The sequence below is a fragment of the Mustelus asterias genome, chromosome 1, assembly GCF_964213995.1.
Source record: "Mustelus asterias chromosome 1, sMusAst1.hap1.1, whole genome shotgun sequence".
NCBI lineage: Eukaryota > Metazoa > Chordata > Chondrichthyes > Carcharhiniformes > Triakidae > Mustelus > Mustelus asterias.
Genome location: NC_135801.1, coordinates 173,736,643 through 173,797,590, shown reverse-complemented (window position 1 = coordinate 173,797,590; position 60,948 = coordinate 173,736,643). Strand labels below are relative to the sequence as shown.

Here is a 60,948-nt window from a genome sequence, read left to right as displayed (position 1 = left end):
TCCCTCTCATTCTTTAAACTTCAATAAATATAATGCTTTAAGAGCAGTGCAGTGGCACAGTGGTTAGCACTGCTGCCTTATGGCGCCAGGGACCCGAGTTCAATTCCGGCCTCAAGTGACTGTGTGGAGTTTACACATCCTCCCTGTGTCTGCGTGAGTTTCCTTCGGGTGCTCTGGTTTCCTCCCATAGTCCAAAGGTGTGCAGGTTAAGTGAATTGGCCATGTTAAATTGCCCCTTAGTGTCAGGGGAATTAGTAGGGTAAATATGTGTGATGACAGGAATAGGACCTGGGTGGGATTGTTGTTGGTGCAGGCTCAATGGGCTGAATGGCCTCTCTCTACACTGTAGAGATTCTATGATTCTAGTCTATGATTTTAATTGACTAGTCTCTCCACATATGACAGTCCTGTCATCCCAGGAATCAACCTGGTAAACCTTTGCTGCACCATAACAAGAATATCCTTTCTCAGGTAAAGACAGTTCCAATGAGCTTGATGGTAATGAGTTTATGTACTTCTTGCGCACATTTATTCTTACTTTTAACAATTCCAAAGAGTACCTGAACCACCCCAAGGACTTCTTCAAATGTGTCCAAGGACCAGATCCAGAGGGTACCTTAATTCTCGAAAGGGATACTGGCTATACATATGAATTCGCTAAGCTCAGACCTGCGCTTACCTGATCTAATCTGCGCTCTTCAGGTTCCACACTCCTGGCCTACCAAAATCCCACTTGGGTGGAAGTAGCTAATGATTTAAATAGTCAGCTGCCTCTGTAAACCTCACATGTGCCAATATGCCCTGCCACCAATCCCAAAAATGGAAAGTTCCATGGAAAACGGGAAGAAAGACCAGGCCTTGAAATTTCCCAGCATTTCTGGTATTCCCACCTTGTTGGAGAGGCACAATGTCATGGTCAAAATTCAGCCTTCTGTCATGTAGAACCTCCCAGAGTAACAAATCAAATCTCACCTTTCCTCATTCCTGACCTTGGAAACATGCTGAAAGCTACTGGGACTTTCTGGAATGGGAATGTGCCATTGTTTAGTCACTTACAAAAAAAAATAGACAGTTTGAAAGACTTATCATTTGGGAGGTGAGATCAAACATTGACTATTAAAAATAATTACAAATTAAAACGGTTCAAAATATGTAGGGTAAAATTTCCACAGCGGCTTTTCTTGTCATGCACTATAACCTTGGTCAACGGTCCACAGAAACCCCAATAAAATGGCTTACAGGCAGTCATAGAAATCATAGAAACCCTACAGTGCAGAAGGAGGCCATTCGGCCCATCGAGTCTGCACCGACCACAATCCCACCCAGGCCCTACTCCCACATATTTACCCGCTAATCCCTCTAATCTACGCATCCCAGGACTCTAAGGGGCAATTTTTAACCTGGCCAATCAACCTAACCCGCACATCTTTGGACTGTGGGAGGAAACCGGAGCACCCGGAGGAAACCCACGCAGACACAAGGAGAATGTGTAAACTCCACACAGACAGTGACCCGAGCCAGGAATCGAACCTGGGACCCTGGAGCTGTGAAGCAGCAGTGCTAACCACTGTGCTACCGTGCTGCCCACTTAACTTAAGTCCTCGACTTAACAATATTCGAGATACAATGAATTGCACTTACAACATTTATAAATTGACATCCTGTTTCCATTTACAATGTCGGTTTCGACTTTACAACACCATGCCATTGAACAAGTCTCCCTGACTTAAGACTCGTTTGCTGTTCTGACGCATTTTTACATGGTGAATCTTTGTCCTTTCAAACTTGTTCTTAAAATTTATATTTCAGAATGTTAATTTATTGCTATACTTTTTTTAAATAATTGATTGAGTACAAACATCTGGGTTGTTTGGTGAAAATAGGCTATCAAACCTTAAAGTTGAAGTAAAGTTTATTTATTAGTCAAAAGTAAGCTTACATCTTGGTTCAGGATCGATCCCAAATTAATAACATTGTTCTTATGAGAAGAGTGGTTCAGACGGTGGGACAACACGGTGACACAGTGGTTAGCACTGCTGCCTCACGGCACCAGGGACCCGAGTTCAATTCCCGATTTAGGTCACTGTCTGTGCGGAGTCTGCACATTCTCCCCATGTCTGCGAGGGTTTCCTCCGGGTGCTCCGGTTTCCTCCCACAGTCTGAAAGATGTGCTGGTTAGGTGTATTAACCCGAACAGGCGCCAGAGTGTGGTGACTAGGGGAATTTCACAGTAACTTCATTGCAGTTTTAATGTAAACCTTACTTGTGACTAATAAATAAACTTTACTTTTACCTACGACGTTTCAACTTAAGGCAGGATGTGTCGTGGGTTCGAGGACTACCTGTAAACAGTATTTACGTTATTTTTCCATGTTTTTGTGGATCTTTAGCAGAAATAAGGGTGGACAATTGAGAACCATTCCCTTTAGGATTTGATGCCTTACAGTTCCTTTAAACATACACTCCACTTATACTAGTTTCTTGGTTATCAGGAAATTTTTCATCTGCATCATTTGCCAGGTTCCCATTGAGAGGAGGATGACGGTCTGAATAATGGCCCACCATAAGATGTTGCTGTTAGTGTCTTCACTCATCTGACGAAATTCTTCTTCACGTGACTATAGATCGGAAAGAAAACTTAAAGTTATTTGTTAAGTGATCATACCTCCCAGGGCTTGAAAATTTCATTCAATCGTTAGAATATCGTAAGAACTTCTTTTATTCGTCCTTTGAATGTGGGCGTCGCTGGCTGGGCCAACACTTATTGCCCATCCCTAATTGTTCTTGAACTGAATGTCTGCTTGGCCATTTCAAAGGGCATTTTAAGAGTCAACCACATCGCTATGGGTCTAGAGTCACATATAGGCCAGACCAGGTTAGCAGAGCAGATTTCCTTCCCTAAAGGACATGAGTGACCTAGATGGGTTTTTACACTGGCTGCCACTTAAATGACTAACTGGCACAATATCACATTTGTTAATTGATCTCAGGCTGCATGTTGCACATAAAATTCAGGCCGATATGTACATTGAAAGTAAATAGGGAATTATATGGCCGCTGCCATTTGCACTTCTTGGATACTGGATGCAGAATCGACCTTTTAAACCAAGGTTCTTAGAATCAGTGAGAAGTCAGGAATGTCCAAGAACTCAGAGAGCACAACCTGGGAGACACATGCTATAAAAACAACCTATCAAAAAGCAATTGTACGGAGCACATGGCAGACACTTTTTTATTAGGGTGTTGAGCAGATTTGTCATCCGTCCCTAATTGCACTTGAGGAGGTGGTGGTGAGCCACCTTCTTGAAATGCTACAGTCCATCTGCTGCAGGTACACCCACAGTGCTGTTAGGTTTATTTTATGAAGTTCAAATTTCACCATTGACCATAGTGGGATTCAAACCTGAAATGCCAGGGCATTGCCCTAGGTTTGTGGTTTACCAGTTCAGTGACCATTAGGTCACAGGAGGGGCCGCAGTGCTGTTAGGAAAGGAGTTTCAGGATTTTGATTCAGTGATAGTAAAGGAACAGCGATATATTTGCAAATCAGAATGGTGTGTGTCTGTAGGGGAACGTGTTGGGGTTCCCATTTATCCGCTGCCCTTGTCCTTCTAAGTGGCAGAGGCCACAGAGTTGAAAAGTACTGTCAAAGGAGATTTGGTGAGTTGGTGCAGGTATCTTGTATATGTTAGGCCAATGAATGTCAATGGAAGATGGTTAGAATCTAAGTGCCTGGCACTTATGTAGCGCAAAAGCCATAACGTTGTCCAGATCTTGTTGCAAATGGAAGCAGACTGGTTCAGTATCTTTCCCTCACTCATCCCTCCCAACCCACTCCCTCCATTAACTTCCCTTTCTGCCCCCATCCCTTGCCTCTTTTGAGACCCTCCTTCAAAGTCATCAATTTGACAAAGTTTTTAATTTCTTCTCCTGTAGCTTAGTCTTCATTTTTGTCTGATTCTGTCTCAGTACAGGGTCTTGGAAGGTCTTTCTCTATTAAAGGCATGTTGAGAATGTACATCATAGTTGCTAATAGGATGACAAAAAGTTAGAAAATAAACTTAGGGGGAAAGAAACTTAGTGTGCCTTCAATAAAAATTTCATAAGTATTTCAGGAATTGCAGATGGTACAGAACTTTGTGAAATCATCAACAAACATCCCCACTTCTGACCTTTTGATGGAAGGAAGATCGTTGATGGAACAGCTGAAGATGTTGGGCCAAGGAAACTACACTGAGAAACTTCTGGAGCGATGTCGTGGAAACTGAGATGGCTGACCTCCAACAACCACAAATATCTTCCTTTGTGCTGAATGTGACTTCAGACAGTGTTGAATTTTACCTGATATCCATTGACTTCAGTTTTGCTCAAGCTCATTGCTGTCACACTGAACTCACTTGCTGCCTTGATGTAAAGGGTAGTCACTCATCTCACATCTTGACTTTAGATCTTTTGGCCATGTTTGGACCAAGGCTGTAATGATGCAGGATTCAAACTGTTCATCTTTGAGCAAGTTATTGCTGTGTAAGTCAATGACACATTCTATCACTTTGTTGATAATTGAGTAAACTGATGGGGTGGCGATTGGAGGGATTGGTTTTGTCCAGCTTTTTGTGAATAGGACATACCTGGGTAATTTCCCACATTGATGGCTGGATGCCAGTTTTGTAGCTAAGCTGAAACAGTTTGGTTAGGGGCACGGTATGTTTCGGAGCACAGTGTTCAGTGCTACTACCAGAACATTGTCAGGACCCATTGCGCTTTTGGTAGCCAGTGCCTTCAGCCACTTCTTGATATCATGTGAATCAATAAAATTGGCTGAGGCACGTATCTGTGATGCTGGGGATCTCAGGAGACGGTCAAGATAGATCATCCACTCAGCACTTCTGGCTGAAGATGATTGTAAATGTGCCAGCCTTGTCTTTTGCACCAATATGCTGGGTTTCCCCCATCATTAAGCATGGGAATGCTTGTAGAGCCTCTTCCTCCAGTTCATTGTTTAATTGTCCACCACCATTCATGACTGGATGTGGTAGGACTGCAGAGATTTGATCTGATCCATTGTGGGATTGTTTGGCTGTTTATTACATGCTTTTTTTTCTGTTTAGCATGCAAGCAATCCTATGTTGTAGCTTCACCAGGTTAATACCTTGTTTTTAAGTATGCCTGGTATTGCTCCTGGAATGCCCTCTTGCACTCTTCATTCAGCCAGGGTTGCTCCCTAGTTTGATGGTCATGGTAGAGGTGAGGTAAAATGCCATCCGTGAGATTACCGATTGCGGTTGAATACAATTCTGCTGCTGCTGCTGCTGGCTCATCATGGATGCACATCGTGATCTGTTCTGAATTTATCCCATTTATCATGGTGGTATTACCACACAACTGGATGGACAGTATCCTCAGTCTAAAGACAGGTCTTTGTCTTCACGAGGACTATATGGTAGTGATCCCTACCAATACTTACATGACAGATGCACCTTTGGTAGGTAGATTGGTGAGGATGTGGTCTAGTAGGTTTTACCCAATGGGTATGCCACAACAAAACTCTGCCCTCTTCTTGGCAGCACGCCCTTGTAAAGACCAGAGAATCCGTCTCCAGCATGATGAGAAATCTGGAGATCAGGAGGTTAGTTGGATAAAGAGGGGTCTTTCTGGAAAGCTGAACGCTTAGACCACTCTTTTTTGCATGTTAATACTGACATACCCTCTGGTAGTCCTGCTGTTTGCTGATGTATTGCATTTGGTTGAGCAAATGCAGGACTCTTTCCTTCACTTCATTCATCTTGTCCTTGGCTTCATCAGGCGACTCATCAATGTGTTTACCAACTTGAATATCCAAATGTACGCGCTGTAAAACAGAAACCCACTGTGAACTGAGAGGAAATGGGAATGGTATCAAAAAATGAAAAGTATAGCATCTTCCCTGAAAATAAGTAGCTTTAACTATTCAATATCGAATTCTGAATTAAGCTGAACCTCCATAAAAACATGGGGGTCATGTCAATGTCCCAGCTTGGTAATAATCGGTGATTAGTAGAACTTCTGTGGAACTTCAGGGCTATTATATTTTTAAACATGAAGTAAAGTTATTCCCAGCTATTTAATGCAAGAACCACTATAAGCAACTCTAAGTTTTGGATAAGAAATGTCAGCGTTATCTGATGGTATAATTACGCCATATATCTGCACTTTCAGTCACAGAATGTTTTGTACATTATAACAGTGATTATACTTCAGAAATACTTCTTTGCCTACAAAGTGTCTCAGAATGTCCTGAGACCATGATGGGCACTATATAAATTCAAGTCCTCCTTTCTATAGAAATTTACAACACAGCAAGGGAGGCAGTGACATAGCTGTATTGTCGCTGGACTAGTAATCCAGAAACCCAGGGTTCGAAACTCACCATGTTAGATGGTGAAATTTGATTTCAATAAAAAATCTGAGGAGTCATGAATGGTGTTGAACATTGTGCAGTTATCAATGAATATCCCCACTTCTGACCATATGATGGAAGAAAGGTCATTGATGAAGCAGCTGAAGATGGTTGAGTCGAGGACACTGCCCTGAGGAGCTCCTGGAGTGATGTCCTAGAACTGAGATGATTGACCTCCAATTATGACAATAGTTCCATGGTCATCATTAGACTTTCAATTTCAGATTTTTCTTGAACTCGGATTCCACCATCTGCCTTGGTGGGATTCGAACTCAGGTCCCCAGAAGGGTCATCCTGATTCAAAACATTAGCTCTATTCTCTCTCCACAGATGCTGTCAGACCCGCTGAGGTTTTCCAGCATTTTCTGTTTTTGTCCCTAGAACTTTACCCTGGGTCTCTGTATTACCAGTCCAGCGACAATACCACTAACCATCACCTCCCTTTGAGGTACTCAGTGCCTGATCAAGGAACGGGAAAGAGTAGGTTGAGGGGAGAGTATTCTGCTGAGAGCCACCTCCCTTGCTGCTGACTCCTCTGCACCCCTCTCCTCGTGACCACCACCACCACATTAACATCCCCGCCACCACATTACTTACCTATGGCCATAACCCTGGGCTCCGGTGTCTGTCCTTCCAGCAGCCACCACGGCATCTCCTATGCCGCCACTGAGCTTAAGAACTGCCAACCTCTGATTGTAAGAAGTCTCACAACACCAGGTTAAAGTCCAACAGGTTTATTTGGTAGCACAAACTTTCGGAGTGTCGCTCCTTCTTCAGGTGTTGGAATTTAACCTGGTGTTGTGAGACTTCTTACTATGCTTACTCCAGTCCAATGCCGGCATCTCCACATCATGACAATCTCTGATTGGCCAGCAACTCTTGATAGGTGAGACCTTTGCCCCCAGGGTCTTGTTTCCACAGGAAAACCTGCTACTATCCTCGCCACTGCCAAGAACCCTACTGTGCAGGAGGCCATTCGGCCCATTGAGTCTGTACTGACCACAATCCCACCCAGGCTCTATCCCCATAACCCCATGCATTAACCCGAGCTAGTCCCCCTGACAATAAAGAGCAATTTAGCATGGCCAATCCACCTAACCCGCACATCTTTGGAATGTGGGAGGAAACCGGAGCACCCGGAGGAAACCCACACAGACACAGGGAGAATGTGTAAACTGCACACAGATAGTGACCCAAGCTAGGAATCGAACCCAGGTCCCTGGCACAGTGAGGCAGCAGTGCTAACCACTGTGCTACTGTGCTGCATATGGTTCAGCGGCCTTCACGAAAAGAAGCAATGCTAGTTGCTCACCAGCTCCCTATCAGGTAGGTGAGATCCCCCAATGCCTCAAAAAGATTACACCCACAGGTGTGTACCCACATGATTACCCACAGGTAATCTTGCGTGTGTCAATGGCAATAGAATATCGTTCACCGTATAGGACTTAATTTTAACATTTCACCTACCTCTGACAGTGCAGCACTGACTCAGTACAAAGCTAGAGTGACAGCCTGGATTTTACACTGAAACCTCTGGAGTGGGACTTGAGTGTACAACCTTTTGATGTAGATTCACTAACATTAAACTATGGGATTTTGGAAGCCGTGGTTGAATTCTGCTCTCTCCTCAGCTCCATGGATCCCACATTAAATCATAGAATCCCTACAGTGCAGAAGGAGGCCATTCAGCCCATCGAGTCTGCACCGACCACAATCCCACCCAGCCTCTATCCCAGTAACCCCATGCATTTACCCTGCTAGCCCCCCTGACACTCAGTGGCAATTCAGTATGCCCAATCAACCTAGCCCACACATCTTTGGAATGAGTCTGGACAGCCTCAATGCATCTTTAGTGAGCACTAATGTGCAATTTAACAGTTTCATTCAAATAAATGTAAAACGATTACTGGTATAGGAAAGAAAATGTTGCAGCAGTGCATACAAAGGCTCATTTTGCAATCATGTTGATTTGATGTATTTTAGGTTAATTCAATTGGGAGCACTCTCACTATTCATTCAGAGGTTTTTGGATTTAAGCCCTCCTCCAGGAACATTGCACATTTTCACAATCTTCTATTTTCTTTAGACCTTTAGCAGAGTCTGTGAACACATCTAATTGACCTTGGAATGTATTTTTGGAGATGCAGCTCTTCAGAAGAGACATTAAACTAAGGAATCTTTCCATCTACTGTGGTGGATACTAAAGATCCAGAACAGAACAGAAGAAAATTAAAGTTTCTTGGCCAAACTGCAAGCACTCCGGACGTTCTTTCTTCCACCTTCTTCCGTCGGGAAAAAGATACAAAAGTCTGAGATCACATACCAACCGACTCAAGAACAGCTTCTTCCCTGCTGCTGTCAGACTTTTGAATGGACCTTGCTCGCACTAAGTTGACCTTTCTCTACAGCCTAGCTATGACTGTAACACTACATTCTGCACTCTCTCCTTTCCCTCTCTATGTATGGTATGCTTTGTCTGTATAACGCGCAAGAAACAATACTTTTCACTGTATACCAATACATGTGACAATAATAAATCAAATCAAAAAGAGCCATCGCCGAACCTCAAATGAACAACTTCTGCGTGAAATATTTTCAGGCATTTATGGAGCATAAAATGTTCATGGATAATCTTGTGTGAATTTGTTTGTTTTGTGCGCAAATTAGGTAATTAGATTCTGAGTCTGCTTACTGGACCTATTAAGTGTACAAAGCATTTGAGCCATTCCATTTTTAATCTATTATGTGCATTCACACAAAAAATTGTTGTAGAACAGGCATACCAGTTTGTTCCCAGCAAACACCGCTACTTTGGTGGAGTTGGACATCAAGCAGATGTGGTGCTCCCCTTGAAACTGTGATTGAAATGTAAAACCACTTTCTGGCCTGTACAATTTGTGCAACAAAACCTGTTTACAAGAAAAGTAAGGAACATGAATTGCGTAATCATCGATGCACCATTATCTGTGTTTTGTTTTTAATCTCTTCAACAGCATTCAACTTGAGCACAAACATGCGGCGTTAAAGTTATTGGTTTATTTGAGATTCTAGTCATTGTGATACTCAATATCTTGAAATCAAAGGGTGACACGGTGGTGGTCATCTCTGCTGTTCTTGGCCTTTTGGCTTCTCAACCTTTTGGCTAAGGTCAACTGTAGAAGTTTCCTCCAGGGGTGACAATATTACCTCATGGTCACCCACCTGTTGTGGAGTCCATTTACACCCAAAATATATTTGTGCTTCCTCTAGTGGCGTCACTATTAACTTGCTTTACCTTTTAAACAAAGTGCAGCTAAAAGCAACATTAATATAATATGATTAACCGCGAGCAATGTCACATGAACTTTGATAACATGTATATTTTAAATATCTTATAGAGGTTTATAAAATCATGAGGGGCATAGATAAGGTGAATTGCCAAGGTCTTTTCCCCAGGGTAAAGGAGTCCAAAACTAGAGGGCCTAGGTTTAAGGTGAGTGGGGAAAGATTTAAAGTTTAAAGTTTATTTATTAGTGTCATAGGTAGACTTACATTAACACTGCAATGAAGTTACAGTGAAAATCCCCTAGTCAGGCACCTGTTCAGGTACACTGAGGAAGAATTTAGCATGGCCAATGCACCTCACCAACGCGTCTTTCAGACTCTGGGAGGAAACCAGAGCACCGGGAGGAAACCCACACAGACACGGGGATAATGTGTAAACTCCACACAGACAGTGACCCAAGCCGGGAATAAAAACTAGCTTGCCCCCTTGACAATTACAAGGGGGCACAAGTTCAAGATAAGGGGGAAAGGGTTCAGTGGACATATGCGGGGGAAGTTTTTTACACAGAGGGTGGCGGGGGCCTGGAATGCACTGCCAAGCGGTTGAGGCAGTTAGTTAGCCACATTTAAGACTTATCTTGATAGGCATATGAACAAATGGGGAATAGAGGGATATAAGCGGTTGGATTAGATAGGTAAACGTGATTGGCGCAGGCTTGAAGGGCCAAAGGGCCTGTCCCTGTGCTGTACTGTTCTTTGTTCAAACGTGGGTCCCTGGCGCTGTGAGGCAGCAGCGCTAACCACTGTGTCACCCAGGGACCTGAGTGGCAACTTTTCCACACATAGGGTGGTGCGTATATGGAATGAACTGCCAGAGGAGGTGGTAGAGGTGGAATTACAACATTCAAAAGACATTTGGACAGGTACATGGATAGGAAAGTTTTAGAGGGATATGGGCCAAATGCAGGCAAATGGGACTAGTTCAGTTTGGGAAACTTGGTCGGCATGGATGAGTTGGGCTGAAGGGCCTGTTCCTGTGCTGCATATCTCGATGACTCTAAGTCCAAAGACTGTGGGAGGAAACCGGAGCACCCGGAGGAAACCCATGCAAACACAGAATGTACAGATTCCGCACAGACAGTAATTGAACCCGGGTCCCTGGCACTTAGAGGCAGCAGTGCATTTACATCTGAAAGATCAACCAACCTATTGCACATTTTCACAATCTTCTATTTTCTTTAAACCTTTAGCAGATTCTGTGCACAAGTTTATTAAAAACAGATAATTCAAAATTGTTGTACCTGTCCGTCGGGACCTTTGACATTCACAAACATTCCCAAACCTGGGGCAGAAGGAAGAAAATCTCGTGTGACCAAGTCCCATGATTGAATTTTGTAATGTCCTGAACAGAAGAAGAGATGAAAGTCACACTGTGCACTGTTTAATTACTGTCATATAAATTACCAGCAGCCAGAGAGAAATGAACTGATGCTGACTATGAAACACAAGGCTGCAATGTACAAAGAACAAAGTAAAGTCCAGCACTGGAACAGGCCCTTCAGCCCTCCAATCATGATGCCCAAACTAAACTAAAAAAAACCTTCTGCCCTTACTCAGTCTATTTCCCTCTATTCCCTCTCTATTCATGTATCCATCCAGATGCCTCTTAAATGTTACTAATGTGCCTTCTTCCACCACCTCCTCTGGCAATGCATTCCAGGCATTCACCACTCTCTGAATGAAAAACTTCCCCCGCACATCTCCCTTACACTTTCTCCCCCTTACCTTGAACCTGTGCCCCCTTGTAATTGGAGGAAACCCATGCAGACACAGAGAGAATGTGCAAACTCCACACAGTCAGTCACCCAAGGCCAGAATTGAACCCTGGTCCCTGGCGCTGTGAGGCAGCAATGCTAACCACTGTTTCAAGTTTATGTCAAGTTTATTTATTAGTGTCACAAGTAGGCTTACATTAACACTGCAATGAAGTTACAGTAAAAATCCCCTGGTCGCCACACTGGGAAACAGCCTCTGACTATCCACCCTATCTATACCTCTCATAAATTTGTAGACCTCTATCAGGTCTCCCCTCAGCCTCCATCTTTCCAGTGAAAACAATCCTGTAAAATGATATAATTCATGGTCCACAAAATCATAGACTTTTTGCTTCCTCGGTCTTCCCTTCTCCTTATAATCTGCAAGTTTTTGAATTCTAAATTTAAAATTGCCTCACCTAACCAATACTCTCCTGATTCCACTTGCTTTGTCTCCTGCTGTGTTGATATTGGTGCCTTGCATTGCTAGTCCTGACGCAACACCCACTTTGGTCATTTTAAAAAAAGTCGGAGAAGCCAATAGTTTGATAAGCTAGTTCCTGTAATATTGGAAAAAATGCCACGCCCCTTATTAAGAAAAAATCAATAAAAGTCAATTGTTTTCAGAAGTCAGATAAAATCTGAATATTGTACGGGATATATCTCATCATGAAGTGGCCATTGTTTCAGTTGAAAGGATACCTGGAATGTATCTTCAGCCACATTGAAGTGTTCAGGTTACGAGCGCATTACTTACCCTCAAGTGCATCTTTGAATGAGATTCTGGAACAGTATCGAATATTGCCAGCCTTTCAAATTCATTTTAACCCAGATGTAAACTCACATGAATTGACATGAATTCAAATTGCCAAAGAAGGCTGGCGATTTCAGAGTTTGAGAGGCGGGAAATAGTCTCAAAATAAGGGGAAGCAGATTTAAGATTGAGTTGAGGAGGAACTTCTTCACACAAAGGATTGTGAATCTATGGAATTCTCTGCCCAGTGAAGCAGTTGAGGCTACCTCATTGAATGTTTTTAAGGCAAGGATAGATAAATTTTTGAACAGTAAAGGAATTAAGGGTTATGGTGAGCGGGCGGGTAAGTGGAGCTGAATCCACAAAAAGATCAGCCATGATCTTATTGAATGGCGGAGCAGGCTCGAGGGGCCAGATGGCCTACTCCTGCTCCTATGTTCTAAATATCGTGCAATATTCATCAACATTTTCTGTATTTTTAGTGCCATGAAAGAGAATTTTTTTTTTACCTAATATGCACGCAATCAATGAAATTTCCAAGGACGCTCACAGAACAAACAGTGTACACTTTCTTTCTTGAGAATGCTGCAGATGGTATCCAGCAGCTTAATAGTGTGTGACTGTATTTCCTCAATGATCTACAGAATCTTAGCTTTGTGTGCAAAAACCTATGGCAACAATTAGTCTTACAGTAATAAAATATTATACATGCTGAGTAACAAAGGGCCCCAATTCCTCCAGCTGAGGACACTAAGCATACTGTTGTGGATCACTTTGGCAAAAGAATCACACACTTGAACACTAGAAATGTAAATATAACAATGATAAAAATTTATGTATAACCAACTTACAGTAGAAGTGTAAAAATACATGCTAACTGTAATTTTGGATAGTTGAGGCTGTGCTTTATAACCATACCTTATAATACCATAATCTTCTTCAATGGTTAAAAATGTCAGTTACTTATTTTCTTTTAATCACATTGAATGTAGCTTATGTTCTGTGTGCAGATCTTCATATGGATTTTATTACAAAAGCGTTGATATGAATACGCACTCACCTGTAATCAGGGTATCACTTGGAATGTCTTCAATAATACACTTCTCCTCTTTCTCCCCCTGATGATAATAGAGAGAAGAGGCGAGACTGCAGCTCAGAACGAACAGAAATTCTTTGAGTGGATACTTCATGTTAACATCAGCAGACTATTAATAGAGCCGATGGGTGAATATTGTAGATCTACCAAGTGACACGTCACACAAAACCTGTATTGATTTCATTGAGGTGCTTTCCCATCTGACCAGGTAATGTGGAAATTATGTCGCATGATAAATGAGCACTGTCAAGTTCAGGGTTTTGAGGTATAAAACCGTCCTAGGAGGCACGGTGGCACAGTGGTTAGCACTGCTGCCTCACAGCCCAGGGACCCGGGTTCAATTTTGGTCTCAGGTCGCTGTCTATGTGGAGTTTGCATATTCTCCCCGTGTCTGCGTGGGTTTCCTCCGGGTGCTCCAGTTTCCTCCCACAGTCCAAAGATGTGCAGGTTAGCTTGATTGGCCATGTTAAATTGCCCTTTAGTGTCAGGGGGATTAGCAGGGTAAATATGTGGGGTCACGGGGATAGGGCCTGGGTGGGATTGTTGTTGGTGCAGGCTCGATGGGCCAAATGGCCTCCTGCACAATAGGGATTCTCTGATTCTATCAAAAAAATTCTTTAATCCTCAATTGTGCTTGACTCACAAAGTACAAATAACTAGTAGTTATGAATCGAGTTGAATTTATTGAACAAGATTTTACATACTTAACACGAAGCAGTGAAGACAACATAGAAGTTTCTAATCTCTCAAGATCCCAGGAACTCTTGGGGTTGTCAGCAAAGGCAATTTTCTTTTCTCTTTTTTATCTTTGAAATGATGTTGAACAGTGTCCAGAAGAGTCTTACCCCAAAAGCCACTGTATCACTGTGCCAACATGATTTTCCAACTTTTATCCATCTTCAATCAGGCTTTCATCCTTCCTTATTTGGAGATGGTGCAAATTCACTCCTCCTATTGACTATAGGATGTGAATCATCTCATGTCACCCCACCTTTGTAACAACTTCTGCTTTATGGCTCATAAACTCCAGAATTTACATTCCACCACAAACAAATACGCATTTCCTTCCAGACACAGAGAAGCCATAAATAAAGTCACATTTCCTTGTGAACGTAACTTAACCCAAGCTATTAAAATCAACAGTTAAGACCACTTCCTATCATAATTTCAGAGGATAAAAGTTTCCTCTCTGGTACAGATCAATTAAAGCAATGCATGGTTTATTTAAACATAGTGTCATTTGTGGCCATTATGACAGCTTCAACTCAAAGGAGCTTCATCATAAAACAATAAAAGAATTTTGTTTCTTCACAAACAACTATTTTCCTGGTCCCCAGCTGCCTTGACTGTTAATTGTCCAACAAAAAATCAAAATTGAACCACTTAATTTTAAACTATGGTTGCAGAATGAAATCCATAGATATTACAGGTTGTAAAAAGTAATAGAATTATCTTACAGAATCAGCCAGTGGAGGCACCCAATGTGGATGGACACCTCATTAATATGCTGAAATGCTAATCTGCATGTGATTAGTGGGCATTCATGCCAATTCAATGCCCTCCTGGCATTCTCCCACCTCTCCACAGCATCTGGGCTTTGGTGCAGGTCATAACCATCATGGACCTGGCATGTTGTACTACAAGGGTGGGTCAAGGAGGTAAGTGCAGTCCCCACGTACCCGTCTGCTGCTGCCAGGATGCAGAGGGAGGATTCTCCAAGGGTCCTGGGAGTTGAGTGGGCTCAGGATGGGGGCTAGGGATTGACCTACGGTCTTCCCCCGGGATGGGCGTCTCGTGTCTAGACTGCCCCTTCTAGTCCAAGAAACCTGAACATCACTTTTGGCGTGGTGACTTCAGGCATCTTTCTGATCAAAGTCCTCACTCTGGTTTGTGGACTGTGACAAATTTGAAGTGGGTTGGTCACTTTAATCGCCATGCCCCCTGGACAACTGGCAAGCTTCCGAGTCACAGCAACACTCCATTCTGCAGAAGGAATTCCTCTTCTCTCTGTCAGAAGCTGCAGGTGTGGAAAGATCCCTTTCAAGTCCCCTGACTGACAGAAGATGTCAATGTCAATGGAGAGATTCCTTTCTCCACAGCTGCTCACTCAGCTTTGTTTTTTTTAGCACAGCTCTTATTTCTAGTCTCTGAGCCCTCCTAGAAAGCACATAACCTTGTAAATTTTCTGAGGTGCTTTGGGTTCTTTCAGTTTCTCAGTCAAGTAGCTTTAACAAGTCTTTGTTTGACAGATCAATGTATTTTGCCCAGCAGGCAGCCAGCTGTGTTTATTTATCTTTGCCTTCACAGTTAAGTGCATCTGAAGTACCATCCCCCCCCCCCCCCACCCAATTTGAGAAAAGAGGAACTGAAAGCACTTAGCTGCTTTGAACTTGCCTACAGCTGTTCTAGTTGACAATAAAGTTGTCAATGAAAGGCAACTTCAGAGCAGCTAAGTGCCTCAGATGGAGGTGGGAGGGGCTGCGCTGTGAGGGTGGGGATTACCCATTCCTTCGGTGGCCGGGGGAGGATGCCCCTCTGTGCTGAAGGGTTTGGGGTGCTCCCCTTGCCTGTGGGGGGGTCGCCATTCCCATTGTGGACGGAATGGGGACGGCCTCTCTGTGATCCCTTTAAAACAGCGCCCGATCTCTGAACAGCCAGAGTGTTTCCCACAAATTTGCATCACTCAGGTGGGAGAATCCCACCTGGGAGACACTGCTAGCCCCAGTGGGAACCACTCGTGTATTTCCGCTGGCAGGGGGACTTAGAGTCCCATCAGGAGAATCGTGGCCATAAATGGAATCCCTCCAAATAGCAAGAGTTATTGCAAAGAATCTGTAAATATTGATATAGCTTTTATTGAGAAGAGATCCCAATGTGTGCATTTGTTCTTCCTCTTTACCAAGCATGAGATTTAATTGGTTATCCTCTGGGCAGCATGGTAACACAGTGGTTAGCACTGCTGCCTCACAGCACCAGGGACCCAGGTTCAATTCCTGGCTTGGGTCACTGTCTGTGCAGAGTCTGCATGTTCTCTCCGTGCCTGCATGAGTTTCCTCTGGGTGCTCTGGTTTCCTCCTACAGTCTTAAAAGTGTGCTGGTTAGGTGCATTGGCCATGTTAAATTCTCCCTCAGTGTACCCGAACAGGCGCCGGAGTGCGGCGACTCGGGGATTTTCACAGTAACTTCATTGCGGTGTTAATGTAAGCCTACTTGTGACACTAATAAACAAACTTTAAAGTTCAAAACTTCTCCCAACAACTGACACAGTGATTGGTTAGGACCTGGATTACACTGCCTGAGAGTGTGGTGGAGACAGGGTCAATTGAGGGATGGGGACTGGATCATTATCTGAAAAGGACGATTTGTAGGGCTACAGGGAAAAGGCATGGGATGGAGGGTGGTGTTGGCAGTGGTACTAGGTCAGTTGCCCCTTCAGAGGGTCAATACAAGCTTAATGGGCCAAATGGCCTCCTTCTGTGCTGTAACCATTCCATGAATTACTGCCAGTTTCATTCTTAATGTCAATGAGAGCCAGATTTTAATTCTATGAGTGAGTGGGATTCGAATGAGTTACCTCACTACACTCAGTGAGTGTAGTGAGGTACTGGTAAGGGTATCATGGTCAAAGGTGGGTACCAGCAGACAAGAAGGTGGGTTGAAGTGTGTCTACTTCAATGCAAGGAGCATCCAAAATAAGGTAGGTGAACTTGGGGTGTGGATTGGCACTTGGGAGTACGATGTTGTGGTATTACGGAGACATGGGTAGAACAAGGATAGGAATGGTTGTTGGAAGTTCCGGGGTATAGATGTTTCAGTAAGTGTAGGGTAGCTGGTAAAAGAGGTGGAGGAGTGGCACTGTTAATCAAGGATAGTCTAACGGCTGCGGAAAGGCATTTCGAAGGGGGTCTGCCTACAGAGGTAATATGGGCTGAGGTTAGGAATAGGAAAGGAGCGGTCACGTTGTTAGGAGTTTACTATAGGCTCCCAAATAGTAATAGAGATGTGGAGCCAGGCAGAGAGGAAATGCCCAAGTGAGGGAACCATGGTTCACAAAAGAGGTGGAATGTCTTGTCAAGAGGAAGAAGGAAGCATATGTTAGGTTGAGAAAACAAGGTTCAGTTGGCTCGATGGAGGGTTACAAGTTAGCAAGAAATGAGCTGAAAAAGGGGCTTAGGAGAGCTAGGAGGGGGCATGAGAAGTCCTTGGCGGGTCGGATCAAGGAAAACCCCAAGGCTTTTTACTCTTATGTGAGGAATAAAAGAATGACCAGGGTGAGGCTGGGGCCGGTCAAGGACGGCAGTGGGAATTTGTGCATGGAGTCAGAAGAGATAGGAGAGGTGATGAATGAATACTTTTCTTCGGTGTTCACCAAGGAGAGGGGCCATGTTTTTGAGGAAGAGAGGGTGTCACAGGCTGATAGGCTGGAGGAAGTAGATGTTCGGAGGGAAGATGTACTAGCAATTTTGAATAAACTGAAAGTTGATAAGTCCCCTGGGCCTGATGAAATATATCCTAGGATTCTTTGGGAGGCAAGGGATGAGATAGCAGAGCCTTTGGCTTTGATCTTTGCGTCCTCACTGTCCACGGGGGTGGTGCCAGAGGACTGGAGAATGGCGAATGTTGTTCCTCTGTTTAAGAAAGGGAATAGAAATGACCCTAGTAATTATAGGCCGGTGAGTCTTACTTCGGTGGTCGGTAAGTTGATGGAAAAGGTCCTTAGGGATAGGATTTACGACCATTTAGAAAGATGCAGCTTAATCCGGGATATTCAGCACGGATTTGTGAAGGGCAAGTCTTGCCTCACAAATTTGATAGAATTTTTTGAGGAGGTAACTAAGTGTGTAGATGAAGGTAGTGCAGTTGATGTCATATACATGGATTTTAGTAAGGTGTTTGATAAAGTCCCCCACGGTCGGCTTATGAAGAAAGTAAGGATGTGTGGGATAGAGGGAAGTTTGGCCGATTGGATAGGTAACTGGCTATCTAACAGAAGACAGAGGGTGGTGGTGGATGGAAAATTTTCAGACTGGAAACCGGTTACCAGCGGAGTGCCACAGGGATCAGTGCTTGGTTCTCTGCTATTTGTAATTTTTATAAATGACTTGGAGGAGGGGGCTGAAGGGTGGATCAGTAAATTTGCGGATGACACCAAGATTGGTGGAGTAGTGGATGAGGTGGAGGGCTGTTGTAGGCTGCAAAGAGATATAGATAGGATGCAGAGCTGGGCTGAAAAATGGCAAATGGAGTTTAACCCTGACAAATGTGAGGTGATTCATTTTGGTAGGACAAATTTAAATGTGGATTACAGGGTCAAAGGTAGGGTTCTGAAGAATGTGGAGGAACAGAGAGATCTTGGGGTTCATATCCATAGATCTCGGAAGGTTGCCACTCAAGTGGATCGAGCCGTGAGGAAGGCCTATAGTGTGTTGGCGTTCAGTAACAGGGGGTTTGAGTTTAAGAGCCGTGGGGTTATGCTGCAACTGTACAGAACCTTGGTGAGACCACATTTGGAATATTGTGTGCAGTTCTGGTCACCTCACTACAAGAAGGATGTGGAGACACTGGAAAGAGTGCAAAGGAGATTTACCAGGATGCTGCCTGGTTTGGAGGATAGGTCTTATGAGGAAAGGTTGAGGGAACTTGGGCTTTTCTCTTTGGAGCGGAGGAGGTTGAGAGGAGACTTGATAGAGGTTTATAAGATGATGAGGGGGATAGATAGAGTGAACGTTCAAAGACTATTTCCTCGGGTGAATGGAGCAGTAACTAGGGGGCATAACTATAGGGTTCATGGTGGGAGATATAGGAAGGATGTCCAAGGTGGGTTTTTTACTCAGAGAGTGGTTGGGGTGTGGAATGGACTGCCTGCAGGGATAGTGGAGTCAGAAACTTTAGGAACATTTAAGAAGCTATTGGATAGGCACATGGAGCACTTCGAGATGATAGGGAGGAAATAGCTTGATCTTGGTTTCAGATAAAGCTCGGCACAACATCGTGGGCCGAAGGGCCTGTTCTGTGCTGTACTGTTCTATGTTCTATGTTCTAAAACCTCACCCTGAGTGTTGGTAAACTGTTCAACAGTGAGGACATGTCACCTGGCCATGATTGACCTAACATTAGACACCTGTCATTCTAGTCAGGGTCACGAGGCAGGAATGAAACCTGGTCGACTGTTAAACTTGTAACTCCATTTTCACCCTGACTCAGATCAGACCACACATTGCAATTGGTGCTTTCCTGTTTGGAGTGGCTCAGTCCCACACCATGTATTTTTAAGCTTTCGGGAATATATTCTTTCCTTGTCAATTTATAAGATGTGGCATTGATCAAAAACTGATGGGCTTTGCTGCCTTTCGTGATTTATTCCTACTCGAAGGGTTATTTTTTTCTTCTCGTCAATGAGGGATTTTTCGGAAAGGGAAAATCAATGTTGGGCTTGTTTCATCTCTGGGATGTATCATACTAACCACTGGTTTATTCCCGCTGTATACAGAACGTGAGAACATGGGCTTGGCCAGTGATATTTCAATGGCCATTTCCTAAACCATAGCCAGGGCTTGACAGGAAGAATAGGGCATGAAACCAAAACCAACCAGGGCCCTCACAGAGGCTGAATAGGATCAGGTATTTGTTTAGAGATGGAGGGGAGAAGTGGTTAGTAGGAGGATGGTGGGGGGGTGGTATTGAGGGGGTGCTGGTGGGAGGGGCTGTTTTAAGATGGGGAGTATGGTTTCTTGAATGTCCTGAAGTTTAAAGTGCCTTTTTATTTGTTTGCGTAGTTTTCCCACCCACAGCCAGCAGGTCATAAGAGTCGTAGAGGTTTACAGCATGGAAACAGGCCCTTCGGCCCAACTTGTCCATGATGCCCTTTTTTTAAAAACCACTTAGCTAGTCCCAATTGCCCGCATTTGGCCCATATCCTCTATACCCATCTTACCCATGTGCCAGTGGTGCGGGAACCGCTCCTACTCGAGGCCATGGCTGATCGGAGCCAAAAGCAATAGGTGTAGTGGAGCTTGGGTTAGGAGGTTGATGGTTTTATTGATTGTGGAGAGGATGCAGAGAGGCGGTGGCAGCAATGTGGTGGTCAGAAGGGATGCAATCACAGTGGCGGGGATGTAACACTGGACCCCCGTCCTGGCAGGGAGTAGATGGGGTTCCGGGTATGAGAGCAGATGGTGAGCAGGGTTTTCAATCTCGGGGGTGGGGATTTACTGAGCTGATTGTTGGGCTTGGATGAAATATTCCTGCCTCCCTCCTGACAACAACCAGTGACAAGGAACAGTACAGGAGGCACTTTGCTTATGGATTCAGCTCTTTCACCTGCTGCATTTCCTGAGATCAGAGAAACTTAGTCAGCTGTGGTTAACATTGTTAAAATTTAAGAGTCATATGAAAGTATTTCATACTTTCAGCATGGTGGCATAGTGGTTAGCACTGCCGCCTCACAGCGCCAGGGACCTGGGTTTGATTCCCAGCTTGGGTCACTGTCTGTGCAGAGTCTGCACATTCTCCCCGTGTCTGCGTGGGTTTCCTCCGGGTGCTCCAGTTTCCTCCCATAGTCTGAAAGACGTGCTGGTTAGGCGCATTGGCCATGCAAAATTCTCCCTCAGTGTACCCGAACAGGCACCGGAGTGTGGCGACTAGGGGATTTTCACAGTAACTTCATTGCAGTGTTAATGTAAGCCTGCTTGTGACTAATAAATAAACTTTAAATACTTAGAGCGGATTGGTTGCCTCCTCCAGTGCAACCAAAAGATTCAAGAGGGTTTGGGTTCCTATCCCTGATTTTTAGCTTTTTCACTTCTCACTTAAACAAAGTCCACCCATTTTGTGCTGGGGAGAAGTGGGGTGGGGGGGTGGGGGGGAATTAAAAGTTCCTGGATAGAAAAGTCCTGAAAAGAAATTAATGAAATCATTGCTTGCACAAAAATGAGCAAGGAATATTTTAATTAGAAAAGAGCCAGAAGTAAACTTTTTCTGTCCAGAACGTGTATTTACTCAATTTATAACAAGAATATGTAACTGAAACACTTTTCTCCTTTAATTAATTTGATACAAAAGTATAAAAGGTATTAGGTTTAGACAACTATAGAATTAAATACAACAATATACAAGCAGTCAACTATATACAGATGCATGTTCATTGGAAACAATGTAGGAAAATGGAGAAGGAACAGCAACATAATCCCTTTGTGAAGTAGAGGCTGTGCAGACAGAGGATATTAGCAATTTATAGTGATATGAGCTAGTAGTCCTTTCAGTATTAAAAAAATGCACAACGCTCAAATTCTAATAAACAAGTAAGTGCAAGTTAATTTTGCGGATTCTGCTTTATGTAAATCTTGGTGAGCACAGCATAACTCAGTGTTATAAATTGTTTTTAAAAAAGTTCAATTGAACATTGGGAATAGAAATTAGCCATTCAGCCTCTCAACCCTGTACTGTCAATCAGTTACATCCATTTCTCCAAATTCATTTACAGGATGTGGACATTGCTGGTTAGGTTGGCATTTATTTTCCATCCCTAAAATGTCTGGTCTTTGTCTCAACTCTGATGTACCCACATTTCTTCATTATCCTTTATTCCAAATCCCTCGATTCCCTTACTTAACATTCCAGCTCACCCAGCATCCAGAACTTCTTTGGACAGTTCCAGATTTCAGCTACCCATTGCATGAAAATGTGCCACCTATATTTATTCCCAAGGGGCTCCAGCTCTAATTTTGGGATGATGCCTTCTCATTTGCCCCATCCCGTACACAGGCAGATACTGGAGTAAATGTTTTTTTCCCCCACACAGAGGGTGTGGGAATCTGGAACTCACTGCCTGAAAGGCTGGTAGAGGTGGCAACCCTCACAACATTTAAGAAGCATTTAGATGAGCAGCTAAAATGCCATGGCAAACAAGGCTACGTACCAAGTGCTGGAAATGGGATTAGAATAGATAGGTGACTTTAACTTTCCAAATATTGATTGGAACCGTTATAGGTCGAATAGTTCGGATGGGGCAGTTTTTGTACAGTGTGTGCAGGAGGGTTTCCTGACACAATATGTGGGTAGGCCAACAAGAGGTGGGGCCACATTGGACTTGGTGCTGGGTAATGAACCGGGCCAAGTGTTAGATTTGGTTGTGGGAGAGCACTTTGGAGATAGTGACCACAATTCGGTGTCTTTCATTATTGCAATGGAGAGGGATAGGGCCAAACGGCAGGACAAGGTTTATAATTGGGGGAGGGGTAATTATGATGCGATTAGGCAAGAATTAGGGAACATAGATGGGAACAGAAACTGTCAGGAAAAGGCACAAATGAAAAGTGGAGCTTGTTCAAGGAACAAATACTGCGTATCCTTGATAGGTATGTCTCTGTCAGGCAGGGAGGAAATGGCCGAGTGAGGGAACCATGGTTCACAAAAGAGGTTGAATGTCTTGTCAAGAGGAAAAAGGAAGCGTATGCAAGGATGAGAAAACAAGGTTCAGTTGGGTCGCTTGAGGGATACAAGGTAGCAAGGAATGAGCTAAAAAAAAGGGCTTAGGAGAGCTAGGAGGGGGCATGAGAAGTCCTTGGTGGGTCGGATCAAGGAAAACCCCAAGGCTTTTTACTCTTATGTGAGGAATAAAAGAATGACCAGAGTGAGGTTAGGGCCGGTCAAGGGTAGTAATGGGAACTTGTGCATGGAGTCAGAAGAGATAGGAGAGGTGATGAATGAATACTTTTCTTCAGTGTTCACCAAGGAGAGGGGCCATGTTTTTGAGGATGAGAGTGTGATACAGGCTGATAGGCTGGTGGAAGTGGATGTTCTGAGAGAAGATGTATTAGCAATTTTGAAAAACCTGAGCGTTGATAAGTCCCCTGGGCCAGATGGGATATATCCTAGGAGTCTTTGAGAGGCAAGGGATCTGATTGCAGAGCCTTTGGCTTTGATCTTTGGGTCCTCACTGTCCACGGGGATAGTGCCAGAGGACTGGAGAGTGGCGAATGTTGTTCGTCGCTTCAAGAAAGGAAATAGGAATGACCCTGGTAATTATAGGCCGGTTAGTCTTACTTCCATGGTCGGTAAGTTAATGGAAAAGGTCCCGAGGGATAGGATTTATGACCATTTGGAAAGATGCAGCTTAATCCGGGATAGTCAACACTGATTCGTGAAGGGTAAGTCTTGCCTAACAAATTTGATTGAATTCTTTGAGGAGGTAACGAAGTGTGTAGATGAAGGGAGCGCAGTTGATGTCATATACATGGATTTTAGTAAGGCGTTTGTTAAGGTTCCCCATGGTTGGCTCATGAAGAAAGTAAGGAGGTGTGGGATAGAGGGAAATTTGGCCGATTGGATAAGTAACTGGCTATCTCATAAAAGACAGAGGGTGGTGGTGGATGGAAAATTTTCAGACTGGAGACCAGTCACCAGCGGTGTACCACAGGGATCAGTGCTGGGTCCTCTGCTCTTTGTGATTTTTATCAATGACTTGGAGGAGGGGGCTGAAGGGTGGGTCAGTAAATTTGCTGATGACAACAAGATTGGTGGAGTAGTGGATGAGGTGGAGGGCTGTTGTAGGCTGCAAAGAGACATTGATAGGATGCAGAGCTGGGCCGAAAAATGGCAGATGGAGTTTAACCCTGATAAGTGCGAGGTGATTCATTTTGGTGGGACAAATTTGAATGCGGATTACAGGGTCAACGGCAGGGTTCTGAGGAATGTGGAGGAACAGAGAGATATTGGGGTCCATATCCACAGATCTCTGAAGGTTGCCACTCAAGTGGATAGAGCCGTGAAGAAGGCCTATAGTGTGTTAACGTTTATTAACAGGGGGTTTGAGTTTAAGAGCCGTGGGGTTATGCTGCAACTATACAGGACCTTGGTGAGACCACATTTGGAATATTGTGTGCAGTTCTGGTCACCTCACTATAAAAAGGATGTGGAAACATTGGAGAGAGTGCAAAGGAGATTTACCAGGATGCTGCCTGGTTTGGAGGGTAGGTCTTATGAGGAAAGGTTGAGGGAGCTAGGGCTTTTCTCTTTGGAGCGGAGGAGGATGAGAGGCAACTTAATAGAGGTTTATAAGATGATGAGGGGGATAGATAGAGTGGACGTTCAGAGACTATTTCCTTGGGTGGATGTAGCTGTTACTAGGGGGCATAACTATAAGGTTCATGGTGGGAGATATAGGAGGGATGTCCGAGGTAGGTTTTTTACTCAGAGAGTGGTTGGGGTGTGGAATGGACTGCCTGCTGTGATAGTGGAGTCGGATACTTTAGGAACTTTCAAGCGGTTATTAGATAGGCACATGGAGCACACCAGAATGATAGGGAGTGGGATAGCTTGATCTTGGTTTTGGACAAAGCTCGGCACAACATCAAGGGCCGAAGGGCCTGTACTGTGCTGTACTGTTCTATGTTCTATGTTGATGGCCGGTGCAGATGTGATGGACCAAAGGCCTCTTTGATGTACAACTCTATGACAGAGAGGGAGTTGGGATCTTACAGAGCCTGAGGTGTGAAGGTACCACTTCATATAACAGCAACGTCACATCAGTATTTTAATATTCCATTTCCCAGCATTGACAGGCCACTGGTCAGGAAAGTCAGTGGGAAAGACGGCAGAGTTGGGGATCATTGGAACCAGTGCTCAGAAACTAGTAAAGGTCAAGGGTTGGTGATGAGACCAGCAAGTGGAAAGGGAAGTGCAGAGCTTTAGGATGGAGCGGGGTTCACAACCCAACAAGCAGGAGGGAGAGGAAGATTGGGGATGGTGAGAAATGACCCATCACAGCACCAAAGATCAACAGGAGGTCAGACTGAGTGGATGGAAAAAGTGCACCTGGCTATTCCTGGGCTCCTGGGGATTGAATTAAAGAATACCTACCCTGTGTAGCTGCATTTCCCCAATCTCTAGGCCTTGGGCAACCTGGATGGAAACCCTTATATATGATTCAGGTTTCCACAAGCACTATGGGAGGCTGATTTAAACATTATAATGTTCCCAAGATGGAATACAGTCATCACCTGCAACCGACTAGCGTAGAAACCGCAACTGACACAGCATCCACAGCATTTTGAGCAGCGAGGTTTAATTTTCCTCAAATCGGAGTGAAAAGTGGTTTCTGACTTCTCTCCTAAATGGCTTAGTGCTTTCTAGATTTGCCCAGTTGAAGATATCTCCCGATTAAATTATTATAAATACCTCCATTAAATCACCCTAAACTTCCAAAACTCAAGTGATATACAAAGCAAGTTTCTGTAAATTCTACTCAATTTGACCCCTTTAGGTTGTGGTGAGTCATTCTGGTAACTGCGTACAGCGCTTCTACCAAGGCCTTGATGAGGGAGATAGGCCTTTCGAATGTACAATGTATATGATAGATGCATCTACACACCACAAAAACAAGGACATGTTACTATCCAAACTATGCCAATGCATACCGGCTTCAAACGAGACATTATAATTTTAGTGAACAGGAATTTGTATCAAGGGATTTTTAAAAAAAGCAAACTTACTATACGAAGATATGAAGTAAACATAGGGTGGGATTTTCTGGTCCTTACTGCCAGCGGGATTGTCCAATCCCAAAGGTGACCCTCCCCCCGCAGTGAGTTCCCCAGTGGCAGGGCGGGCGGGCCATACAAAATGCCATTGACATCAGTGGGACCAGGAGATCCTGCCGGTAGCCAATGGCGAGTCGATTCTGCTGCCGGAAAGCACACCGTAGAGGGGCCGGAAATTCCTTCCCATCGTAATTATGTTTTACATATGGATAAAGAACATGAGCCTTGTGAAAATAAAGACCAGCCGTGATCACAAATATAGGATTGGCCTGGACTCGAGCGTTTCTGATTTATTCGGTTCACTATCCCTTAATGGCACATTTACTGGTGACTGCTATGTTCAGAAGCCTTTCACACTAGCGAAGTCAATAAAAAGTAAATGATTCACTAATGTCCCACTGGGGGAGAAAATCTGCCATCTTTACCTAGTCTGGCCTCCACTGCTGCCCGAGGCCTGCTTGCAGCAGCAGGGTACTTCCCCTCATCCCATTCCCGCTGTGAAAATTGGCACAGCCATCAGGAGGCAGAATCCTGAAGTTGAGAAACGGCCTGACTCGAAGATGAAAATCTACCCAGAGTCTACACTAATTTTAAAAAGTCTGAAAATACTTTTAAAAAGCAAAAACTTCATAGAATGCATCTAAAAAGTTTATTTATTTATTAGTCACAAGTCAGGCTTACATTAACACTGCAATGAAGTTACTGTGAAATTCCCCTAGTCGCCACACTCCGGCGCCTGTTCGCGTCAATGCACCTAACCAGCACGTCTTGCAGAGTGTGGGAGGAAACTGGAACACCCGGAGGAAACCCACACAGACACGGGGAGAACGTGCAAACTCCACACAGACAGTGACCCAAGCCAGGAATCGAACCCGGGTCCCTGGCGCTGTGAGGCAGCAGTGCTAGCCACTGTGTCACCCACAGTAACACATTCATAAATGAGGAAACGTGCTGTCTTCATGAGATATGGGCATCACTGGCTGGCCACCATTTACTGCCCATCCCTAGTCGCCCTTGAACTGAGCAGCTTGCTAGGCCATTTCACAAGGCAGTTGAGAGTCAACCACATTGCTGTGGCTCTGGAGTCACATGTAGGCCAAACCAGGTAAGGACGGCAGATTTCCTTCCCTAAAGGACATCAGTGAACCAGATGGGTTTTTCAAACAATTGACAATGGTTTCATGGTCATCAGTAGATCCTTAATTCCAGATATTGTTTATTGAATTCAAATTCCACCACCTGCCATGGTGGGATTCAAACCCAGGTCGCCAGAACATTAGCTGAGTTTCTGGATTAATAGTTTAGCGATAATACCACTAGGCCATCACCTCCCCATAGTCTGTATTGGACTCCAGTCCTACAACACCTTTGTTTGGATTATAATTGCTGGCGGGAAGTGGGCCAGCAAGCCAGACAAATACATCAAACTCAAAACCACCGCCACCTCTCCCCACCCCATCCCATCCCACCCTACTCATCTACAAACCTGTTCCACAATTTTGTCTGGGAACTTGTGTCAACCTCCACAAGAGAGCCTTTAGCCAAGGAAAAGGAAACAGATATTGACAAATAACCTAATGAAACAGATTTCCCCACTCAGCAGAGACATTCAAAGAGAAAACATGGACCGAATTGAAACAGTTCCCTTAATCCAAGCACAATATTGAAATGTTTAATTTCGATTCGATCCGAAAGACTGAATTGGGTAAATTGATACAGCTATCTGTTACATAATTCCTTCAGCTAATCTTAACAATGCATCCTCTTTCCCAGGGAATGGTTGTGTATGTGGGTAATGTAATCTCTCAGAATGACACTGCAATAAAAGTCGATGTTCATTGGTCTACAAGGTCTTCAGATAGCATATTCTCATGATTATGATCCATTGAAACCATGCACTCGCTTGCTAAATTTGTGGAACAAGACAGCTTTTTGAATGAGAACACACTCACAAAATACAAATTAGCACTGCCATTTTCAAATCAGTTTCCATCATTATTTTCTTTAAAAGCTATTAATTAGCCACTGCACATAACATGCCAGGCAATTAAATTCAGATGATAAAAACATTCATTCTAACCACTGTTAATCTTCTCTCACAAATATCATCACGGATCAAGAACCCGGAAAGCATTCAAATGTTGCCATTTGCATCAACACCAAAGGCAGAAAAACTCAAGAGCTTGTGTTAAATTGAAATGTACACGGTATAAATAATGCAAGATGCTAAGAGTGATTTCCAGGTTGCAGTCTAATCTAAGAGTTTACTCAAGAGATTAGTTTACTGCTGAGTATGGTTTTGAATCATCGCTTACAGTAATTTGCTGTGCACTAAGAATTTGATGATAAATGAGGTGGGGGAAAACTTATGTCTCCATTTAGTCAACATCAAACTGATAGAAAAAGCACCAGCATTTACACGGAATGACTGTCAGCCTAGTTGTCATTTGAAACCCTGAATCAATAACAATTAGTTGAATTAATTATTGCATGGGGATCCACCTTTGATGAGATCCAGCCATTTAAATCCAATAAAAGATGCCAAGGTGGTCTATTGTCACCAAGTGTCACTGTTAGACACAGTTGTGCAGCACACATGGCTCCTCCTCCTGTAGCCCCGGGCATGGATTACCGCTATTGGCTGGATTCATTCGGATGTAGCGAGTTCGACGCTTCACCCCCATCTCCGTGCATTTCCCCACGCACAAGCCCCAGGATGACCAATTGGAAACCTCACAGTCCAAGGGGGTTTCTGCAATAAACAGATCAATTAGTTGCAATCATTCAGACTAGAAAATTTGTTGCAGCAAATGGAGGCAAAACACATCTCCTTCAAATTTTCAAATGTAAAATGCAACCAGGTTTATTTTAAGAAACCATGGCAATTAATTAATTACAATGGTTAAACTAAGAGGCGGCGATCTTACCGGCTTGTCCCGCTGGTCAATCAGCGTGGCGAGTTGGTAAGATCACGAGAGAGGCGAAAAGCCTCTCTCGGGCGATACGGTGGCACAGTGGTACATTTAGATGATAGATCAGAACTTGAGTGCTGATGATTTCCCTCTTCCATAAAGGATTTGTGAAGCAGGTTGCGAGTAATTAATCCTGGATCAGTTGACAATTTTAAAGAAATAATTTGATCGAGTAATGGTTGTTTGGAAAGGGGATTGTGAGTTAAGATATTTGATCAGTCCGTATAATTTACTCACCAAGTGTCACTGTTATACACAGTTGTGCAGCACACATGGCCCCTCCTCCTGTAGCCCCGGGCACAGATACCGCTATTAGCTGGATTCAGTCAGATCCATAATTGACTGTCTCAATCTATAATTGGTAAAGGCAGCCATAGATTGAGACAGTCAAGTATGGATTTTTTTTATTCTTTCGTGGGATGTGGGTGTTGGTGGCAAGGCCAGCATTTGTTACCCATCTCGGATTACTCTTGAAATGAATGGTTTGCTAGGTCATTTCAGAGGGCAGTTAAGAGACAATCACATTGCTCTAGATCTCGAGTCATGTATAGGTCAGACCAGGTAAGGACAGTAGATTTCTTTCCCTAAAGGACATTAGTGAGCCAGATGGGTTTTTACAACAATCACTTCATGGTCACCATTACTGAGAGTAGCTTGATATTCCAAAGTTAAGTTCCACCTGCTGCCATAGTGGAATTCAAATCCATGTCGCCCAGAGTATCAGCCTGGATCTCTGCATTACCAGTTCAGTGACATTACCACTTTGCCATCATCTCTCCCTACCAACTGTAGAAGGGTCAGCCTGGATGGGTTAGAAGATCTGTCCTTGCAGATTTTCAAAGAGGATTGGGTTATCTCACCACTCTCACCAACTTTTACAAATGTACCATAGAAAGCGTTCTTTCTGGTTGTATCACAGCTTGGTATGGCTCCTGCTCTGCCCATGACCACAAGAAACTACAAAGGGTCATGAATGTAGCCCAGTCCATTACGCAAACCAGCCTCCCATCCATTACTCTGTCTACACTTCCTACTGCCTCGGAAAAGCAGCCAGCAAAATTAAGGACCCCACACACTCTGGATATACTCTCTTCCACCTTCTTCCATTGGGAAAAAAGATACAAAAGTCTGAGATCACATACCAACCGAGTCAAAAACAGCTTCTTCCCTACTGCCATCAGACTTTTGAATGGACCTACCTCACATTAAGTTGATCTTTCTCTACACCCTAGCTATGACTGTAACAGTACATTCTGCACTCTCCCCTATCCTTCTCTATGTATGGTATGCTTTGGCTGTATAGCGTGCAAGAAACAATACTTTTCACTGTATACTAATACATGTGACAATAATAAATCAAATCAAATCTTATATTGATTTATCTCCTTTTTAGAAAACAATAAGGGAGTTGGAGGAACATTTGGCCAAAAGCGGAAACTGAAACTTACAAGGCCAAAAGCACTGAAGGAGGCTATTCAGACTATTCTGCCTGTGCTTTTTATAGTCCTACTCTAGGTTTGTCTAGAAATGTCATGGAAATCTGGAATTCAGATCAACCAGTGTTGAGCAATCTAGACAAAAATTAGACACTACTGTAAGTTATGTAGATTTTAATGGGGAATATTCAACTCACCTGACACAGAGTCATCAATCTCATTGCCCATGGGAATAAGGTTAGACGTAGCTGGCAAAATCCCAATTAAGCGGTTGTCCTTCAGCTTTGTCAGTAACACTCTGGCTATGGGAGGGAGTTGTTTCAGTCTGGGATAAAAGAAGGAGTTTGCAGGGTGGTTTGGTGAGCTTGACGTTATCTGAGTGATGAAGCACAGACAACATGTTAACTGTCAGATTAGTGGCAATTTTCGTGACCCATTATATTGCAATTACCCAACATACCCTCTATTTCTTTATACTTTACATTTACACATGGAACTGTATTTTCCTTGCCAGTTAATTGTTGCTTTGACATTACTAGATTTATTGTGGCTTAGCTATATTAACACTAAATCATAACTCTTTACCATCTAATTTAAACCAACGCTTTGTGATTCACAGATGAATATTTGTAAACAAAAGAAAAAAGCATTATGGTCAAAATTCCTCCCCTTGTATCCGACATGTGATAGAGTATAGTGCCCCTCATCTCCCACTTGCATTGACTTGTGATAGGGTGATGGGGTACAGGATCACAGACACATGCTGCCCCCTCCAATAAGCACTAAGCTCGGCACAACTGATGCCACAGGTGTCTGCTGCTCCCCCTCTTCTTGGCGGCACGGTGGCGCAATGGTTAGCACTGCTGCCTAACAGCGTGAGGCACCCAGGTTCAATTCCCAGCTTGGGTCACTGTCTGTGCAGAATCTGCACATTCTCCCCATGTCTGCATGGGTTTCCTCCAGGTGCTCCAGTTTCCTCCCACAGTCCGAAAGGTGTGCTGATTAGGTGCATTGGCCATGCTAAATTCTCCCTCAGTGTACCCGAACAGGCACAGGAGAGTGGCGACTCGGGGATTTTCACAGTAACTTCACAGCAGTGTTAATGTAAGCCTACTTGTGACACTAATAAAAAAAATAAAGGGTGGATTAGCCATGGTAAATGCGCATGGTTATGGGGATGTGGGGGATGGTGACCCTGGGTGAGATGCTCTGTCAGAGAGTCAGTGCAGACTCGATGGGCCGAATGGCCTCCTTCTGCACTGAAGGGATTCTAGGGTTCTATGACAACATACACCAACTTCCTATTAAACCTTAACCTTTCATTATATTGTTACCTCAGTGATAACCTCCTGGGGAATAGTAGCAAAGTTTGGAGAAGAAAAGGTGAACCCACTGTCTGTCCCAGCATCGTAAGGGTACAGATCTATAGAAATTTGCTCTTTCCATTTATCTCCTTCACACAGGTTGATGCTGTCACCACCTACGAACCAATCTGGACTTGGTACAATACGAACCATGAACGATACCTAGGAATAAGCACAAAGAATTTGGTGAATCCTAATGTACTGTGACAGTGCAAGCAGAACCATGAGCATCAGGCGGTTAGCAATGCACTACAAACATTTCAACTGTGCATAGTGCTGATTGATTCATGTTGAGGTTTTGTTCTGCTAGTTCTCATGCAGTCGGCAGGGTAGGTAGTAAAAGGGAAATGAAAACAACATCAAGATGTGATGGGTGAAAGTGTAATATATCCCAGCATTTTCTGTTTTTAATTTTTTTTTTGCATTCAGTTCTTTTTGCCTATTCTCTTTTGTCCTGTGTTTGGCTTAGTGTTGGAAAGATGCTGGGTCCACTAGCTGACCTGGAGTGAGTGTGCTGAATTCACTGAGAAAGTTCGCCTCAAAGAAAGCTCACTCCAAATTAACACCAACTGTGCCAAGAGCAGTCAAAGTTTGGTTCCTGTTGCACCAACAGCTTTCTCTCGCCCTGCATCACTGTCCCACTTAGTTACTTTCATTTGATTTTATTCTCCGAATATCTTTGTTCTGTTTGTTTTGCAAAATGTCTCCCAGAGATGTTCTTCACACAGCATTACAATCATCGTGAAAAAGATTTCCTGGCTGACAGTATTCAATATTTCCAGTTCGTGACTCCAACTCTTTTCCACCTCTATTTTGTTTGATTGCCTAATGGAGGTGCGGGGGTGGCATGTCTTTCGCTTCAGATTGCTCTAACCCAAAGGAGCAGATGACTGATGCAATTTACTCTTCTATGTTTTAAATTGAAAGCGTACATAAACTAATTGTGGGTTATATTTATTTTTGCTCACACACCAACCTGCAATTCACTTCACACCATGCAGGTTGGGTGTTGGGTGGAACGGAATGCCCCCCACCCCCACCTTGCCAGAGGTTGGCTGGGAGCTGGAGGCTGTCTCATTGGGTGGGAAGTCATGGGATGGAGAGCCCATTGCCTTCATACCCCTCTCCACAGAGTAAGTCAACGAAGTTTGAAGTCAGCCTTCCTGTCCCTGGAGCAGTTTGAGTCCTTAAGGGCCCCAATCCCGCAATGGCCGGGGGCTGCCCATGCCACCATGCCCTGGTAGCCTGGCTGCCATCTGAGTGAGGGATGGAGTGCCCTCCTGATCAAGCAACCCGTGCCTCATTGACAGCCCAATGGTTCTGAAAACCCTTCTGAAAACATCCCCACCAGTCTCCACACCAACTGCTCCCCCCCAGCCCCACCTTCCCCCCCCACCATCACCACCCCTTCACATGGGCCTGTCTGACTGACCCCAGCAAGCCCACCCCACTCATGAATACCTGCTCCTCCAGGTCTTCTGCAGTCCCAGCAGTGTCCATTGCTCACGGTGGGTGCTACAGGGACCAAATAGCTGCCAGCCTGCAAATTGGCCGGCAGCTCTTGGAAGAGGGATCCCACCCTTCAGGAGCACGGGAACCCCAATGGCAGGCCATTGCCAGACTGGCACTTAATCCTGTAGGGGGCCGCCTGGGAATGGCCATGGAGGAGTTACCATCAACTTACCAGCTGATTGATGGGGCCACCACTGCACCATTAATTGCACCCCGTTGAGTTTGGACATGTTAAACGGGGTTTTGGTAGGTGGGTAATTTTAACCCTGAAAATCTGATGGGTGCAGGTCAGGCATGAGGCTTAAAGAATCTGAAACAGGATCCCAGTCTACTCCCCCATCCCCCCCAATTCTGTTTTAAAGGAGGCAATGAGATTGCCAACTGCTGTCAAAAGCAAATTGGATGGGCACTTAAATGGAATAAACTTGCAGGGTTACAGGATCCAGTAGATGAGTGGGGCTGACTGGATTGTTCAGCGGAGGGCCAACATGCACTCAATGAACTAAATTACCTCCTGCTGTGCTGTAAGTAACTCAAGACAAAAGGGAGGAGAGGTAACCAATTCACCAACAGGAGATAGAAAAATACATAAAGACTAGAAGCAGGAGTAGGCCATTCAGCCCTTCGAGCCTGCTCCACCATTCATTTAGATCATGGCTGATCATCAAATTTAATATCCTGATCACCCCTTATTCCTTGACCTCTTTAGCCCCAAGAGCTATATCTAATTCCTTCTGAAAACCACACAACGTTTAGGCCTCAAATACTTGCTGTGGTAGTGAATTCCACAGACTCACCATTCTCTGGGTGAAGAAATTTCTCCTCACCTCATTCCTAAAGGGCTTTACGCCTTATCCTCAAATTATGACCCCTATCTCTGGACTCCCCCACCATCAGGAACATTCTTTCTGAATCTACCCTGCCTAATCCTGTTAGAATTTTATAAGTTTCTTTGAGATCCCCTCGCTCTTCTAAACTCCAATGAATATAATTCTAACTCATTTAGTCTCTCCCCATATGACAGACCTGCCATCCCAGGAATCAGCCTGGTAAACCTTTGCAGTATTCCCTCTATAGCAAGGACATCCTTCCTCAGATAAGGACACCAAAGGAGAAAAAAGACAAGTGGTAGTTGTAGGGGATTTTATAATTAGGAGGATTGATAGCATACTTTGTAAACAGGGTCGAGAGTCCCGCATGATATGTTGCTGCCCAGTGCCAAGTTGAGGGACATCTCTGACTGGCTTGAAAGGATATTGGAGTGGGAGGATCCAGTTGGGACAAACAATATGGGCAAGACTAGAAAAGAGGACCCGTTTGGGGATTATCAGGCACTAAGAGCAAAGTTAATGAACAAGGGGCACAATCTCTGGATTACTACCTGAGCCATTGGCATAGGGATGAAAAAATTCGGGAAATAAACATGTGGCTAAAGGAGTGGTGTGGGAAAGAGGGGTTCCATTTCATGGGGCATTGGCATCAGTATTGGAACAGGAGGGATCTGTACCTTTGGGATGGTCTTCACCTGAACTGATCTGGGACCAGTGTTCTAGCGGAAAGGCTAAATAGAGTGGTCACAAGGACATCAAACAAAAAAATCTGCTCTTGCTACAACGCTCGTGGCCACTTCTGATCTGCTTTTGGAGGCAGCAGGCCTGACACCATTTGCAACCTCCTGCCCCCAGAACAATAGTTGGGTCTGACGAGGCACTAAGGTGAGTCTGCCGAGTTGAGAAATTTCCTGACCCTCGGAAGTGAAAAATTAGGCCCCTTAGGTGAGATGGCCAAAATCTTGGTCAAGGTGTTGATTGTAAGGAGTGTGTCTCAAAGGAGGAATGTGAGACACAGAGGCAGAGAAGTGGAGGAAGGAAATTACTGTGCAGGTCTCGGGGCGTAGGCAATTGAAGGCGCAGTCACCATTGGTGGAACAGTTAAAAGCTGGGCTGTTCCAGAGGCTGGATTGAGAGGAGCGCAGGCGTCCTGGAGAGTTGCGGGACTGGAGGAAACTACAGCGATAGGGAGCAGTGAGGCCATGAAAGGATTTGAAAACAAGGATAAGAATTTTAAAATTAACAAGCTACTTGACTGAGAACCGATGTAAGTCAGTGACACAGGGGTGATCGATAATGGAACTTGTAAGTTAAGATACGGGCAACAGAATTTTGGAGAGTAAAATGTGGGTCACCACTCAGGATTGCATTGGAATACGCGAGTCAGAGTGTTTCTTTTATTATTCTTTCTAAGGATGTGGATGTCAATGGTTGGGCCAGCAGTCTTGTTTTCTATCCCCAATTGCCCTTGAGAAGGTGGTGCTGAGCCACCTTCTTGAACTGCCGCAGCCTCAGTAGTGTAAGTACACCCACTGTGTTGTTAGGGGGGGACTTCAATGACATTGAAGAAACGTCAATATATTTCCAGGTCGGGATGCAAGTGGCTTGGAGGGTGTTCCCAGGCATCTGCTGCCTTTATCCTTCTAGGTGGTAGCGGTCACGGGTTTGGAAGGTGCTGTCAAAGAAACCTTGGTGAGTTGCTGCAAGTGCATCTTGTAGATGGTACACTTCACTCCCTCCATCAGCGGATGTGGATGGGGGTGCCAATCAAGTGGGCTGCTTTGTCCTGGATGGTGTTGAGCTTCTTAAATGTTGTTGGAGCTGCACTCATTCAGACAAGTGGGGAGTATTCCATCACACTCCTGACTTGTGCCTTGTAGATGGTGAACAGGCTTTGGGGGGGGGTGTCAGGAGATCAGTTACTCTCCAGAGAATCTCCAGCGCTCTTACTCCTCTTGTAGCCACAGTATTTAAGTGGCTACTTGGTTTCTGGTCAATGGTAACCCCGAGAATGGGGGGGGGGGGGGGGGGGGGGGGGGCTGTGGTTTGCCACTGACCACAATCTGCACTGGACCAGATGGATAAATACCGTGGCTATTCTCCCACTGTGCCTGTACAGAATTTTTATTCATCCCTTTTACTTTCATACATTGCGAAAGTTATTTTTTTCTCCATAAAGGGCTGATTTGACAGTCAGTATTGTAAATTTCTGGTATTCATGGAAAGAGATGACCCTTTTCCAGGAAAGAGAGTCTCTTGTTATGCCACGTCCGTGTCTCAATTTAATGGCCACACAGATCAGCACTAAATTTAATTATAGGATTTATGTCATGTTTAATTTCAGGGTAAAGACTTGATAAATTCACCTTCAAAATGGAGCTTGATGGATTCCCATTTAACATTTGATTGTTTTCAGAGACTTCAGTAGGAAAACCTATGGCTGGTGCTTCTACCTCTTTGCAGCACAGTGGTTAGCACTGCTGCCTCACAGTGCCAGGGTTCCCGAGTTGGGTTCCCAGGCTTCAGAGTTTGATTCCCGGCTTGGGTCTCTGTGCAGAGTCTGCACGTTCTCCTCGTGTCTCCGTGGGTTTCCTTCGGGTGCTCCGGTTTCCTCCCACAGTCAGAAAGACGTGCTGGTTAGGTGCATTGGCTATGCTAAATTCTCCCTCAGTGCACCTGAACAGGCGCCGGTTCTGGTGACTAGGGGCTTTTCACAGTAACTTAATTACAATGTTATTGTAAGCTGATTTGTGACAATAAACTTTTTTTTAAAAACTTAAACTGGGTAAACTGTCCATGCCAGGCTCAGGTGGTCTTTCCCCAAAATATTTTATTAATTGTACAAGAACAGTGCACATATGAAACAAACAAGGGATGGATCATTCCATTATTGGGGTGTATTTAAGCAAGAACAGAAGGGACATGTATTTTGAACTTGCCAACTCTGCTTGGCGAGCTTTAACTAGTGGTGTGGGTTCAGTCCTCAGGCCCCATATTTACAATCTATATCAATGTCTTGAATGGAGGGATAAAATGTACTGTAGCCAAATTTGCAGATGATTCTAAAATAGGTGGGAAAACAAGTTGCAATAAGAAAATAAGAAATTTCTAAATGGACATGGATAGATTAGGTGAGTGGGCCAAAATTTGGCAGATGGTATTTAACATAGATAATGTGAGATTATCCATCTTGTCCTCCTCCAGAGGCCCGAGCATCACAGATGCAAGTCTTCAGCCAATTCGATTCGCTCCTTGTGATATCAAGGAACAGCTGAAGGAACTGGATACTTCAGAGGCTCTGGTCTGACAATGTTCCAGTAAGAGTATTGAAGACTTGTGCTCCAGAACTTGCCATGCCCCTTGCCAAGCTATTCGAGTTCAGCTGCAACACGAGTATCTATCCGGCAATGTGGAAAATTACCCAGATATTTCCGTGTTGAGGTGGACCCGAGGCAAAGTCATCAAAATAGGTATACACATATATATTCCATTTCAGACTAGCAATACATGATACTAATCAAAATAGAGAATAATGGTTTGAGAAGCATCATGGGGTTAGCTAGCTAGCTAACTTGATCACATTCCTCTAGCTATTTAATCATTAAAGACACAGTTAAAGGACATTAAACTTGCCTAGTGGGGCCTCTCGTATCAGCAGGCAGCTGCTAGCAGAGCAGACAATCAGAGATAAGAATGTCCTGAGAAGAGAGATTCATTGTGAAGGCTCAGGGACAGTTGATAAGGCGCCGAGTAAATGTCTTAGGATGGTCCAGGACTGTCCATGAGCTGATCACATAACCAAGTTGCTAATTTCATTGGACCTGAATGTAATTATAACCATTATGATTCGATTGTATCCAGCTGGGATGAGCTGAGTAACTGTATAAGAATTGATGATTTTCTTAGTTCGGTGGAGTTGCACTTGGTCGGCCCCTGTGGCTTTGCCCCGCTGGCGTACTTCAATAAACTGCTTGTCGATTGAATCAGGCTTGAGCATTGAATGATTCGTTGAGTTTATTCTCCCTAACACTCTGGTACACAAAAAGCAGGACAAATCCAACCCGGCCAATTGCCACCCCATCAATTTACTCATGATCATCAGTAAAGTGGTGGAAGTGGTCATCAACAGTGCGATTAGCTGGTGTTAGCTTACATACAAACTAGGGGCAGGAGTAGGCCACTCAACTCTTTGAACCTGCTCTGCCATTCAACTAAATCATAACTGATCGGATATTAACATCAACTCCACATTCCTGCCTAACCTCTGATAACTTTTCACTCCCTTGTTAATCAAGAATAGCTTTGCCTTAAACATTTTCATAGGCTTTGCTTCCACCGCCTTTTGAGGAAGACTCACCTCAGAAAAAAGATTCTCCTCATCTCAGTCTTAATGAGCGACCTCTTATTTTTTAAATATTGACCCTAGTTCTCGATTCTCCCACAAGAGGAAATGTCCTCTCCATATTCACCCTAATATGACTCCTCTGGATCTTGAAGTTTTCAATCAAGTAGTCTCTCACTCTAAATTCTAGTGAATACAAGCCTAACCTGTCCAACCTTTCCTCATAAGACAACTTGTCCAGGTAGTAGTCTAGGAAACCTTCTCTGCACCCCTTCTAATGTAATTACAGCCTCCCTTGAATAAGGAGACCAACACTGTACACGGTGCTCCAGATGTTATTGCGTAACCTGCTGACTGATGCTCGGTTTAGGTTTCGCCAGGGTCACTCAGCTCATGATCTCATTAAAGCCCTGTTTCAAATATGGGTAAGAACTGAATTCCAGAGGAGAGATGAGAGTGACAGCCCTTGACATCAAGACAGCACTTGACCGAGTATGGCATCAAGGAGCCCGAGCAAAACTGGAGTCAGTGGGAATCAAAGGGAATATTATCTGCTGGTTGGAATCATACCTGGTACAAAGGAAGGTGGTTGTGGTGGTTGGAGGTCAATCATCTCAGCTCCAACATCACTGCAGGAGTCCCTCAGGGTCGTGTCCTAGGCCCAATCATCTTCAGCTGCTTCATCACTGACCTTCCTTCCATCGTAAGGTCAGAAGTGGTGATATTCGCTGATGATTGCACAATGTTCAGCACCATGCGTGACTCCTCAGATACTGAAGCAGTCCTTGTGGAAATGCAGCAAGACTGGACAATATCCAAGCTTGGACTGACAGCATGTGGGGGGCAATTCTCCCAAAATAATTCTAAGTATCGAATTCACGTAAAAACTGGAGTAAATCACACTGGTTTTGTCAGCGGGAGTTTCAAAATGAATCTCCCACACTCTGTGCACTGCAGAGTGCACGAGTGTGAATCGGTCCATAAACCAGTGGGAGGGGCCTACTGGAGAGGCCAGCAGCACAGCGCTGAGCGGGCCACTGCGCGTATGCCGATCTGTCAGCATCAAGATTGGTGCAAGCGCAGTGGCCCTTGTCTGCCGGCCTCCCGATTGCTGGGCAGCTCGATCACTGGCCAGTCCCGCGACCCCTGCATGACCGGCCGTGCCACCCCCCCCATGGTCCTCCATAAGAACGTAAGAAATAGGAGCAGGAGTAGGCCATCTAGCCCCTCGAGCCTGCCCCGCCATTCAATAAGATCATGGCTGATCTGAAGTGGATCAGTTCCACTTACCCGCCTGATCCCTATAACCCCTAATTCCCTTACTGATCAGGAATCCATCTATCCGTGATTTAAACATATTCAACAAGGTAGCCTCCACCACTTCAGTGGGCAGAGAATTCCAGAGATTCACCACCCTCTGAGAGAAGAAGTTCCTCCTCAACTCTGTCCTAAACTGACCCCCCTTTATTTTGAGGCTGTGCCCTCTAGTTCTAGTTTCCTTTCTAAGTGGAAAGAATCTCTCCATCTCTACCCTATCCAGCCCCTTCATTATCTTATAGGTCTCTATAAGATCCCCCCTCAGCCTTCTAAATTCCAACGAATACAAACACAATCTGCTCAGTCTCTCCTCATAATCAACACCCCTCATCTCTGGTATCAACCTGGTGAACCTTCTCTGCACTCCCTCCAAGGCCAATATATCCTTCTGCAAATAAAGGGACCGATACTGCACACAGTATTCCAGCTGCGGCCTCACCAATGCCCTGTACAGATGCAGCAAGACATCCCTGCTTTTATATTCTATCCCCCTTGCGATATAGGCCAACATCCCATTTGCCTTCTTGATCACCTGTTGCACCTGCAGACTGGGTTTTTGCGTCTCATGCACAAGGACCCCCAGGTCCCTCTGCACAGCAGCATGTTGTAATTTTTTTCCATTTAGATAACAATCCAATTTGCTATTATTTCTTCCAAAGTGAATAACCTCGCATTTGTTAACGTTATACGCCATCTGCCAGATCCTCGCCCACTCACTCAGCCTGTCCAAATCTCTCTGCAGACCTTCTATGCCCTCCACACGATTCACTTTTCCACTTATCTTTGTGTCGTCTGCAAACTTTGTTACCCTACACTCAGTCCCCTTCTCCAGATCGTCTATATAAATGGTAAATAGTTGAGGCCCCAACATGCCTGGGCCATCCTCAACCCCCCCACACCCTCCGCCCGCCTCAATGATCCCCCCACTCTGGGAACCCCAAAACCCCCCTCCCTGCAGCCATGACTGCCCGCCCCCCCCCCACCCCCCCCCCCCCCCCCACAGCAGGCTGACCTACCCACCCCCCCCACCCCGCCCCCACCAATGGCCAGCCCCAATCACTGACCTCCCTCCCTCTGTCACTCACCTCAAATATAGAATGGCAGTGGGATCCCCACCCCCACCAAAAGCCCCCCAGGGGCCCCGCCACCCATAAGGCCCTGCCCCATTAGGCACTGCCGGATGGGCAATGTCAGGAAGCCCCCTGGACATTGGTACTTTCCCCCTTGGGCAGTGCCAGGAGGCCCAGGCTGGCACTGCCAAGATGGCAATGCCAAGGGGGCACCCCCCCAATGCCAGACCTCTGGCAGGCATCGATTGCACCCCTTTCATCCAGTGGGGTCGGGCTGCTAGCTCCCCGCAAGTGGGGAGCTATACTAAACCCCGCTGGAGTGAAATAATCCTGGCGCAGTGGGGGAGAGGCTGGCAGACCCGGAGACCTCAGTCCCGGGTCCGCTAATGATATTAAAATTGTATGGAGATATTAATTTAAATAAATTATGCAGCTCTGCACAGCTGACGGTGCTGGAAATCCGGCTGCCGGATACTGGCGGAGGCCGTGGCGTCCAGCAGGGAACCCGTTAAACTGCCTTCACTCGAATCTCCCAGCCCACTGCTCTACAAAATCAGCGCAGCGGCTGGGAGAATTTCCCCCGTGGTAGGCAAGACCATCTAGAACCAGAGAGAATCTAACCATTGTACCTTGACAACTTGACATTCAATGGCATTATCATTGCTGAATCCCCACTATCATCCTGGAGTTTACCAATGACAGAAACTGAACTGTATTTGCCAAGTAAATACTGCAGCTCAAAGCTAGGAATCCCGTGGAGAATATCTCACCTCCTGACTCCCCCATCTACAAGGCACAAGACAGGTGTGTGTGATGGAATATTCTCCAATTACTTAGATGAGTGGAGCTCCAACAACATTCAAGAAACTCAACACCATCCAGGGCAAAGCAGCCCACTTGATTGGCACCCCATCCACAAACATTCACTCCCTACAACCGACATACAGTGGCAACAGGCTGTACCATCTACAAGATGCACTGCAGGAACTCTCCAAGGCTCCTTACACAGCACCTTCCAAACACACAGCCCCTACCATATAGAAGATAAAGACAGAAGATGCATCGAAACACCACCAGCTGCAAGTTCCTTTCTAAGCCTCACACCATCCTGGCTTGAAACGATATTGATGTTCCTTCACTATGACTGGGTGAGACTCTTGGAACTCCCTCACTAACATCTGTGGGTGTGCCTACACCACACCACATAGCAATTAGAGAAGGAACTCCCTTCTCAAGGGCAATTATGAATAGGCAGTAAATGCTGGTCTAGCTATTGATGCCCACATCCCATGAATGTGGTTAGCACTGCTGCCCCACAGTGCCAGGGACCCAGGTTCAATTCTGGCCTTGGATGACTGTCTGTGTGGAGTTTGCATGTTCTCCCCACATCTGCATGAGCTTCCTCCGGGTGCTCCGGTCTCCTCCCACAGTCCAAAGATGTATAGGTTAGGTAGATTAGTCATGGTAAATGCACGGGGTTACAGGGAGGGGGTGCACCTGGGTAAGATGCACTTTCAGAGAATCAGTGCAGACTCAATGAGATGAATAGCCTCCTTCTGCACTGTAGGAATTCTATGATTTTAAAGAACTGAGGTATTCTACATCCAAATGGTACAAAAATAGTTAGGGATTTTGTTCCAAGGAATGCTAGAAAAGATGGTGATGACTATTTCAAACAAAGAGGTAAATTTCACTTTAATTAGTCACTTTAATTAATTAACTGTGAGGCATACCTAGAAGGTACGCCTCAGTTACAAGCAATTGCATTACTTCCTGCACAAATAAGGTACCATGTACATTCAGATAATCTTTCCAACTTGGCCTCTGCATACAATACCTCACACTGGGCAACATGGTAGCACAGTGGTTAGCACTTCTGCTTCACAGTTCCAGGGACCTGGGTTCAATTCCCGGCTTGGGTCACTGTCTGTGTGGAGTTTGCACATTCTCCTCATGTCTGCGTGGGTTTCCTCCGGGTGCTCCGGTTTCCTCCCACAGTCCAAAGATATGCGGGTTAGGTTGATTGGCCATGCTAAAAATTGCCCCTTAGTGTCCTGAGATGCGTAGGTTAGAGGGATTAGCAGGTAAATATGTAGGGATATGGGGGTAGGGCCGATATGGGCCGAATGGCCTCTTTCTCTACTGTAGAGTTTCTATGATTCTATGACTAGCCAATCAATTGTTTCAACCCTGGAGTCCCAGTCACCAGCAGTTGTATTTCATCCAAAATCCATGGACATGGTTACCACCAACAAGGCGCATGTCTATGAACCCACTTTCATTCAGATCATGACAGTCCATGGCACAGAATTGCCAGAAACCCCCTTTTCCGATCCCTTTAAATAGTGGGCCCTGGCAACACAAACAGCAGCAATAGGTCTTGTTCAATCCACAATCCCTTGCCCCTCCTATCTTCAGCTGTGTGTACTTCTCAACTGTATAACACGCACATTAACAGTCTCCGTTCTATTCCTAGAGACAGTAAGAGTTTTAACAACACCAGGTTAAAGTCCAACAGGTTTATTTGGTAGCAAATGCCATTAGCTTTCGGAGTGCTGCTCCTTCGTCAGATGGAGTGGATATCTGCTCTCAAACAGGGCAGACAGAGACACAAAATCAAGTTACAGAATACTGATTAGAATGCGAATCTCTACAGCCAACCAGGTCTTAAAGATACAGACATTGTGAGTGGAGGGAGTTCTATTCCTAGAGACCCAATCACCACAAGGATCTGTTCAAATGCTGCCATACAGAAAACGATTCTATCTGGAGAGAACCTAGCTCATTTCCGCTCAAATTCTCAAGTATGTCCTGGACGGTCTGCCACAAACAAAGGCAGGAAAAAACCCAACAACACAGCAAGTAACTTTCTGTTTAACCTTTGCTTCTTAGCTATTCATGCCCATGCCAATTTCAGGTCACAGGAGTGATTCTTGGAAAATAATGATGTTCTAATCAGGAAACCAATGAACTCTTTCAGAAAAAATCCAAAGAATCCCCTGGCCTGCATTGCCCTACAGATTTACTGATGGATCTTTTATCTGCAAGGACATCACACTCCTATTGTCCCCTCATTTCTACTCTAGCAGAGGGTAGCAGAGCGGCAAAGCTGATGGGTTGTTGGCGTGAAAGTCAAAGCAACATCTACTGAGAAGTGGAAAGCGGAACATCTGGTGTCAAGGAGTGGTCAAAGTTTGAGGATTCAGGGTAGACCATTTAGGATGGAGGTGAGGAGACACTTCTTCACCCAAAGTGCGGTGAGCCTGTGGAATTCAGTACCACAGGAAGTAGTTCCATAGAATCATACAGTGCAGAAAGAGGCCATTCGGCCCATCGAGTCTGCACCAACTACAATCCCACCCAGGCCCTATCCACATATCCCTACATATTTTACCCACTAACTCCTCTAACCTATGCATCCCGGGACACTAAGGGGCAATTTAGAATGGCCAATCAACCTAGCTCGCACATCTTTGGACTGTGGGAGGAAACCGGAGCACCCGGAGAAAACCCACGCAGACACGGGGAGAATGTGCAAACTCCACACAGACAGCGACCCGAACCGGGAGTCGAACCCAGGTCCCTGGAGCTGTGAAGCAGCAGTGCTAACCACTGTGCTACCGTGCCGCGCCCAGTTGATGCCAAAACATTGAATGTATTCGAGAGGCGGCTAGACATAGCACTTGGGGCGAATGGGATCAAAGGTTATGGGGAGAAAGCAGGATTAGGCTATTGAGTTGGACGATCAGCCATGATCGTGATGAATAGCAGAGCAGGCTTGAAGGGCCGAATGGCCTCTTCCTGCTCCTATCTTCTATGTTTCTATGTACAATAAGTGGGTAAAGTGATTTTGCATAATGTGATATCTTATGTTGAATACATATACTTGGGATAACATTAATTACTGGTAATGATCTAAAACAGGTGACAGTAACCTGGCCACTCATTATGTACACTGATTTTTTTTCTTTATTCTTCTATGGGATGTGGTTGTCGTAGGCAAGGCCAGTATTTATTGCCAGTCCTAAATTGCCCTTGAACTGACAGGCTTGCTCAGCCAATTCAGAGCAGGTAAGAATCAACCACATTGCTGCGGCTCTGTCTGGAGTCACATTTAGGTCAGACCAGGTAAGGATGGCAGATTTCCTTTCCTAAAGGACATTAATGAACCAGATGGGTTTTTAACCATCGACCATAGTTTCACGGTCACCATTACTGAGACTAGCTTTGTATTCCAGATTTATTAATTGGCTGCCATGATGGGATTTAAACCAACGTACCCAGAGCTTGGATCTCTTGCAAACCTGTGGTGGAAGCAGATTCAATCAAGGCTTTCAAATGAGAATTGAATCATTATCAGAAGAGTAAACTTTGCTGGGCTATGGCGAAAGAGAGACTAGCTGGATTGTCCTTGCAGAGGGCAGCAGCCACACAATGGACCAAATGGCTTCATACCATTCTAGGATAAATCACATGTCCCAAGAATAACATGATTTTTAAAAAAAATAAATACATATTTTTTAACCCAGTTTAAGTTAATTACTTTAATGTGTTAATATATTAAGTCAGAGCTGATGGAACATTTGCCAGGTAGGTCAAGTTACAGACTAAGTGATGGCTAAGTAACAGAGCGAAGTGGATTCATACAAGAAAATAACAGAAAATGTTGGAAAGACTCAGCAGGTCTGGCAGCATCTGTGGAGAGAGACAAAGTTAACGGTGAGTCCATATGACTTCTTCAGAGCTAAAGAAGAGTCATACGGACCATAGAATCCCTACAGTGCAGGAGGCCGCCATTAGGCCCATCGAGTCTGCACCGACATTCCAAAGAGCATTTTATCCAGGTCACTACAGCACCACCGCTCCCCTCCTCACCCCTCCCAAACCCCCCCACCCCTGCCCTGATCCCATTAGCCAACACATTTTCCTTGACCAATCCACCTAACCTGTACATCTTTGGACTCGAAATATTAACTCTGTTCCTCCCTCCACAGATAGAACCATAGAAAATTACAGCTCAGAAACAGGCCTTTTGGCCTTTCTTGTCTGTGCCGAACCATTTTATGCCTAGTCCCACTGATCTGCACTTGGACCATATCCCTCCACACCCCTCTCATCCATGAACCCGTCCAAGTTTCTCTTAAATGTTAAAAGTGACCCCGCATTTACCACTTTATCCGGCAGCTCATTCCACATTCCCACCACTCTCTGCGTGAAGAAGCCCCCCCTAATATTCCCTTTAAACTTTTCTCCTTTCACCCTTAACCCATGCCCTCTGGTTTTTTTCTCCCCTAGCCTCAGCGGAAAAAGCCTGCTTGCATTCACTCTATCTATACCCATCAAAATCTCATACACCTCTATCAAATCTCCCCTCAATCTTCTACGCTCCAGGGAATAAAGTCCCAACCTATTCAATCTCTCTCTGTAACTCAGCTTCTCAAGTCCCGGCAACATCCCTGTGAATGCTGCCAGACTTGCGGAGTTTTTCCAGCGTTTTCTGTTTTTATTTCAGATTTCCAGCATCCTCATTACTTTTCTTTTACTCACGAGAGAATGCCTGGAATGCACTTCAAATTCCGTTGAAGTCTGTTCTATGCCATTTGGAATAGCTGGTGCTGAGAAAACTCCGTAGACACTCTGGATTTTCTCGCCTGATGCTTCCACCTCCCGCATCAAAGACCACGCCTCACTTTTTTCTGCAAATTCCCGTACTCCGTTGCTGGCATATTCAGCCACCCGCCACATGTGATAGTCGCTGCTGTGGGTGACCACTGTTTCAGGAAGAGAGGAAAAAAAATGTCAGTGATTCAATGATGTGAAATCATGATGCTCTGCTCCAGAGGAAACAGAGTAATGTAATGTTTGATGGGATTTGCGTGTCACTGGCCAGGCCAAGTTTGTGGCCCATCCCTTGAACTGAATGTCTTGCTTGGGCTATTTCAGACGGCAGTTAAGAGTTAACCATGAGTCTGCAGTCACATATAGGCCACACCAGGTAAGGACAGCAGACTTTCTTGGGCATTAGTGAACTAGATAGATTCTTACGACAGTCCATGGTTACCATTAACGAGACAAGCTTTTACATTCCAACCTTGGTGGGATTTGAATCCATGTCCCCAGAGCATCATGTCTGGCCCTCTGGATTACTAGTCGAGTGATATTACCACTACACCATCCTCTCCTCATAAATTACTCAGCATTACTCCAATAGTATTACATGACAGTGCAATCCTGGGAAAAAGAAACAGCATTATTCCACCATCGGATACACATTGTTCACAATGTGTAAAAAAAAGAATAACTTGATGATCATTCTGTAAATTCAAGACCTGTCTGATAGTGCAGAAATATGAGGCTATGCCAGGCTGCCAATTTTTACCTGACCAAGAGAAATAGGCTGCCTTTAAGATGGGCAGCACAGTGGCACAGTGGTTAGCATTGCTGCCCCACAGCGCCAGGGATCTGGATTCAATTCCCAGCTTGAGTCACTGTCTGTGCGGAGTCTGCATCTTCTCCCAGTGCCTGTGTGGGTTTCCTCCAGGTGCTCCAGTTTCCTCCCACAGTCCAAATATGTACTGGTTAGGTGCATTGGCCATGCTAAAATTCTCCCTCAGTGTACCTGAACAGGCGCCGGAATGTGGCGACTGGGGGATTTTCACAGCAACTTAATTGCAGTGTTAATGTAAGCCTACTTGTGACTAATAAATCAACTTTACTTTTAAAACTTTACTTCATTCACTAAGAACAGCTTTACAAAATAGCCATCAGCACTTTCTTCCCCTGCTTTCCAAGAAAAGACTTGTGCAACTCGTTTCATGACATCAGCTCATCACCGAGCACTTCACAGCCGATGAGTTAATTTTGAAGCAGTCACCATTGCCATGTGGAAAAAACACAGCAGCCAACTTACAGATGGAACCTCAGTACAAAATCACACCCATCTTACCTTGGAAAGTGCAATGTGCCCTTGGTACTACACCGAATTACCAAAATTAAATCAAGTCCTACAGTGAGCCAGGAACCTCCTGCTGCACTGCAATTGAGTCAAGGTCAACAATTAAATCAGGACTTGATACAAGTTTTTTAGGATGCACAAATGATGAACATGGAGCATTTTCTTCTACTTTGAAGGCAAAGATGCAAAATCCATTCAGTCACAAAAAGGTGGAATAAATCTTTTCATTCAGCCTCAGGTGTGGATGATATAATGATTTTACGGCCGCTATCTCAGAAGTAAATGGTCTCACTCCACATATTGCATTTTTTTTTTAATAGAAGAAAGCAAATTCAATTTATACCCAACAATATTTTTGGATATAAAGAAAGGCCATGAACTTCCGAAAGACAGATGTTCCTGAGAAAAGCTTTGTGATGTGAGAGATTCACTTATCCCAAAGGAGATGAAAGCGGGAAGGAAGGAAATTGGGACAAACAATTCAAGTGATACTGTGACTAACAGCAACAATCACTGGGACAAACAAGGTCAGAGGCCAAAGCAAAGTACAAATGCAGCAGGAAAGGGATAAAAATACACCCAAAAGATGGCTCGTCAGTGCTATTCCCATTATGGAGTAAAATATGTAGGAATGATAAATAAAATCACATGTATTTATCATGATCTCGGGTGTCCAAATGTGCTTTGTGGCCAATTAATTACTTTCAGAATGTAGTCACTGGTGTTAGAAATGTGGCAGCCAGTTTGTGAACAGCAAGTTCTCCCCACAAATGTGATAATCACCAGAAAATTCCGTGATGTTTGAGTGATATAAATAATGGCTAAAGTTTTGTACTGCCACCTTAATCTACGGATCCTGGGTATGCATGACCCATCTTCCCAATCAGATGGCAATCTTACTCTGGTACTTGCTTTGAACCAGTCTATTAACAGTTACAGAGTAGGCGTGCTGCTCCTGAATACAGTGTGTTCCATTCCCTCGGGAGTCCAGCACATGACGATCTGATATCACTGATACGTCATCATCTACATCACTCATTAATATATTATATTAACCCTTTACACTACAGCTAGGAGACCAGGGCCGACTCCCATACTCTTCAAAATAGCGTCTGGGACTTTCTGATGGGCTCAAGGACCTCTGAAGTTAGTTTTAGAGTTAACTTTCTTCAAAAGAACATTTTCCCTTCCTCATTTTTAATTGAAGGCATTGATATCCGAAAAATGTGCTGGTTTGATGGATTGGGCCATGCTAAATTCTTCCTCGGTGTACCCGAACAGAGTGTGGCGACTAGGGGATTTTCACAGTAACTTCATTGCAGTGTTAATGTAGCCTACTTGTGACCAATAAATAAACTTTATTTTTTTTTAGATTTCACCAAATAATCCCTCCCTTCCTTATTAAAATGGATGCTGTTCCATTTAAATGGACTTTTGAAATCTATTTAATACTTACATCCACCCAAGAGTCCTTGGTTTTAATGTGTCATCCGAAAGCCCACACCTCTGGCCAGTGCAGTACAGCCCTGGAGTCTCACTGCTTTGCTGCCCCCACAATTACTAAAAGTGGTGCTTACCTTTCTCAGGTTTAACTAGAAGTTTAAGTTTATTTACTAGTGTCACAAGTAGGCTTACATTAACACTGCAATGAAGTTACTGTGAAAATCCCCTAGTCGCCACACTCCAGCGCCTGTTTGGGTACACTGAAGGAGAACTTAGTGTGGCCAATTCGCCTAACCAGCACGTCTTTCAGACTGTGGGAGGAAACCAGAGCACCCGGAGGACATGGGAAGAACGTGCAGACTCCACACAGACAGTGACCTAAACCAGGGAATGGAACCCAGGTCCCTGCGCTGTGAGGCAGCAGTGCGAACCACTGTGCCAAGTTTATGCAAACAGTTACATTGAGTGTCCCAAGGATAACTAGGTTAATGGCTGTACCAAAAAGAGTGACTGGTTCCTTCAATTTTACTTTTTAAAAAGCCATCCCAAAGCAATAAATACACCTCTCATTAATATAAAGCAACGAATATCATACTACACTTTGCAACTTACAATGGTTCTATGGTTGAGGAACTTCAGTTAATTGAATAGATTGGAAAAGCTGGGGCTTTTGGGAAAATATTTGACAGTGGTATTCCAAAACCGTGAGGAATCTGGGCTGAGTGGATCGGGAGAAACTGTTCCCAACGGTGCGACAACCAGAGGACACAGATTGAAGGCAATTAAAACAGAAATGGCTGCAGGAAGGAAATAAATCCTGGGATGCAAGAACTGAGGGTGTGATGGAGTCAATCAGGGCGTGCAAAAGACAGTTGGGTCATTATCTGAAAATGATAAAGTGTCAGGGCTACAGATGGAGAAAAGGCAGCAGGGGAGAGGGCACTAGCAGGACTGTTGCTTCGGAGGGGCCAGCACAAATAGGACGGGCCGAATGCTGTAACCGTTCTAGGATTTCAAAGGAACGATTAAAATTACAATGATTTGCAGAGCGACAAGTGCGGCTGCGAATAGAGGGAAACACTTTCCTTGGAAATAGGTTCATCCTTCGGTCCATTAAAAAAGAAACTCTTCCGTTCTCAACGTAACAAAGTAACTGAAGCCTCATAACTGAGAAAAGGAAGCAGTTCCCCGTCCAAGCTGGTGTCCGCCAGGAGGCATTGCGATCCCCAAAGTCCATTTGAAAAGGGGCACTTACATCAGGGGAGCAGGGGGTTTATAAGGCCCAATGAAAATTGAGGGGGATTCTTTATTTTAAAAAGTTAACTTTAAAATTGGGTTTAGAGGCAGTGTCGGGGGAAGGGGACAATCCTCATCCGCCTTTGAGGGGCTGGCTGACAAGAATGTAACGAAATGTAATAAAGTGTGTCAGATTGAGCGGGCAGTATTTGTGGAGCTAACACACACACATTTACCCATCAGAGAAGGAGCTAACACACACACACGCACTTACCCATCAGAGGGAGCTAACACACACACACTTACCCATCAGAGAGGGAGCTAACACACACACACTTACCCATCAGAGGGAGCTAACACACACACACACACAAATTTACCCATCAGAGAAGGAGCTAACACACACACACGCACTTACCCATCAGAGGGAGCTAACACACACACACACATACCCATCAGAGGGAGCTAACACACACACACTTACCCATCAGAGAGGGAGCTAACACACACACACTTACCCATCAGAGGGAGCTAACACACACACACACACACACTTACCCATCAGAGAGGGAGCTAACACACACACACACACTGACCCATCAGAGAGGGAGCTAACACACACACACACACTTACCCATCAGAGAGGGAGCTAACACACACACACACACTTACCCATCAGAGAGGGAGCTAACACACACACACTCACCCATCAGAGAGGGAGCTAACACACACACACACTTACCCATCAGAGAGGGAGCTAACACACACACACACTTACCCATCAGAGGGAGCTAACACACACACACACTTACCCATCAGAGGGAGCGAACACACACACACACACTTACCCATCAGAGAGGGAGCTGACACACACACACACACTTACCCATCAGAGAGGGAGCTAACACACACACACTTACCCATCAGAGAGGGAGCTAACACACACACACACACACACTTACCCATCAGAGAGGGAGCTAACACACACACGCACACACACACTTACCCATCAGAGAGGGAGCTAACACACACACACACACACACACTTACCCATCAGAGGGAGCTAACACACACACACACACACACTTACCCATCAGAGGGAGCTAACACACACACACACACACTTACCCATCAGACGGAGCTAACACACACACACACACACACTTACCCATCAGAGGGGGAGCTAACACAGACACACACACACACACTTACCCATCAGAGAGGGAGCTCACACAGACACACACACACACCCATCAGAGAGGGAGCTAACACACACACACACACTTACCCATCAGAGAGGGAGCTAACACACACACACTTACCCATCAGAGAGGGAGCTAACACACACACACACACTTACCCATCAGAGAGGGAGCTAACACACACACACACACACTTACCCATCAGAGAGGGAGCTAACACACACACACACACACACTTACCCATCAGAGGGAGCTAACACACACACACACACTTACCCATCAGAGAGGGAGCTAACACACACACACACTTACCCATCAGAGGGGACCACTGCGCCGGGGGTCGGTAGAGCGGGTACTGCTTGGGGAAGGCGGTGCGGCTCCACTTGCCGGTAAAGATGAGGCTGTACTTGGCTCGTCCCCCGGCCACACAAAGGGCCTCTCCGTCCACGGGGAGGCACTGCACGCAGCCCAGCACTGTGACCAAGAACGTCCCCAACACTTTACACATCGCCATAACTGCTTGTGGGGGATTTAAAAAAACAAACAGGATTAGTGTGAGCACAAGAGTTATTAAAGATACAAATGTAAAATTCCGAGAACGAGAGTTTGCATGTCACAGCAGTCGCTGACTTTTGTACTGCACTGTACAGATGTTTCAGTGTTGCTGAAGTCTAAATTAACTCGCCCTGCTGAAGAGCAGCGACTGCTGTTAATTTTATTTTAATCATTACGAGAGATTAACACAAGGAGAAGACAATCCTTGTTGGCAGTAAGGTGTGAAACATTTTCCCCTCAAAAGCAAGCATAGATATTGAACAGAAAAAAAAATCAGCAAGTGAGGGAAATCAGCTGAAAATCCAGGCTAACCGGTGTAGTGGTGGCACTGTTGTCTGTTCTGGTACAGCAGGGCGCTAAATACTCACTGAATGTACAGCCGTGAGGGGATTGTCACTGCGGGCAGGTGTGGAGCTGTGTTGGGACTGGGACCTCTGCGGAAATCCACTCCAACAGACTGGCTATTTATGCTTCGGCGTTAGCCGAACTATATGGTAACCTTTCGACCTGAAGGGTAGGCACGCCATAATATCCATTTAAAGATGTTTAGATGCATAATATTTCTCCCGCTTTGTGCCTTGTCCAAAACATCCTTGACACTGATAGGTCTAAACAAGAGATTGTAAAAAAAACACGTAAAATCACCCAACTGCAATAGATCATCACTCGTCCAGAGCAGTTAGTTACCGCCTTAAAACTGCCACATTTCTGCTGTGATGCTGTTCTACGAATATAGAGTTACAAAACTGGCTGCAGGAGCTAATGAGTTTCACAGTAAAGCGCTCAGTTGAGCAGAGGAACTACATGTACCTCCTAAAAAAAAACACAAATCAATTCTGCAAATCGTCAAGTCCAATGTGATATCAATTCCAGCTGCCTTGAAGAGTTCGCTCTGCTAGTGGGGGCGCGCCAATCGCTGCTTCTGAAACCCCATTTTCAGCACACGGATAATGGGCCGCATGGCCTCCTCCTGTGCCGCCTCGCTCTGTGATTCTGAGTCAGTCTATAACTTAGCAACTTTATTCTCTCAAATCGAGAATGAAGGGCAGCCACACGGGCGCCGAACCAAGTTAAGGTGAATTAGCATCTATCTGTCACTAAAGAAAAAATGCTGGAAAACCTTTTGTGGAATCTGAAACCAAAAAAAATGCTGGAAAATCCTTTGTGGAATCTGAAACCAAAGAAGAAAATGCTGGAAAATCTCAGCAGGCCTGACAGCATCTGTAAGGAGCAAAAGAGCTGACGTTTCGAGTTCAGGTGAACCTTTGTCAAAGTTTTGACAAAGATTTGTCAGCTCTTTTCTCTCCTTGAGATGTTGTCAGACCTGCTGAGATTTTCCAGCATGTTCTCTTTTGGTTTCAGATTCCAGCACCCGCAGTAATTTGCTTTTATCTATCTGGTCCTGATCTCAGAGTATCGAGCTGTCAAAACTACCACACACACACACCAGGAAAGGGGACCAAAATGTGTTTTCTTGTCAAGACTGATTCAAGTGGCGAATGCAAGGGCCATAGTTTGAATTTCTCCCCAGCACTCCCCCAAGCCAATTCCTGATAAACTGGTTCACCCGAGGCCAGCAGCTCACCCGTCTCGCAATTTTTCATTATAAAGGGCACCGCATCTGATTTCATTCCTGAACAAGCTTCACAGGTGTAGATTTCCCCTGGGAGGGAAGGTGGCAATTGATGGCAAGCAGGAGCAGAAATCCTGGCTCCCTCCCTCCCACCTCTGCTCCGCGCTAATATCGAGTTCCCGATACCAATTAAAAGACCTTTACTCCTGTCCCCGACTGAGACCAGTCATCTGTTACAGGAACCAGTGATTAAATCTGGAATCCGACTGATAAGGGGGGGGGGGGGACGACGCATTAACACATCTGGCTATTAACTAGCCAGACTTCCATAGGGTCTTAAATTTATTTTATACCATGTAAAGTTCCATTGAGTGTGTTTGACCTTTAGCTCGACTCTAAAATTGTCCCTGATTACCGGTTTCCTGAATTACTCCAATATGTTGAGTATAAACAAATTAAGAGTTAACACCAAGTCAAAGCGACTCTAAACTCCTAGACATAAGACAATATGGATACATGACAAAGTGTAATTTAATTGTAGACTCAACTGTTCCAATTTGACTCTCTGCACAAGTCCAAATGTGAATTGAGGTGTAAGTTGAACAAATCAAAATTATTTTCAATCTGTGGAGGAGTTTTTAAAAAAAACAGGATCCCGTCTTTATTTTGTATAAACACAGGCGTGTTTTCTTCTTCAACATTTACTTTGAGCTCCCAGGAGACACACACGTGGTGAGGAGCAAATGAATGTGACATTGCCACTGGAACACTTAGGCTGGTCAAAATGTGTTATATCTATGTGTAAATGTGTGTGCTGTAATCTTAAAGCAACTCTGCGGAGTTGATTTCCACTTTCGGAAAACTAATCTTATGTCCTAGAAGGGAATATGTGAGGCAATGAGGAGCTATTAAAACCCAAGCGGATATCTCTGCTGGTAGTTGTTAACGATGTAGCCCCCCCGCTTCCCTAAAGCAACCCTACACCGTGTTGTGACTGGCTTCCGCCTTTAACCTGGCCAGTCTCATCCTCTTCCCGTGTTGAGTGACGTTTGTTCAGGTTTAGGATTTCACAGGAAGATGTTAATTTTGTGCACGAAAGATCGATCGCTTTGGGTTTGTTTACTTCTATTATCCTGTGCTTTTTTTGTGTGTGTACCGACCTTTGCTGACACATGACTTCAAACTGTCCCAAAATGCCCGAACCCGGGGAAACGCTTCACATTGGAGCAAAAAAACCTCTGCGGAAATTTGCAATAAAAACATAAAATACTGGACCTACTCAGGCAGCATCTGTGAAGAGAGAACAAGCGTTACTGACTCGGTCAATGACCGCCCATCAGAACTAGGAAAAGTTAAAAGATGTAACATGCTTTAAGCAACTTAAAATAAAGTTTATTTATTAGTCACATTTATTAGTCACATTAACACTGCAATGAAGTTACTGTGAAAATCCCCCAGTCGCCATACTCCGGTGCCTGTTCGGTACACTGAGGGAGGATTTAGCATAGCCAATGCACCTCACCAGCACGTCTTTCAGACTGAAGGAGGAAACAGGAGCACCCAAAGGAACCCCACACAGACACAGGGAGAACATGCAGACTCCACACAGACAGTGACCCAACCCGGGTCCCTGGCGCTGTGAGGCAGCAGTGCTAACCACTATGCCACCATGCCACCGACAGAAAAGGTCTGTAGAAGGCAGGAGAGATTAAATGACAAAAAAAGGGCAAGACAAACGTGGGATGGTGATAGGAAAAGTAAATAAACAAAAATAAGTGTGAAAGGCAAGAACAGAACCATTAACATCAGTTATCTGAACATATACAAGCAGTGTTTATGATTTGATATTTTTGAATTCAGTGTTGGGTTGAAAAGGCTATAAAGTGACTAATCGAATGCTGAGATTCTGTTACTCAAACTTACAGTGAATTTTATTGGAAACAGTGTAGGAGGCTGGGCAGGAGAGAGGTGGTGCGGTCAGAGAGTTCAGGATTGGAGTAAGGTGAAGAATTACAGTGACAAGAAACCAGGAACTCAGGAACATTCATTCACGGGATATGGGCATTTATTGCCCATCCCTAGTTGCCCATGACAAGGCGGGGGTGAACTGCCTTCTTGAACTTCTGCGGTCCCCAAAGTGTAGGTACACCCACAGTGCTGTTAGGGAGGGAATTCCAGGACTTTGACCCAGTGACAGTGATACATTTCCAAGTCAGGGTGGTGAGTGGCTTGGAGGGGAACTTGCAGGTGTTGATGTTGTCCTTCAAGATAGGAGCAGTCAAGGGTTTGAAAGGTCCTGCTGAAGGAGCCTTGGTAAGTTCCTTCAAGACATCTTGTGGAAAGTGCAAAGATGTTCAGCAGAACAATTTTACCCAATCTGTGAGTGCAGAGCAGACTGCATTGTGAACATCAAACACAAAATCAAAAGAAATATAAGGACATCACTATTTGACCTGGAAAGAGTGTTTAGGGCAACAAAAACAGAAAATGCTGGAAACTCTCAGCAGGTCGGACAGCATCTGTGGAGCCAATGTTTCGAGTCTAGATGACCCTTTGTCAGAGCTGATGAAGGATCATCTAAACGTTGGCTCTATTCTCTCTCCGCAGATGCTGTCAGACTGGCTGAGATTTTCCAGCATTTTCTGTTTTTGTTGCAGATTCCAGCATCTGCCATATTTTGCTATTGTGAGAGTGCTTAGGGCACTGGGAAGGAAGCATTTGTTGCCCTTGCACAAGATGGTGATATGGAAAGGACCTGCCCACCTAATCCCATTTGCCAGCACTTAGCCCATAGCCTTGAATGTTATGGCGTGGCAAGTATTCATCCAGGTACTTTTTAAAGGATGTGAGGTGCCCCACCTTCACCACCCTCCCAGGCAGCGCATTCCAGACCATCACAACCCTCTGGGTAAAAATGTTTTTCCTCAAATCCCCCCTAAACCTCCCACCCCTCACTTTTAACTTCGTAATTCCCCTCCTAATTGACCCTTCAACTAAGGGGGACAGCTGCTCCCTACCCACCCTGTCCAGGCCCCTCATAATCTTAAACACCTCAATCAGGTCGCCCCTCAGTCTTCTCTGCTCCAGAGAAAACAACCCATTCCTAATTGCCCTTGAGAAGGTGGTGATAAACCGCTGTTCAAACCACTGCAGTCTGTGTAGACGAAGGTACTCGCACTGTGCTGTTAAGTAGAGGAGAGCATGATTCTGACCCAGCAATGATAAAGGAACAGTGATATATGTCCAAGTCGAGATGATATGTGACTAGGAGCGCATCTTAAAGGTGATAGTTTTCCATGTGCCATTTCATTTTTTTTTCTTGGAAAAAAGCACCCAGTCCAAATCCAGCCGCATCAAAATGTTTGTTTTTGCACAATACTGTAAATCTTAGCAACCAATATAAACATATCGGTTGCTTCAAATCAGAAAAATATGTCGCGGTCAGATGCCACCATTGCATATGCAATAATTTGCATGGCAACTAGAACACCAACGAACATAGCAACTAGCAGTAACAAATAACAATCTAAATGTTGGAACTTCCATATCAGCAGTTAAATAAATACATTTCTTTGTAAGAAAATTATGCTGTGTCAATTTTTGGGAGAGCATTTAGCTTTCTCTGACTAACTGTACCAAGGATATACAATAATGGGCAAGAAAGAAGGGAACAATGAACATAATTACAGAATCACAGAATTGTACAGTGCAGAAGAGGCCCTTCGGCCCATCGAGTCTACACCGATGTATGAAAGGCCCTGACCTGCCCACCTAATCACGCTCGCCAGCACTTGGCCCATAGCCTTGAATGTTATGGCATTCCAAGTATCAAAGAATCATAGAAATCATAGAAACCCTACAGTGTAGAAAGAGGCCATTCGGCCCATCGAGTCTACACTGACCACAATCCCACCCAGGCCCTACCCCCATATCCCTACATCTTTACCCGCTAATCCCTCTAACCTACGCATCTCAAGACACTAAGGGGCAATTTTAGCATGGCCAATCAACCTAACCCACACATCTTTGGACTCATCCAGATATTTTTTAAGGGATGTGAATGAATTACATAGTGCCATTCACAACCACCAGATACCTCAGAATGCTTTGCAGCCAATGGAGGACTTTAGGAGCGATTTCGCGCCCGCGTTCGCTATGGCACACGGTGACGTAAGCGCAAAATCCCACGCGACTCGGAAAACAAGAATCTGGCCGACAAGCTCTGGTTTTCCGATTTTCCTCACTCCCATGCCGGTGACATAAACCAGAAAGGAACCTCATTTGCATATATTATAATATAATTAAAGAGCTTTCCCATCATATGTTCCCCCCCAACAACAGAAATTTCTCCTCATTGGCGTGAGGTCACATCGCCAAGGGTTCTTATTCTTTTATGGGATGTGGATGTCACTAGCCATTTACCAGGATGTTGCCTGGTATGGAAGGGCTTAGTTATGAGGAGAGATTGGGTAAACTGGGGTTGTTCTCACTGGAAAGACGGAGGATGAGGGGAGACCTAATAGAGGTGTATAAAATTATGACAGGCATAGATAGGGTGAACGGTGGGAAGCTTTTTCCCAGGTCGGTGGTGACGTTCACGAGGGGTCATAGGTTCAAGGTGAAGGTGGGGGGGGAGGTTTAACACGGATATCAGAAGGACGTATTTTACACAGAGGGTGGTGGGGGCCTGGAATGTGCTGCCGGGCAAGGTGGTGGAGGCGGACACACTGGGAACGTTTAAGACTTATCTAGATAGCCACATGAACGGAGTGGGAATGGAGGGATACAAAAGAATGGTCTAGTTTGGACCAGGGAGCGGCGCGGGCTTGGAGGGCTGAAGGTCCTGTTCCTGTGCTGTATTGTTCTTTGTTCTTTGTTCTTTGTTTGTTCCTAATTATAGGTGTTTTTTTACAGAGGGGGTTCCAGGATTTTGACCCAGCAACAAAGAAGAAACAGTGATATATTTCCAAGTCAGGATGGTGTAATGACCTACAAAAAAAGAGGCCATTGAGGTTGGCTTCTGAGAATATGAACACCCTGATTGAGCTGTTTGTAAATTGAGGCGTATTTAGAGGGCAATGACCTGGAAAACTACAAGTGACAATGAACCCTTCCTAAATAGAAGATAGTAACTGTAGGTTATTGATAAATGGATGGCGTTAGCCATTGGTAATGTATCTTTCATTTTTGTATTTTGAATATTTGTAACTGTTTTTGTAATAACATATTTGTAATAAGCAAAATAAATTCCTGATTGAGCTCTTTATTGCTTGCCCAATCAGGGAACCTTTGTTGTATGTATAACTGGGAGTGTCAGGTCCCCTGGCACTCTGGATGCTGACTCAGAGCTTGTAACACTCTATGAAGAATCTGGCGAAGGGACACCGGCCTCCACTGACGTATTTCAGACGGTGAGTGACTTGGAGGGGGAACCACCAAGTGGTGGTGTTCCCAGGTATCTGCTGCTCTTGTCCTTATAGATGGGAATGTGGGTTTGGAAGGTACGGTCTAAGTAGACTTGGTGAGTTCTTGCAGGGAATCTTGTAGACGGTACACACGGCTGCCACTGTTCGTCAGTGGGCAAGAGAGTGAATCTTTGTGGAATGGGTAGCAATCAAGCAGGCGGCTTTGTCCTGGATGGTGTTGAGCTTCTTCAGTGTCGTTGGAGCTGCACTCATCCAGGCAAGTGGAGAGTATTCCATTACACCCCTGACATGTGCCTTGTAGATGGTGGACAGGCTTCAGGGAGTCAGGAGGTGAGTTACTCACCACAGGATTACTAGCCTTTGACCTGTCTTGGCTGCCACCATCTCTAAATGGCTCTTCCATTTCAGTTTCTGCTCAATGGTAACCCACAAGATGTTGATAGTAGGGGCTTCAGTGATGATATACCACTGAGTGTCAAGGGGCGATGGTTAGATCTTCACTTGTTGGAGATGGTCATTGCCTGGCAATTGTGTGGTGCAAATGTTACTTGCCACTTGTCAGCCCAAGCCTAATATTGCCCAGATCTTGTTGCATTTGGACATGGACTGCTTCAGTATCTAAGGAGTCAGGAATGATGCTGAACACTGTGCAGTGATCTGCAAACACTTCTGACCTTATGATGGATGGAAGGTCATTGATGAAGCAGCTGAAGATGGTTGGGCTGAAGATACCACCTTGAGGAACTCCTGCAGTGATGTCCTGGAGATGAGATGATTGACCTTCAACCATCACAACCATAATCCTTTGTGCTACGAATGACTCCAACCAGTGGAGGGATTCCCCCAGATTCACATTGACTCCGGTTTTGCTCGCTGTTCACAATAGCTTTTGAAAAATGTGAAGCAGGCAAAGGGAATCTGCCAGGGGCGCAAAGGTAAGTATATCTCCAGGAAGGAGAGGGACATACTTGGGCAATAGCCTGATGCTCTCCTGGTACTGACCCTTGGCACTGCCAGAGGGCATTGCCAGGAGGCAGTGCAAAAGGAGCCCCTCTGGAGAGCTCCATTGGAGGGGTGTCCCCCCTTATGTGTGTTGAGATGGGTTGCCTCAGTGCTTGTTTGGGGTGGATTGCCCCCATTGCATGTGGGGGAAGGAGTTCCCCCGGTGCTTGTAGTGTGGAGTGTTCCCCATGGTGGGGGTGGGGGTTGTGTTTTTTAAGCACAGATCAGGGTGTCCCAATATCTATGGAGCTAAGTTAGTCAGTTTTATCATTTCCACCCAACCATCGCGATAGCGTGGACCATGCCTCTTGATTTTGTGTGCACACTGTGCCAGATTATTTGGAGGGAAAACCCGGCTGTGTTGCTGGAAAGCTGCACTCCGGCTTTCCCGCTGTGCACCGAGTGGAGAATTCCACCCTTTTGCTTTTGAAGAACTGTCACTGTTGTAATGCATTCTTCACTCTACTTTGTTAGAGTGTGAGCCTGGCTCCATTGATACTGCTCTCGGTTCAGGATCACTAGGTTCAAGTTCCACTCCAGCAGCTGAGGATAAAAATCAATACTGACACTCCAGTGCAATACTGAGGGAGCACTGCCCTGTCTGAGGTGCCATCTTTTCAGATGAGACGTTAAGCCGAGCCCCTGCTCAGGTGGATTTACAAGATTCCATGGCACTACTTTGAAGAAGAGCGAGGGAACTCTCCCTGGATTTCCGGGTCAATATTTATCCTTCAAATCACATCACAAAAACAGATTATCTGGTCATTACCACATTGTTTGTGGGAGCTTGCTGTGCACATATTGGCTGCC

At 44.9% G+C, this 60,948-nt stretch overlaps 2 protein-coding genes across 2 annotated transcripts; both read right to left on the bottom strand.

The window, feature by feature from the left end:
- Positions 1-2,468: 2,468 nt before the first annotated feature.
- On the bottom strand, positions 2,469-13,458 carry LOC144479572 (transmembrane emp24 domain-containing protein 11-like). Its single transcript, XM_078198495.1, has 5 exons — positions 13,329-13,458; positions 11,002-11,102; positions 9,220-9,345; positions 5,705-5,848; positions 2,469-2,618 (listed from the first exon to the last, which is right to left on the bottom strand). Exons 1-5 carry the CDS (start codon positions 13,456-13,458, stop codon positions 2,469-2,471), a joined length of 651 nt encoding a protein of 216 aa, XP_078054621.1.
- Positions 13,459-21,294: 7,836 nt separating this feature from the next.
- spon2b (spondin 2b, extracellular matrix protein) lies at positions 21,295-52,683 on the bottom strand. Its single transcript, XM_078223304.1, has 6 exons — positions 52,506-52,683; positions 51,895-52,098; positions 46,294-46,517; positions 31,646-31,837; positions 30,509-30,686; positions 21,295-28,655 (listed from the first exon to the last, which is right to left on the bottom strand). The coding sequence occupies exons 2-6, from the start codon at positions 52,094-52,096 to the stop codon at positions 28,477-28,479; spliced, it is 975 nt and encodes a 324-aa protein (XP_078079430.1). The 5' UTR covers positions 52,097-52,098; positions 52,506-52,683; the 3' UTR covers positions 21,295-28,476.
- Positions 52,684-60,948: the final 8,265 nt, after the last annotated feature.

Coding starts and splice junctions, on each gene's coding strand:
- LOC144479572 (XM_078198495.1), bottom strand. CDS start 13,458: ATGAAGTATCCACTCAAAGAATTTCTGTTCGTTCTGAGCTGCAGTCTC. Junction 5,849..9,219: donor TGTTTGCTGGGAACAAACTG/GTATGCCTGTTC, acceptor TCTGTTTTACAG/CGCGTACATTTGGATATTCA. Junction 2,619..5,704: donor AACAGCAGGACTACCAGAGG/GTATGTCAGTAT, acceptor TCCGATCTATAG/TCACGTGAAGAAGAATTTCG.
- spon2b (XM_078223304.1), bottom strand. CDS start 52,096: ATGGCGATGTGTAAAGTGTTGGGGACGTTCTTGGTCACAGTGCTGGGC. Junction 46,518..51,894: donor GCAGTGGTCCCCTCTGATGG/GTAAGTGTGTGT, acceptor TTCCTGAAACAG/TGGTCACCCACAGCAGCGAC. Junction 31,838..46,293: donor TGCATTCCAGGCATTCTCTC/GTGAGTAAAAGA, acceptor GCTTATTCCTAG/GTATCGTTCATGGTTCGTAT.